Here is a 72,089-nt window from a genome sequence, read left to right as displayed (position 1 = left end):
TGCTCCTCATATTGGTGTGTTTTACATTGGGACTTCTGTCACTACCAACATGCTCTGTGCTACCTATCACTGGAGACTATGGGCAACGATGTCATTGTCCTTGGCTAACCAACCATACTTCTAAGTTAAGAAATAGACTAACTCATGCAGAATAATTCATGCAACTCCCACAAACTCTCACCAGTCAGAATTAACATATTAAAAGAAGCCTCCATTTGTGTCCATTGCATCTCCCTCCCTCTCCCCATTCCATTAAATACTTTACGTCTTCAGCAAGTCAATATATTTGACATATTTGTTCACATTTCCACTTCTGGAAAGATCTCTAGGATCCTAGAAATGTCTTTTCATTTCATGTCCTTGTCATTTCAAATGTCTTCCCCAGTACCTTACAATAAATGCTCCCAATTAGTGCTCTGTTAAATTCTATAGAAAGAGTCCCAAGTAGTCTATTCAGCAAAATTTTTAGATAATCCCTAAGTCAGTAATCCTTCATGAGGGCCTATGTTACTAAAGATTATATTTGGCCATAATTAACTAGCATTGAACTCCTAAGAGCTCATGGTAGTCTTGATTGGTAGACTTTCCCAACAACCCCCATAAAAACTGGGGCATCATTGAGGGTTCTCTGGTATGCCAAATGGGATGGAGTTTTTTTATTTATTTAGTATTTTATTTATCCCTAGTTTATCCTTGTAAAAACAAATTTTAACATTTATTTTTAAAACTCCAGGTTTTTTCCCTTCCTTCCTCCCCAATTCTCCTCATTGAAAAGGTAAGCAATTTTATATAGCTTATGCATGTGCTGTCATACAAAACATGTCCAAAACAGTCATGTGGTAAAAGAAAACATAGACAAACTCTCAAGAAAAGCAAACAAATAAAAAAGTATGTTTCAATCTAAATTCAGACATCATCAGTTCTTTCTCTAGGGAAGCATAGCATGTTTCATGATAAGTCCTTCAGAGTTGTCTTGGATAATCGCATTGCTGAGAATAGCTAAGTAATTCACAGCTGATCATTTTACAATTCTGTTGTTTGTACACAGTACATTTCGATTTGCTTCAGTTCATGTAAAGTCTTTCCAGGTTTTGCTGAGATCATGTTGCTCTGAGAATATAATTTCTATATCAGAATATCATAGCACAATAGCATTCCATTGTTTTCCAATTGATGGATTTAAGCGAGGTAGAGTCTTTTAGGGATGCCTTAGATTTAGGTAGGGATAAACAGCTTTTATGACTTCAATGGTTGACAATAATACAATTTTACCAGCATCCCCATAAGCTAGTAATTGATTTTCTCTTTATTAACTCCATTTTCAGGTAAGATTATAATCATCCTCTCTATACCAAATAAGACTATAAGATCGATACCTAATTCCTACCCTCACATTTGAGCTGTGTTTTATGATTGTCTCTAACACTGGTTCAAATTTTATGAGATGGCTTGCTCATACCTATATGGTAGTGTGATGTCAGAGGCCTATAGTTAAAGCTTTGGCAAGATTTGGATGCTCCAAAATTCTGTGGGGTCATGGTAGGGTGGCATAGATTTATTCTACCAAATTCACATCTTTTAGAAATTTCAATCTCTTCCCTTGCTGAACCTCATCAGAGAACTATTTTCAAAAGCAGTTATCTTTATAGGATCAAGCATAGGCAAGTCCCATCTTAGAAACCTTTAAAAGGATAATAGTTTGACTGCATTTAGAGATACTAGCTTATTTAACTTGACTTCATAAAAGCAAGTTTTTAATGTGGATTCCATAAGCCTATGGAACTCTTTGGCTCTACTGAATCACACTCACATCAAGTTCTAATAATTTGTGAAGCTGTTCAAACTTCTGTAATCTTCCAAGTTTCTAGGTGGTAAAAAGCCTCCTCACCTGGAGGAAATGACCTCCCATCACCCAGTAAAGTAGTAAACCTAAGATTTTTTTTTTACCACTGAGGCAGGTTCTAGTTTCTATCAACTTCTGTTCCCATTAAATTCTCTAACTTCAGTGGAATTCAACACATTTTCCAGGGAGATTGCTAGATTCATAATCTGAACTCAACCTTCCTGATTATGGCCAGATTTCTGCTTCCCATAATATCATTCCTTTCACTAATATTATTAATAATTCCATGAGTTGTCCCTCTGCCTTCAGGATACATGATTTACAAGACAAGAACACCTGTATTTCTATTTATGGTTCATGAATATATGAGCCCATATTTGATCAGAATCACTGAATCTGTTAGTCACAAGTTCAGGTGAAATGATGACATAGAAGAAAGTGATCAAACTTTCTCCCAAATTGTCATATCTAGTATCAAACCTAAGTTTCAAAATAGTCTCAATTCATAATCTCAAATCCAAATAATAATAATAATTAAAGTAAAAAAGAAAAGCTCTCCTAAAAATTGACCAAAGAACGATACATTCCTGTCCAGACAAAGGATTCATCTAATCCCTTTGTATTGTGAAGATGTTTGTTAGAACTCAGAGAAGTTAAGATTGACTTAGAATGCCTTGCTAGAGAAATAATACTAGCATGTTTTAGATCTGAGGCCATTCCCTTGAACATAAAGTCAGACTTCTGCAGAGGGAAAAGAGTGTTTTGAATGAAAATGAGGGGAGAAACATAGAAACATATCCTAAAGGGAAAAACAAAAGTGAGTCCCTTTTCTATCTAGTTATTTTTGAAATAGGGTCTGTTTTGTCACCAATTTCTAACCCAGTTATCTTGAAAACTGAGAGATATTTACAAAGAACTAGATAAACTAAATAATGTGTAAAGCAATAGACTTTTATTGTGGCACATTTTGCTCCTACAAAAGAAGGCAGAACTCCTACTTTAAGACCTTATTGTGTAAAGAGGAGTATGGGGGGAACGGGGAGTTCAAGGCAAAAGATTCTCTGGATCCCAACTGGATCCAGGGTAAAGATACAACTGGAATTCAGTCAACGAAGAACCAAGTCAACAGTGCTTGAGCATGAAACTCAGGAGATAGAGATGTGTTGGAGTCCTTCTCATAAGGCTTCCTTAAGAAACCTTATCTAAATATCTCTGTTATTCATTATTAAAGTTCCATCCATTCCATCTCAGAATATCTGTTAACTAATATGTGCTTAGAAGAAGAGACAAAACAGAAGTCAATTCATATTCTCTCACTACCATTTTCAAGGATTCCAACAGTCACTATTTCTGCTGGATTCAACAACTTAGTGGGAACCTTGCCTTATAAAGGAAGAAAGAATTAATCCCAATCCCTCCCTTATTTCAGGCATTAGAATCAGGGTAATTATTGAGCATCTGGTAAGAGTTTGATTTCCTTCTTTGACATCATAAATGTAGAATGATTTTCCATAGGTCATAAACAGTTGCTAGGAATGACAAAAGAATCTGTTTTCAGCTGAATTAACTTCATTTTTATTTCAGCAAACATTTATGAAATGCTAACTATAGGTTCAGCATTATTTCCATGAAGACAAAAACTGAAATGGTTCCTGCCCACTTAGAACATATATTCTACTAAGTGAGATGGGTTCAATAGGCACACAGAAAAGCAAATAAAATATTTGAGTGGGACGTGGAAGCACAAACATCTGGGGAAATCAGGAAAGTTCAAATGTAGGAGATGGTACTTGTCTCATGAGCCTTGACAGAAATGAAAGGATCTCAGGATGTGGAGATGAGGAGAAAATATTCAAGTCACAAGACAAAGCTTATGCAAATGCATACAGATGTAGGAGATGGAATGTTATGTTTAGCAGACAACATGGAAGATAATTTGGCAAGAACTAGTAGCACTTGATGTATATAATCAGTCTAAAAAGGTAGAGTACAGCCAGATTGTGAAGGGGTTTATGTAGCAAACAGAAGAATGTGTGTTTTATCAAGCATATTTATAAGTATATTATAAAGATGAAGAAAATTTGTAAGAAAAGGAGGGAGAACTTACAGGAGGATCCACTCTTGGCCAGTATCTACTACAGATAAATCAATTCCAGGAGATAAATAACTTACCCAGAATAAAACAATCGGCATGTGTCAGCAGTAGAACTATAAAATGCAGCACTTCCTGACTCTAAGACCAATACTGACCAACTATCTAGTCTATTCTTTTCTTCTTAGCTTCCTGTGGAGTCTATAATGCCATGATGAATGTAACACAAATTTGAGACTGATTTAGCGGGAAAATAGAGATTTAAAAACACTTTCTGCCTGTATTTCCTTAATTATTATCATAACAAATTTCAATAGCCAGTACCTAATAGATAGGATTTCTCGACTGTATTAATTTTCTCCTGATGTCATATGTCAACTAACAATACTATATTCTGGCAGAAATCAGTTACTCTTGAGACAATTATAATCTCTGATCCAAACGCAATACTCAGAGAATTGTGGAATATAACATGTTAGATGGGATGTCAGAAATCATCACTCCCTAGTTATGTAGCTGGCAAAACCAAGATTCAGAATATAAAGTCTCTGGTGCAGTGTAATCATTAACTAGTAAGTCCTTCTGAACAGCAGAGATCATTGCAGAGGGCCTTATTCCAAGATTCAACTGTTATTACCATTTGCATTTTCAGTTATACTTATTTGGGAACATGTCTGGGGGAAGAGAATTGCAGCTTTATTATCATCTATGCCAGGCTGAGTTTATACTGAGTTAATACTAAATGCATAAATATAATATAAAAGAATGTTCTGTCACTCCTCGAACAATTGCAGTGAATGAAGAATTTCATCAGAAATAAGGTATAATGACAATCAGTGAAAGCCATCTGAAGCTATGGTAGTGAGGTCTAGGCATTTTAGAGTGTCAGAATAGGAGAGTTGATAGGGAACTTAGAGGTCATACAGTCTAATGCAAACAAAACACTCCATCTCAGAATTTAGGGCATTTTCTCTGGCTAACTCCCCCTCCCCCAAATTGAAATGCTCTCCCCCTTTATCTTCAGATTTCCAGGCTTCCCTAATTTCATTTAAGCCGCAACTAAAATTCCATCTTCTACAGTAAGTTTTTCCAAATCCTCTTAATTCTAGTAACCTTCTTCTGCTAATTGTTTCCTATTTTTGAGCTCACATTGGTATCATCAGCCACAATTGGACACAATGTAACTCTATTCTAACATAGTGATATCATTTTGGTCCTCCTTGAACCCAAAGGACAACAACCAACCATTTCTCTTCTATATGTTTTGTTTGCACATATGTTTTATTGCTATCTTCTCCCATTAAATTGTTAACTCCTTGAGAGTAGGAACTACACAATCATGATGGATTTCAACCCTACTTATTTTCATTTTTTTATGAGTTGTCTAAACTGTAACATTCATGAGTCACAGAAGGGTTCTTTAAAATGCTCAGGGGAATATTGTCATATATTATTATTTAGAATAATAACTCAAAGACACCACAATTTTCCTGGGTGATTTCACTTGAGCACCTTCAATGAGGAAAATATAGCTGACTCATGCTTTTGCTAACTCCTTATTATTTCTTGTATCCTCAACACTTAGCATGCTATCTTGGCACATAGTAGGTGCTTAATAATTGCCTTTTAACTTATAGTCTCATTTTGCAAATGAGGAAAGTAAGGTGATATAACAAGGTCATATAAAATACTCTCATTTTATAGACAAGGAAATGAGATTTCGATGGTAGGATCATTAATATGGGGATAAAAGGGAGCTGAAAAATTATCTGATCTAGTATTCTCTTTTACTGTGAAGGAAATTGAAGTCCATAGAAATTATATAACTTACTCAGGATCATGCAACCACTTAATGGCAGATCCAAAATTTGAAGACACATCTGGCTCCAAATTCAATGTTTTGGGGTTTTTTTTTTGTTTTTAACAAAGCTCTGTACCTTCCAAATCATCTCAGATCCAAGGTTTACTCATCAGTCAGCAGAAGTATGAGTCAGGTGTATTTTCTTATTGAAGATACTGAAGTGAAAACACCCAAGAAAATTATGGTTTTCATGAGTTATTATTCTAAAATTTAAGTCCGTGGCATTATTCCCCCAAGCATTTTTAAGCCTTTTTGTGACTCATGAGTATTACAGTTTGGGCACATCATGAAACACAAAATGAAAATACGTAAATATTTGAAGTTGACGCTCAGTTATGATGGTATAGGTCTATGGAGGTCCTTTTAAAATATCAACATCCCTGTTATAAGTAGGTGCATTGAAATTTTCCCCTACCACCTCACAGTTCCTAATGGAAGAATATTTACAATTAGAAAACTTCCTGTTTACAAAAAACTTTACTAACAGGAAACCCTTTTACTACAAAGAATGTGCTTGTTGCAGAATTTGTGAAACTTGGAAAACAAAGCACAAGATGAGTGGTTTAGCATAAAACTGACATAAATCAAATAAATCCAAACTTAATCCACTGGATTAACACAAAGAAAATATTTCAAAGTCATATGACAAACATTGGCCTTTCTTATAATATGTAATAGTATCTTGTGCAATTTTAATGACCAAGCTAGACTACGAACAAGAGATAAAATTGTTTCCTTCTCCCCCTTCTTTGCAGATTTTAGGGACTATAGCTATCATATACTAGACTCCACACTACTTATTAATTAGTTTTTCCTAACTCTTTTTCCCCCCCTCTTTTTTCTTCTTTGTTATAATCAATGGAATGCTAGAATATATTAGGAAGTAAAAGTCAAGTCAAAACAAAATATATCAATATAATTTAATTATATTTGTAAATGCATATGTATATATTATGTATATGTATATATATTTAGATTTAATTCAATAAAATATGTGAGTATATTTATGTATTTGATGTATAAACATACATGCACATTATATATATACATATATATTTCTAAATTAAATTTAAACATATAAACATAAATTTAAAGGTGGCTAGTTGAACAAGTTTATAAATTACCAGGCAACTAGAAATTTCTGTTTTAAAAAGCCTGATTAGGCATTGCATTGACATTCACAGAAAAAACTTTAGAATCCTATCCAAAACCATTTTGGGGTCTATTTTCAATTAGGTGGATTTGTCAATATCCTTCTTTCCTTTTCTATATTTTATTTTATTTTTTGAATACTATTTGTTTAAAACTAAATACAAAATAAGAAAAAAAACAAAAAATAAAAAATCTAAAAAGGAAAAACAACAAACAAGCAAAACATCACCATATGCCCAGCAAAAAAAATTAGGGAGGATTCAAAATATATAACAATCAATTTCCATTTCAAGAAAACATATATAATGAGACACTATATTCAGGGCTGTCCATCTTTTCTTTGCTTCCTTGCATTCTTTGTTGTCCACTCTTTATTCATTTTTTTTCTCTTTCATTCCCCCTACCTCTCCCAAGAAGGCTACAGTTAAGTATGGGTATATTTATATAGAGATAGCTATACATACATACATACATACATACATATTGATACCTGCACACATACATTATATATATATATATATATATATATACACACACATACACACACACCTACACATATTGATACCTGCACACATACATTATATATATATAAATATATACACACACACACGTATGTACACACACATTTACACAAAGGCATGCATCTAAAACATTATTAATTTGACTGAGATATAATGTAGATTTCTCTCTTGATTGAATCTGTAAGTTTGGCCTTGAGATCAATGATTACTGGCCCTACTTTTTTTTTCTAGTAAGTTCTACTCCTGATTCTTGTTATTGTGTTTATATATATTTCTTATTTGCCATCACTGAAAACTCTTCCTTTATTGTCCCTTATCTTCTCCTTTATCCTTTTGCTCCCTCTTTTTCCTTTTCCCATTAATCTGCACATTTGCCCCATGGTCAATCTGCACAGCCTTCTCTACCCCACATTATTTTTCCCCCTTATTTTTTTTATAGATTTTGAAGGGTGCTATACCTTTGTGTGTGTGTGTGTGTGTGTGTGTGTGTGTGTGTGTGTGTGAGAAGAGAGAGAGAGAGGGGGGGGAGAGAGAGAGAGAGAGAGAGAGAGAGAGAGAGAGAGAGAGAGAGACAGAGACAGACAGAGAGAGAGAGAGAGGCACAAATGACCTCAAACAGATTGATGTTGTTTCTAGTCATTATGATTGAATCCTTCACACCTCTCTAGATCTATTAAAATTGGCAGCTAGGTGGTCCACTGGATAGAGCTCTGGGCTTAGAATGAGAATGATATTTTTAGGGATTCAAATCCAGTCTCAAATGCTTACTACATTGTGATCTTAAGCAAGTCACTTCATCCTGTTTGCCTCAGTTTCCTCAGCTGTAAAATGAGGTGAAGAAGGAAATGCAAACCACTCCAGTATCTTTGCCAGGAAAATCCCAAGTGGGATTATCCAATGGGAATTGGATATGACTGAAAAACAAATGACAAAATGTAAAATGCAACCATTTCACTGAGAGACAAATGCCTGTCTCTCAAGCTTCTTCCTCTCTGCCTCTTGGCTTCATTATCATCTTTCAAGTCTCAGCCAAATGCCATTTTCCACAAAAGTCTTTCTTAGCTTTCCTAAATCTTATGGCCTTTGTTCTGAGATTACCTCCCTTTAACGCTGTGTAGGTTTCATTTCTACATAATTGTTTTTATATTATTTCTATTAGACTGTTATCACCTTGAGGACAAGAACTTTTTTTTTTTGCATCCCAAACACAGATACACTGTAAGCACTTAAAAATACTTACTAACTGAATACCTAGGTACTTAAAATTCTTTTATCCATTTGTAAACCTAGAAATATGATTTCTGAATTTATGGTTTACATTTTCCCCTAATGTGCTGGTAATACTTTTTAAAATGTTATCATAATCTTTTTTTAACATCACCCAAAGAATACTGTGGAAAATATGGTGTCACCATTCAATAGGAGAACATTGGGGTGTCCCAAGTGAAATGATTTAATTCAGGAAGTATTATTTCCTACTCAACTCCACTTTGAGATTTTTAAACAAAAGCTTAATGACAACTTAGAAGCAGTATTATATATATATACATATATATATGTATATATATACATTTTAAAAGCTTTTTATTTTCAAAAAATATACATAAATGATTTGTCAACAATGATACTTGCATAACCTTGTGTTCAGATTTTTCCCCTTTCCCCTTTCCCTTTTCCCCTTTCCTAGATGGCAAGTAATCCAGTATATGTTAAACATGTTAAAATATATATTAAATCCAATATGTGTAAACATATTTAAACAATTCTATTGCTGCACAAGAAAAATCAGACCAAAAGGGAAAGTAAATGAGTAAGAAAACAAAATGCAAGCAAACAATAATAAAAAGAGTTAGATATTATGTTGTGATCCACATTCAGTTCCCACAGACCTCTCTCTTGGTGTAGTTGGGTCTTTTCATCACAAGGTCATTGGAACTGGCATCAGTCATCTCATTGTTGGAAAGAGTCATGTTCATCAGAATTGACTGTCATATAATATTGATGTTGCAGTATACAACATCTCCTGTTTCTGCACATTTCACTTAGCATCAATTCATGTAAGTCTCTGCAGGACTTCCTAAAATCATCTTCTGTTAAGGACCATATTTAAGTGAAGGGGCAGATCAATTCCCTGAGAGCCTCCACATCTGTGAATCATAACACTTGAAGGAGTTAGTTGCAAAGCAGCCTTTGCAGATGTTCCTTATGAATGGATTGAGAATGAAATAAATTGGAGGCAAGAGGGAAGAGGAGAGAGGTCAGACCATACAACAGCCTCTCAGTGGAGAGGTCAGAGAACGCAAATGCTTCTCAGTCTCCTTGTGCCATCATCATTCTCTCACATGAAGAGACCCATTCTACAGGTCTGAGTTAAACCTCCAGCAGCAGCTGGTTCCCGTATCACAACAACTCTCCTGATCATTTCTTATGGAACAGTAAGATTCCATAACATTCATATACCATAACTTATTCAGCTATTCTCCAACTGATGGGCACCCACTCAGTTTCCAGTTTCTTGACACTATGAAAAGGGCTGCCACAAACATTTTTGCACATGTGAGTCCCTTTCCCTCTTTAAAATCTCTGGGAAATAAGCCCAGTAGAAACATAGCTTTATCAAAGGGTATACACTGTTTGATAACTTTTTGAACATGGTTCCAAATTCCTCTTCAGGATTGCTATATCCATTCACAGTTCTACCAAAAATATATTAGTGTCCCAGTTTTCCCGCATCCCCTTCAACATTGACCATTACTTTTTCCTGTCATCTTAGCCAATCTGAGAGGTGTGTAGTATTATCTCAGAGTTGCCTTAATTTGCATTTCTCTGATCAATAATGATTTAGAGCATCTTTTCATATGACTAGAAATAGTTTTAATTTCTTCATCTGAAAATTGTCTGTTCATATCCTTTAATCATTTATCAATTGGAGAATGGCTTGAATGCTTATAAATTTGAATCAATTCTCTATATATTTTAGAAATGAGACTTTTATCAGAACCCTTAAATGTAAAAATGATTTAACAATTTATTGCTGGAAGTAATATTATAGAAAGAATTTTTATTCACATGAAGATTAGAAGGGATGACTTTCAGAGTCCCTTCCAGCTCTCATATTCTACAATTATATATTGACTTTTCTCACCCTCTCACTAAACCCTAAGTTTTTCTTCTCTTCATTTTGCTATCTTTGTTCCAGAGAATACAATTCATCAAATGGGTTCAATTATCCCCCATATGTTAATCAATTCTATCTGATTCATCTAGCTTCAATCCCAAATCTCCAATTTTTCTTCATGATTGTATTATAAGCTCTTTAAGGACAGGCAGTGCCCAATTTATTGCCTCTCCAACCTCACAAAATATTTATTTTGTCATTCTGAGATATGTAATATTGTGCATCATAGGTATCTGTGTTGATGCCCTAAGCTCCTATTAAGAGTACAAGTTCTATGAGGTTAAAGAACATCTTACTTAAACATTGTATTTCCACCAATACTTTTTTTTAGTACCCTGAGCAATCTAGAAATGTTTGTGGAATGGATGAATAAATAGATGTGTTACATTTCTGTTCCATGACCACTATCATACCTTTCGGTTGATGCAAAAAAAGGCAAGGGTAGAAATTATGATCTCAGACAAAGTTATAGCTAACTTCATTATATATATATATATATATATATATATATATATATATACTTCATTAAAAGAGATAAATCTTTCTCTTAAAACATTTGAAAACATTGGTACACATGTATTTTTCCTTAAATTGATTTTTAAAAAGAATTTATCGAAAACCATCGCAAACATTATATGTAATGGAGATAAGCTAGAAGCATTCCCAATATGACAAGGTATGGAACAAGGATATGCACTGTCACCAATATTATTCAATACCATGTTGGAAATCCTATCAATATTAATAACAAAAAGAAGAAAAAACAACAAAAAAGTTATAATAGAGAATGCAGTAATAAAACTCTTTTTGCAAATGATATAATGATATACTTGGAAAACCTCAAAGGGTCAATTAAAAAGTCAGTAAGAACAATAATTCTAGGAGAGTCGCGAGATATAAAGTAAATGATCAGCATTTTTATATATCACAAATAAAATATTTCAAGTAGAAATAGTAAGAGATAACTGCACTTAAAATAACTATAGATAGTACAAAATACCTGGGAGTGCATTTGCCAAAACAATCCCCCAATTGCCAAAACAAAATTATTTTTTAAAATCCTTTTTACACAAATAAAATAAGATTTTAAAAATTGAATAAATATGTGTGGGTAGGCAGAGAAAATATTATAAAAATGACAATTTAACCTAAATTAATTACCAAAAATAATAAAATTCACTTGGAAGAACAAAAAGTCAAGAATATCAAAAGAACTAATGAAAACAATATCAAAGAAGGAGGATTAGCAGTGCTAGATCTCAAGCAATATTATAACATAGTAATTATGATTGCTAATTGTATTTTCCTCCATTCCTATTCCCCCATTTATTCTATTCTTTCTCTCCTTTCACCTTGTCCCTCCTCAAATGTATTTTGCTTCTGACTACTGCCTCCTCCAATATGTTCTTCCTTCTATAGAATTATATTATGATATCTCATGATTATCTCATCCCCTTCCCCTCTTTTCTATAGGGTAAGATAAATTTCTATACCCAATTGAATGTGTATGCTATCATGTCTTTAAGTTCATTTTGATGAGAATAAAGTTCACTCACATTCCTTTATTTTCCCAATCTATCTCTCCCCATTCTATCCTTCCTATTACATTTCTCCCAGTGTGTTTCTCTTTATCACTCCTTATTTTATTTTTAATACCATCACTTCCTATTAAACTCATATTGGAACTCTTTAACTGCCCTAATAATGAGAAAGTTATCATGAGTTTCATTTATTATCTTCCTATGATGGAATGCAAACAGTTTAACCTTATTAAATCTCTTAGGATTTTCCCGTGCTGTTTGTTTATTCTTTTTTGCTTCCCTTGAATCTCATATAAGAAGGTCAATTTTCTATCCAATTGTGGATTTTTTTTATCAGGAATGCTTGAACATTCTCTATTTCACTGAATATCCATTTTTTTCTTCTAAATGATTATACTCAGTTTTGCTGGGTAGGTGATTCTTGTTTGCAATTCTAGCTCCATTGCACTCTGAAATATTTCAAGCCTTCTGACCCTTTAAGCAGAAGCTGCTAAATTTTGTGTTTTCTGTGGCCGTGTGGTTGCATGATACTTAAATTGTTTCTTTCTGACTGCTTGCAATATTTTCTCATTGACCTGGGATTTCTGGAATTTGGCTATAATATTTCTGGGAATTTTCATTTTGGCGTCTCTTCTAGAATTTGATCTGCAAATTCTTTCAGTTTTTGATTTTACCCTCTTGTTCTAGAATATCATTGAAGTTTTCCTTGATAATTTCTTGAAAGATCATGCCTAGGCCCTTTTTTCTGATCATGACCCTCAGGAAATGCAATGATTTTTAAATTATTTCTACTGGATCTGTTTTCCAGATCAATTGTATGTTGTTTCTTTTTTATTAAATGAGATATTTCACATATTTTTTTCATCCCTTTGGTTTTGTTTATTGTTTCTTGATGTCTCATAGAAACATTAGCTTCCACTAGTTCAAATCTATTTTTTCAATTCTAATTTTAAAGGAACCATTTTCTTCAGGAAGCTCTTGTACCTTCTTTTCTATTTGGCTATTTTACTTTTTAAAGAGTTCTTTTTTTCAGTGAATTTTTGTACCACTTTTTCCATTTGGCCAATTCTGCTTTATAAGAAGTTCTTTTCAATGAATTTTTGTATGTCTCTTTCCATATGGTCACTTTTCAAGTCATTCTTCTCCTGAATGGATTCTTGTATTTCTTTAACCATTTGGCCTATTCTGTTTTTTTTTTAGGTGATATTTTCTTTAGTTTTTTGCGTGCCTTTACCACACAATTAATTCTTTTTTCATGTTTTTCCTCATATCACTCTTATTTCTCCTCCAAATTTTTTCCATTACCTTTACTTTATTTGTAAAATTCTTTTTGAGTTCTTCCATGGTCTGAGACCAATTGACCTTCTTTTTTGAGACTATGAATGCAGGAATTTTGACTTCATTGTCTTGTAAGTGTATGTTTTGATCTTGCTTGTAACTATAGTATCATGCTAAAGTCAGATTTTTTCTGTTATTTTCTCAATTTTCTTATCTATTTTTTGACTTGTAACTTTTTGCTAAAGTGGAATTTTGCTTCCAGGGAGGAAGGTACACTATCCCAAGCTTCAAGAATTTTATGTAGCTGTTTTCAGAGATACTTCTAGGTACATAGAAGTTTTTACTTCTTTCAAGGTGGTATGATCTTAGGAGATGTGTGTTGAACCCCCTACTAGCCTGTGAGTCTGCGAGTGATGACAAGCACATTTTTTTCTACCCTGAATTATCATGAGGGTTACTGTGGCTGCAAGCTCTGGTATGTTAGTGCTCCTCCTCACCCTAGGACTGTCACCCAAGACTGCAACCTGGATCTGAATATGGGCAAAGCAGCAGGTCCTGCCTCCAGTGCTAGCAAAGAGATTTTTGTAATTTCCTTCTGACCAATAATTCCACCCTTTTATGTCCTGTTGACTGAGAGTTCTGGAAGCCACTGCTGCCATTACTGATTCAGTAGCTCTCCAAGACTGATCTTGATTTGTTGGGGCCTGGTCTGCACTGATTGTACTCCATTCTCATCCTAGTCCAACAGACTTTTCCAGAAACCTATGTTATCTTGAAAATACTTTCACCCTTTTGTGGGATCTGTTTCTCCAGAATTTGTTTTAGAGAATTATTTAAAGGTATTTACAGAGATTTGGGGGAGGGGTCAGTTAAGTCCATGTCTTTTCACTATCTTTCCCCACCCATTACCATTATTGTTTTAAGAACAACTTTGAGGGATCATCATTTTGCCTATTTTTAAAAATATGTTAAAGCATATGTTAAATACAATATATGTATACATATCTATACAGTTATTTTGCTGCAAAAGAAAAATCAGACTTAGACAAGGTAAAAATAACCTGAGAAGGAAATCAAAAATGCAAGCAGACAAAAATAGAGGGAGTGGAAATGCTATGTTGTGGTTGATGTTCATTTCCCATAGTTCTTTCACTGGGTGTAGCTGATTCTCTTCATTGTTGAACAAATGGAATTGATTTGGTTCATCTCATTGTTGAAGAGGGTCACATCCATCAGAATTGATCATCATATAGTATTGTTGTTGAAGTATATAATGATCTCCTGGTCCTGTTCATTTCACTCAGCATCAGTTCATGTAAGTCTCTCCAGGCCTTTCTGAAATCTTTCTGAAATCATCATGAAATAATTTCTTACAGAACAATAATATTCCATAACATTCATATACCACAACTTATTCAGCCATTCTCCAATTAATGGGCATCCATTCAATTTCAAGTTTCTAGCCACTACACAAAGGGCTGCCACAAACATTATTTTGCACATACAAGTCCCTTTCCCTCCTTTAAGATCTCTTTGGAATATAAGCCCAGTAGTAACGCTGCTAGGTCAAAGGGTATGTATAGTTTGATAACTTTTTGAGCATAGTTCCAAATTCCTCTCCAGAATGGTTGGATTTTTTCACAATTCCACCCACAATGCGTCAGTGTCCTGGTTTTCCCACATCCCCTCCAACATTCAGCATTATCTTTTCCTGTCATCCTAGTCAATATGACAGGTGTGTGGCAGCATCTTAGAGTTGTCTTAATTTGCATTTTTCTGATTAATAATGATTTGGCGCATCTTTTCATATAACTAGAAATAGTTTCCATTTTTTCATCCAAACATTGTCTCTTCATATCCTTTGACCATTTATCAATTGGAGAAAGGCTTGATTTCTTATAAATTAGAGTCAATTCTATTTTTTCTATTTTATCTATTTGTTTTTCCAACATAAAGTAATGGTTAATAGTTAATAGTAATATAATAGCTTTATTATTCATTTTTAACAAATTTGGACAAAATTTATCTTCTCTAATCTTGAAGTACCTCTCTTAATTTTTTTTACTTTTTTATTTTTATTTTTTTTTGTTGAGGCAATTGCAGTTAAGTGACTTGTCCAGGGTCACACAGCTCACAAGTGTTAAGTGTCTGAGGACATTTCAAACATCAACAGAGGCTCTGTAATCACATCTGCCAGGATTTCTTTCAGAATCTGAGGACATAATTCATCTAGGTCATGTGATTTGAATTCTTCAAGGGCTACTAAGTATTCTCTTTTTATTTCCTTACTCATTTCAGGAATTAATTTACTTATAGTCATTTTTGTCCTATAATTTTCAATGTATAAGGTCAGTCATGCAACAAGGTTTTATTAAGGGTATGTGCCAAGTAATTTTCTAAAGTTAAAAAATAGTTGCCTCAATACTCTTGATCAGAGAATCATCAATGCATATTGTCCTTTCTTTTCTCCATCTGTCCCTTATTGGATTATCTCTCACCTGATAGTTTCTGTGGATCTGTTTTTAACATTCTTGAGAGTTTTAAACAGCTTATTCCTTCTTAGTGGATTCAACTCTCTTCTCTTAAGGAAGAACCTTATTTTTAAAGCCCTAATTGTGCCATTACACTTTTATTTCATTTTCTTCTATAAGTCTTCCATTTTTCATCATTCGAATAAAGGTCAAGCCTGTTATTCTCCATCAATACTCCCCCCCCCCATTTTTTTTCATTGAAACCTAGCAAAAGTTTCCTTTAGGAGTTCTTCGTTCTGTCTAACAGCCTCTTGTGTGAAATATTTTTAGTCCCTTTATCTTTTTCTATAAGATGGGATAAAGTGTATAGATTGATCTGCTTTTTCTATTTTGCCGATTAAAGTATTCTTTTATGTGGTCTAATTGCTTGTATTTGATAAAATTGTCTCTTGTTTCGATAATTACTTCTTTCATTCATTAATTTTTAAAGATCAAATTATTTAATAGCCATTTAATTTTTATTTTGTTCTTCAATAATTCTTTATTGGATGTAATTTTATTACATTGTGGTCAGTAAAAATTGAGCTTAATATTTCTGCTTTTCTGAATTTGTTTGTGATGTTTTTATTTCCTAATGGTTCATTTTTATAAATGTGTCATGTTCATCTGAGAAATATTTATACTTATTTTTAATACCATTATTAATTACCTGAGATTTACTATATCTAACATTTAAAAAATTCTATTCATGTCCTTAATGTTTTCATATGTATATGTGTGCGTGTTTTGTTAAATTTGTCTAAGTCTGAAAGAGATAAATTGAGATGCTCAATTTTTATAGTTTTACCATTTCTCCTTATAGCTTATTTCAATGTTTCTTTAAGCATTCAGATATCACTTTATTATTGATTAACATTATATATTGATATTCATTTATTGCCTGTTGCTGATGATATGATGGTATACTTAGAGAACCCCAGAGATTCTACTAAAAAGTTATTAGAAATAATCCACAACTTTAGCAAAGTTTCTGGTTATAAAATAAATTCCCATAAGTCATCAGCATTCTTATATATCACTAACAAAATCCAACAGTCAGAGTTACAAAGAGAAATTCCATTTAAAGTAACTACTGATTGTATAAAATATTTAGGAATCTATCTGCCAAGGGAAAATCAGAAACTCTATGAGCAAAACTACAAAACACTTTCCACACAAATTAAGTCTGATCTAACCAACTGGAAAAATATTAAATGCTCTTGGATTGGGCAAGCAAATATAATAAAGATGACAATACTACCTAACTAATCTATTTATTTAGCACTATAACAATCAGACTCCCCCAAAACTATTTCGATGACCTAGAAAAAATAACGACAAAGTTCATATGGAAAAACAAAAGGTCAAGAATTTCAAGGGAACTAATGAAAAAAAAATCAAATGAAGGTGGCCCAGCTGTACCAGATCTAAATTTATATTATAAAGCAGTGGTTACTAAAACCATCTAGTATTGGCTAAGAAATAGACCAGTTGATCAATGATATAGGTTAGGTTCAAAGGACAAAACAGCCAATAACTTAAATTATCTAGTGTTTGACAAACCCAAAGACCCCAGTTTTTGGAACAAAAAAGCATTATTTGACAAAAATTGCTGGGAAAATTGGAAATTAGTGTAGCAGAAACTAGGCATTAACCCACACTTAACACCGTACACAAAGATAAGGTCAAAATGGGTTCATGATCTAGGCATAAAGCATGAGATTAGAAATAAATTGGAAGAGCATAGGATAGTTTACCTCTCAGACCTATGGAAGAGGAAGGAACTTATGACCAAAGAAGAACTAGAAATCACTATTGACTACAAAATAGAAAATTTTGATTATATCATATTGAAAAGTTTTTGTACAAACAAAACTAATGCAGGCAAGATTAGAAGGGAAACAATAAACTAGGAAAACATTTTTACAGTCAAAGGTTCTGATAAAGGGCTCATTTCCAAAATATATAGAGAATTGACTCTAATTTATAAGAAATCAAGCCATTCTCCAATTGATAAATGGTCAAAGGATATGAACAGACAATTTTCAGATGATGAAATTGAAACTATTACCACTCATATGAAAGAGTGTTTCAAATCACTGTTGATCAGAGAAATGCAAATTAAGACAACTCTGAGATACCACTACACACCTGTCAGATTGGCTAGAATGACAGGGAAAGATAATGTAGAATGTTGGAGGGCATGTGGGAAAACAGGGACACTGATACATTGTTGGTAGAATTGTGAACACATTCAGCCATTCTGGAGAGCAATTTGGAACTATGTTCAAAAAGTTATCAAACTGTGCATACCCTTTGATCCAGCAGTGTTTCTACTGGGCTTATACCCCAAAGAGATACTAAAGAAGGGAAAGGGACCTGTATGTGCCAAAATGTTTGTGGCAGCCCTGTTTGTAGTGGCTAGAAGCTGGAAAATGAATGGATGCCCATCAATTGGAGAATGGTTGAGTAAATTGTGGTATATGAATGTCATGGAATATTATTGTTCTGTAAGAAACGACCAGCAGGATGAATACACAGAGAATTGGTGAGACTTACATGAACTGATGCTGAGTGAAATGAGCAGAACCAGGAGATCATTATATACCTCAACAATGATACTGTATTAGGATGTATTCTGATGGAAGTGGAGTTCTTCAACAAAGAGAAGATCTAGCTCAGTTTCAATTGATCAAGGATGGACAGAAGCAGCTACACCCAAAGGAAGAATACTAGGAAATGAATGTAAACTGCTTGCATTTTTGTTCTTCTTCACGGATTATTTATACCTTCTAAATCCAATTCTCCCTGAGCAACAAGAGAACTGTTCGGTTCTGCACACATATGTTGTATCTACTGTAACCTCTTTAACATGTATAGGACTGCTTGCCATCTGGGGGAGGGGGTGAAAGGAGGGAGGGGAAAAATTGGAACAGAAGTGAGTGCAAGGGATAATGTTGTAAAAAATTACCCTGGCATGGGTTCTGTCAATAAAAAGTTATTTAAAAAAATGTTTATACACTAAATTCTTGCATACTATTATATGTGCTTATGTTCTACCTTCCTTTAATCAGTTCAAAATAAAGTAATGTTCAAGGGTGATTCACTCTCATCATCCTTTCTTCTACTTTTTATAATCTTCTTGTATACCCTTAATGTATTAGCAAATTCTCTCTTCTTCCCTTTTTTGTTCTCTAGCATGTTGCTTCTTTTAGATCCTTCTTTTAAGGCTATAACTTATCAAAACCACTTATATGTCTTTGGTTTTATTTGATTATCTCTATGACCCTTGCTCACATTAGGGGGTTTTGAGGGGACAAATGTTTCTTCTCTCTTTACCAAAATTAAAACACCTTATCTTTTTTATAACTCTTTCCAATAGCTCAAATATATTCATCTTTTTATTCTTCTCTTCACTTCCATGTTTGAATTTCAGAGTTTTTATTTATCTCTAATCTTTTCACCAAGAATATTTTAAAGGCTTCTATTTCATAAAAGATTTGTTTCCCCCTCCTATACATTTAAATAATTTTTCAGGCAAGTGATTTTTCAGTTTGAGTTTTTATGTTTTGTTTCCTGAAATATCACATTCTAAGCTTTCTTCTTCTTTAACAATAATTAAGTAATTAAGTGTTATGTGATCTTGACTACAGTTTTTCTGTATTTGAACTTTTTCTCACTGCTTGGAATATTTGGGTCTAAAGAGTCTGGATTTTGGCTAATATCACTGGAGATTTTCAATTTGGGCTTTCTTTTGAGAGTTAACTGAAGGGTCCTTTTTATTTTTACTTCACCCTCTGTTCCTAATATATCCAAGGAGTTTAAATTTATGACCTTCTTAAATATTGTTTCTGGGTTCTCTTTATTTGTGGCTTTCAGGTAGTTCAATGATTCCTAGATTTCTCTCTCTTCATTTTCCAGTTTTTGTAATATAAGAGAGATTTATTTTCTATTTTTTCAACAATTAAACTTTTAAAAAATAATTTTATTGTCTCATGGAATCGTTTAGTCATTTTTCAATCCATTCTATTTTTATGAAGTATGTTACATTAGAAAACTTTTGCACCTTTTATAATAATGTATTAATCCTTCTTCCAAGTCTATCCTCAGAAATGCTCATTTCTTTTCCCTTTTTTTCTTCTTCTAGAGCTCTCATTTCATTTAAAATGTGATTAAATAACATTTATATAGCATTTACTATGTGCCAGGGACCTTGCAACAAGTATTTTCTTATTTGATCTTCACAATAATTCTGTGAGGTAGGTGCAATTGTTTTATTTATTTTGAGTTGAGGAAGCAAAGGCAAACAGAAATTAAATGACTTCTCCAAGGTCACACAATTACTAAATGTCTATGGTCAATTTTGAATTAAGATGTTCTTAACTCTTGGTCCATTGCTTTATCCACTTTTCCACTTAACTGCCTTTTAATTCAAGCTTTGTGGTTTTTAGGAATTCTAATTAAGTTTATATCCAAACTATGTTCTGGCTTAAGGCTTTGCTTATAGTTATATTAAATCAATTTTTTTTTTACCGGATATATATCTTGGGCATTGGTTCTACCACATTTCTTTGTTGTTTACTAATTTTTTCTAACTTTAGTTAAATTTTCTGTCATTGCCAGATTCTGCATATTTGGGACTATCAAGTTAATTTAATTAAACTATATTATATGGATTCCTGCTGCTACTGTGATTGGTATTGAGGGTTTTGGTCCTCAAGTCTTCCAAAAGAACAAGCTTTCAAGAGTTAGTGTGTTTTATATAGTTCACAGATTGTGATCTGATTGCTCTTCAGTAAAGCTTTCAAGAGTTAGTATGTTTTATATAGTTCACAGATTGTGATCTGATTGCTCTTCTGTACTGAATTTTACAGGCTTCTTACTCCAGTACAGGGTATAGGTACACAATAGGTACACACAATTATACATGTGAATTCTCAATAGAATGTAAGTCTTTGAAGGCAGAGACTCATTTTTTATCTCAGTATCCCTATGCCTGGCTCCATATATTGCAGGGATTTAATAGATATTTGTTTTCTAATTGATTGATTTGTAATTACTAATGATTTCTCAGTAATTTTTTCCTTGGTAAGAATATGATATCCATTTCCTCACACACAAGAGTTTTTGAATTCTTTTCTTTGCTATACCTTGAACATTGTTTTCTTGAGGATTCTTAAAATTATGTTGCCTCTAGCGAGGATTTCTTCTGATTGTGCTTGGTCTGGTCATTCTTCTTAATTTTAATTTCTTGAGGGTCAGTCATTTCTATTTTTCACATCATGATGATGCTGTTATGTTATGTATTGCTAAAGACACACCACTGAATCAATTCCATCTCTGTTTTCTACCTTCCACTTTCATTTAAAATTTTGGATAAGGTAATTTCTGTACTCTTCTAGCCTTCTCAGTATTTAATTGTTTTGCATGGGTTAAATTTTCTGAAGTTTAATTCTGATATTTCATCATGATATAGATCTGACTTCAAGCTTTTGGAGGCTCTGACAACAGGTTCTATGATGCTGAAAGGGCTATCAGTAGGGACACAGTGATAAAACAGATATCTTTCATCCAAGGGCCAATTTAATTAAATTAAAAAATACTTACTGTATTGCTTCCAGGTCACTAACTTTTAAATTATAGCAACTCTCACAGAACTTCTCAGTCTTAAAGGAATTGCATGCTATATGGGTCTCCTGCTTGAATGAAATCATAAGTATTAATGTACGCTAATGTCTATAAGATATGGTGATAGTGAGTCATTACTTTTCAGGATCAGCAACTTGTTTAAATGGGACAGGTAGGAACTTTTCAGTGTCAGTCTTCTCATCTTCATCCTTCTTGGTGTTAAAATTTGGTGTTAAATTTAACTTTTGTCCTAATTTATCAATGATCTGACTGTCTATATACAGCTTCTTTGAAAATGATTCCAATAAATCAGTTTGTTTTCTGTATATTAAGATATATTCACTTCACTTATTTTGTGATATTATTTTTTTACTTTTTTAAAAATTTTAATAGCCTTTTATTTACAGGTTATATGTATGGGTAAATTCACAGCATTGACAATTGCCAAACCTCTTGTTCCAATTTTTCCCCTCCTTCCTCCCACCCCCTCCCCCAGATGGCAGGATGACCAGTAGATGTTAAATATATTAAAATATAAATTAGATACACAATAAGTACGCATGACCAAACCGTTATTTTGCTGTACAAAAAGAATTGGACTATGAAATATTGTACAATTAGCCTGGGAAGGAAATAAAAAATGCAGTTGGGCAAAAATATAGGGATTGGGAATTCAATGTAATGGTTTTTAGTCATCTCCCAGAGTTCTTTCTCTGGGCATAGCTGGTTCACTTCATTACTCCTCCATTGGAACTGATTTGGTTCATCTCATTGCTGAGGATGGCCAGGTCCATCAGAATTGGTCATCATATAGTGTTGTTGTTGAAACATATAATGATCTCCTGGCCCTGCTCGTTTCACTCAGCATCAGTTCGTGTAAGTCTCACTGTGATATTATTCAATGTTCACTTCATCCTACATTATTTTCATGAATAACTACATTTGTGTCCTCCATACCTAACACATTGCTTGGCACTAAGTAGATACATAATAAATACTTGTCAGTTGATTAACTGATTGATACATAGGTATGAGGCCCCTGAAAAAATATACAAATTGTTGATCCTTCTATTTCTTAGCCCTGAACCATGTTTGCCAACATATTTTTTTTCACCATCTTCTTCCATTTCCACCTTCCCATTTCAGAATATCAATATATATATTGAGGCTTGTAGCATCTTACGAAATTCTTCATACATTTTTTCTGCTACTTTATGCAATTTTTATGCACAAAATACAACTATCTTTAAAGTGGATCTCTTGCCCACACTCAATGATGGCCATTGAAATTCAATATGTCCATATGGCCCAGGACATTTCATGAATGGATAATTTGGGTGCAAAATGAAATCAATTGGACCAACTTTTTTATGATCCCTATTAATAAAATGTCACAAGCCATCCTTCTAGTTAGTCATGAGATTTCCATTACTTCTGGTTTGACTTTGATTAGGAAAGTATGTAGTTCATTTGAATATGATTTATTTATTCTTGTTATTAGTCTGAAGTCATTGAACTAATGTCTTCTATTTAAAACATCCAAAGTTAAATTAATGTGAATAGATGGTCTAAAAATGATTTTCAGCACCTTTTACTCACTGTTTCACCTCTTTCATCATTTCCATAGTGTAGGAGAGACTGCATGACATTAATAAGCATTTTGTACTTTTATCTGTTTCATGTGATGTCATGGGTAAATAATTCATCCCCTATGATGAGATTTTACTTTTTACTTAGCTAGGATAGTCCCCAAACAACATATCTGTCACTAGAACCATGCTTTATAACTTTTCTACTAACTTGAAAAATGAATGAATAACTTGTGGTAAATGAATGTGAAGAAATTGATAATTTAAACACGAAATAAAATAATTTGAAAGTCAATTTTTCTATGAATTTAAAGATTACCGAATATGCATGGTGAAGCTAAAGGAGCTAGCTCTTTGGATATGTCTCTTTCTAAATGCTATTACTATTTGCAAAGAAACAAAATCATGTTTCTAAGGAATGACTTGCATCATAACACAGATAGAGTATGTTTCTGGTGTTTGAAAAAGACTTCATTCTATTGCACATGTGCACTATTAAAAAGTCTTTTTGTTACATTTCTCCATTTACATATAAGCCTAGTAACCATCAGATTTTCTTTCTACCATAGACTTGAACTCAAGCATAACTTCACAGATGGAAGATATATACATATATGTCAAATTACTTTTTAAGGTTTATGATTGTAATAGAATATTACTGTGGTATAAGAAATGACAAGCAGGATGATTTTTTTATTACTATTATTATTATAGCTTTTTATTTACAAGTTATATGCATGGGTAATTTCACAGTATTGACAATTGCCAAACCTTTTGTTCCAATTTTTCCCTTCCTTCCCCCCACCCCCTCCCCCAGATGGCAGGTTGACCAATACATGTTAAATATGTTAAAGTATAAATTAAATGCAATATAAGTATACATGTCCAAACAGTTATTTTGCTGTACAAAAAGAATCAGACTTTGAAATAGTGTACAATTAGCCTGGGAAGGAAATCAAAAATGCAGGCAGACAAAAATAGAGGGACTGGGAATTCTATACAGTGGTTCATAGTCATCTCCCAGAGTTCTTTCCCTGGGTGTAGCTGGTTCAACTCATTACTGCTCTGTTGGAACTGATTTGGTTCATCTCATTGCTGAGGATGGCCATGTCCATCAGAATTGATCATCATATAGTATTGTTGTTGAAGTATATAATGAACTCCTGGTACTGCTCATTTCGCTCAGGATCGGTTCATGTAAGTCTCTCCAGGCCTTTCTGAAATCATCCTGTTGGTCATTTCTTACCGAACAATAATATTCCATAATATTCACAAACCGCAATTTATTCAGTCATTCTCCAATTGATGGGCATCCACTCAGTTTCCAGTTTCTGGTCACTACAAAGAAGGCTGCCACAAACATTCTTGCATATACAGGTCCCTTTCCCTTCTTTTAAAATCTCTTTGGGATATAAGCCCAGTAGTAACACTCAAGCAGGATAATTTCAAAAAAAACTTGGAAAGATTCACATGGTCTGATGCATGGAAAAGCAAACAGAACCAGGAAAACATTGTACACAGTAAGAGCAATTCAGTGAATTGTGACGATTTAGCGGTTCTCAACAAAACAAAGATCCAAGTTAATCCCAAAAGATAATGATGAAGCATATTATTCATCTCCAAAGAAAGAACTGATAATGACTGAATACAGATGGAAACATGCTATTTTCACTTTTTTGCTTCATTGTTTTTCTATTTTTGTTCAAGGTTTCTTGTACAAAATGACTAAGATGAAAATATTTTACATAATTGCAATGTATGACTTATATCTGATTGTTTACCAATTTAGAGAGGAGGAGGAAGGAAAAATTCAAACTGAAAATGTTTAAAAATGTGGGGGAAAGTGTAAATGTTATCTTTTATTACATTCAAAGGAGAGGAAGACTAAGAATATGAATACAATCTTCCACCTAAGGTTAAAAGGAAACTGTAGAAGTTCTTTCTCTGATAAAAAAAAAAAAATCTTGTGTTGCAAGCTTTATTGATGTGTTTTATTTTTACATTACAAACATTTATACATTACTCCCACCTAATTACTCCCACTTTATTACAAGTCTTTTGTAACAAAATAAACCAGTTGAATAAAAATAATAATACAGTGACCTCATCTGAAAGTGTGTGTAATAGTTCACTTCTGTTGCATCCCCTTTTCTGTTTAAAAAAAAAAAAAAAACAAATCTATTTTTACCTCTCTTCCACCTCCTACACCACTGGAAAAAGAAAAAAAGAAAGGAAAAAAGTGTTGTAACAAAAATTGCATTATTAAGAAAACCAAATTATACAAAAGTATATATGTGTTATTTTGTATCCTAAATCCAAAAGATCTCTGTAGTGGGTAACATATTTTATCATAAGTCCTCTGAAATCATGGCTGGTCATTATATATTGATTGCAGTTCTTACTGCTTTCAAAGTTAATTGTCTTTACAATGTTATCAGCACTACACAATTTACTTTCCTGTTTCTGCTCATTTTACTATTCATTATTTTATAAAAATCTTCAAAATTGCTTTTTTTATTATCTTGTTATCATACATAGTCTTTGTTGTTTTGATTTTATTCACTTCACTATGCACCAGTTCATATTTTTTGGTTTTTTGTTCAAATCATCAGTTTCCTCACATTCATTACTACAAGTTATTTTCAAGTATTGCATAAAATAAAAATCAAACATATATTCTTCCCTGGAGGTCATCAAAGTCTCTTGAGTTGTTTCATTTTATTTTGTTTTGTTTTTTACAGAAAAAGTTACAGACAAAAGGTGGTTGATAATAATAGATAGAGTTAATACCTTGAAATAGAGTACAAAGATTGAAAGAGCGACTGGACTTGTGACTTTATTGCTATGGGAAACTCCCCAGGTGAAGAAACTCCCTCTACCAATGTAGAACAGTACCTGCTCTGCAACTTAAAGGCTTAGGATGCTGCTCATAGTATTGAGAGATGAAGTGCCTTGCCTACTAGTAGTCACATAAATAGTATGTGCTAAACGTAGACTTAAAACTAAATCTTCCTGATGACCTTAAGACCAGCTTTCCCCACCATACTATGTTCCTTGGACTCTGATAGAATTTTGATAGAAACTTCTGATCTTATATTTCAGATTTTATAATTTGCTCTTAGGCAAGATACCAAAATTTTCAAAACTCAAACTATAATAATGAAGTCCAATAATACATGTGAACAATTATGTATATTATTATAAAATGCCTTTATTAGAACTTTAAGATTTCAAAATACTTTACATTGGATTTCAAGAAGCAGCTAACAAATCTTTATAATCAATTAAAGATTTAAATTCAAATTCATTAACATGGTTATTTCCTAATAAAAATAACATTTTTTTTACATTCCAAATTCCAACTATAAGTGACCCTTAATGAACCACCAAAACATTAAATGGGTCTTAGAAAGAAGAATTGTAGGATCTGATATTGTGATTTGGTGGGGGAGGTGAAGAGTGGTTATAGTTCTTTGACTAGGAAATGTGATGATTTGCATACTTGTTACTGATAATCAGAATTCTAGCCCTATGTGACCTTGAATAACAAAATCTTCTTGGCTTTAAGCTCATTTGTCAAATGAGAAGGTTGAACTAGATCAAGATCTTAAAGTTTGTCCACAGACCTTAAGGAGACCATGGATAGATTTCAAAGGATCTGTGAACATTTATGGACAATAAAATAACTTTATTTCAATATAATTGCTTTGCTTTCTAGTCCTATATATTTTATTTTACATTATATGTTTAAAAATATTATTCTAGGAGGACTTCACATTGAAATCTAAGAGCATACTCATAGCTCAAAGCACTACCTTTTTTTTTTTTACAGGCTGTATCCTTTTTCTAAACATTTTTGTTCAAATATATTTATCCTGTTTTTTTTTCAAATATATTGCCAAAACTATTATGGGTTAGCAGAAGAATTTTATGTCTAATTTCACATACTTAAGAGAGTAGAGACCTAGTTGTTGTTTCTTTTTATTTTTGTCTTTTTTTTAGAAGACCTACACACACACACACACACACACACACACACACACACAGAGTCAAAAAGAAACAGAAAGACATCAGATTGCTAAAGGGGTTCATGCCACAAAAAAATAAGATTCCCGGGAGATGATCTTAAGGTCCCTCCCAACTTCACCTACCTTTTAACTTGAATCTCAAAAGTTCTTACACAACCATTTCTTAAAATGTGTTTTGAATTCTTTAGATTGACCAAGATGATATTGCCTATAGATGTATGTGAATACCAATCAATACTTTATAGTTCTTAGTTTATGAGGAGAAAAGGCCTAAAAAGAATATGAATAATTAATACTAGTTCGATCAGGGGTCAATGAGATTCTAAATATGTTGTGAATAAGCCATTCGTACAAGTTTATGACTAACAAATTGAGCAAATATAGAGCCCAAAAAAGAAATGTTTCCTCACACCACATGAAATCAAACTATGTTGTGGAAAATTTTGGAATCAAGGTTGGAATTCTTTTTCAAATAGATGATAAGTTCTATGCTTATAGACAGATGAAATAATTCTTCTCTACAAATTAATATGATAATATCGACTAATTGATCTTGAACCCATTCTCCTTATTTCCTCCTTTACCTCATTTTTCTCTTAAGCATACAGCACTGCTTTAGCTTAACTAAAATGTATTCAAATCAAATGCATTTTTCCTTCCTGTCGCTGCTTGTAAAGACTTGACAGACTTCACATTGAAATCTAAGGATATGCAGCTCAGCCACACCATGCTTTTTATAGTCTGTATCCTTTTTTTCCCCAAACAATTTTGTTTAAGGCTATGTACACTTCTTTTTGAAATATGATACCAAAACCATCATGGAATAGTAGCCTAATTTTATGTCTGATTTTGCAAACCTGAGAGAGTAGAGACCTAACTTTTTTAAAACAAATAAACAAAAAAATCAATCCCTTGGATCTATGATTTTGGTATGTAGGGAATTCCTCTACCAGTTCAAATAGGTACCTTCTCTATAATTTATGGTCTTAAGAGAGCTAGCTGGTGGTAGAAAACTGAGAGGTTAAGTAATCTGCCTAGAATCACACATCTAAGACATGTCAAAGGGAAGACTTGAACCAAGTTCTACCTAACTCCAATTTCTATTTAAGACTTTTTATTAAAGAGAGAGAAAGGGAGACAGGCAGATAGTCCCAGTCACAAATAACAGAAGCAGAGGGACAGAATAACATACACACACACACACAGACACACACACACACACACACAGAGTCAGAGAGAAACAGAAAGACACAGAAAGGAACAGAGAAGAGAGAGAAAAAGAAAGGGAGAAGAGAAGATTGATTCATTAAACAGTACTCCTTTATCTCTAAGATATCCCAATCCATTATACATCTCAATCAGATTTATTGTTCTTGGATTTCATGTCACAAAAGAACATAGAATGATATAAAGATTTGATGATGAATCAGTTTGAAGGATTCCAAAAGGTGGATTGAAAGACTTAAGCTTTAGAATGCAAATTCTATTTTTTTAACTGTTTTGTTTACTGTGAGGAAATTTCTGGGATGGGGAAAGAGAAAAGTAAGAAATAGGAATCACAGAGCGGCACGAACTTTCAATTCTTGCCCTCATGAATTTTTTTCCATCTAGATAGGAAAATAACAAATATTCAAATGAAAAATTAAATATTACTAAAAGATACCATATGATTGGCTCCCAAGTAATTTATATAGACTATAAGTTTGGGAAGATTTTAGGGAAGGAAGAGACTATTGGAACAAGTCAAGAAATGCTTTGTGAAGCAAAACTAGACATTTAAGAATGGATGATAATTTTTGTTAAATCTTATGCAAAAGAGGGGAATGTATTCAAGGGCACAGAGGTGAGAATGAACAAAGCAAAATGACCAAATATAATGAGTAAATGGACCAGTTTATACTGCCGAGTTTGTATTGGGGAATACTGGAGGTAAAGTTGGAAAAGGAGAATGGTTCTAAATAAAATATCAAGCTAAGGAGGAAGAATGATCTCTTTGTGCCTACTCTATCTCAATCACTTTACTAATTTTATCTCATTTGATTCTTACAACAATCCTGTGAGATAGGTGCCCTTATTACTCCAAGTTTACAACTGATTAAACAGGCAGCCAGCTTTAGTGACTTACTCAGGGTCGTCCAGGCAATGTGCGAGGACAAATTTGAACTCAGATCCTCTTAATTGCAGGACTTTATCCTCTGTTCTGCCTAGGTTTTTGAACATGGAAATGAGATGGTAAAACAACTTTTTGGAAGGCTATTTAATATTATATAACATATATATGTTTTATATATATACACAAATGTATGTATATATATACACATGTGTATGTATATATATACACATATATAAATATAAAAATTTAACAATATTTAATTTAATTACGGTGTACAAGATAGATTGGAATGGGTGAAAAAATGGATACAGGGAACAGTTAGGAGATAACGATCGATCTCCTTTGGAAGGGGAGGGGGCAAAGAATAGGAAAAGATTAAAAATAGCTCCAGTGGTCTGGGCTTGGATGATTGATTGAAAAACTGATCAAATCCCCACTGAACCCAAACACTGTAAGGTATTTATTTTTGGTGGAACTCACATGTAACGAACACCTACATGCAATGAGCATCTTTTAAAGGAAAAGGCATTCTTTCTCGGGAACTTTGCCTCATTCCCTCGTTGGATAGTCTGAATCCCCTTTAATTGTCCCACTGTTTTGTTTTGTTGTGGTGGTTGTTTATTTTTATTTTTTTAACTTTCCGATCCTTGAATGCAGAAGCCCATCCAAAAGACTTGGACTTTCAGCGGGGCCCAACCACCGTTTCCTTTGCTCCTCCCACCAGCTCACTGCCTGCTCTTTCTCTAAAGAGCTCAGACCTTTTCAGCTTCACTTAGCGGCGGAATTCCAGACTTTTCCAAGACCTCGGCAGCGGTCCCTGCCCTTCATTCCTAAAGCAAGGAGAACGTTCTGATCATGTTGGCGGAATTAGCCAAGCGGTCACCCTCCCCAAGGGAAGAAGCAGATTGTTTTCGCCTTAGACAGATTCCGGTGGGCGAGGATAGAGGGAGGAGCACACAACCGCCCTCCATCCTTACTTACAATGGCAGTGTCCAGGGCAGTGTCCTCGGTCACTCCCCCCACCCCTCACCCCAACCCACCCGGGACACAGCGGCTGTCCCCAAAACGATTACGACATTTTGGGAAATTTGTGCCCATGTCCCTTGGCTCGGCTTTCTGGCGAAGCCCCTCCCACTGGACTTATAAAAACAAGGCACGGTCGGGTCCACCTCACTCGTCGGACAGGATAGGCTGCATTGTCCCACACGTTGTCCGAGGAAGGCACACCTGAGCCTGACCGTCCGCGAGTCGCGAGCCTGTCCGCCCCATAGCTACTCGGGATCGACCCTACCTACCAGCCGCGCAAAAGACCAATTGCTGGGATTTCCAGGTCAGCCAGGAGGTCACTAGGCAGGACCTCCGTCGCTCAGCTCCGACCAGCTAGCCCAGACTAGACGTCCCAATTTTCCCATTCATTCGCAGCCGAGGACGCTCCTCCGAGATGGACAGCTACTTCTGGAAGATCTCTACTGTGTTGCTCACCATCGGTAAGGCTACCTACCCTCTCTGCCTGGTCTCTTTGGTTCAGTTTGCTTTTGAAAATAGGTCATAAAATGATGGATCTAGGCTTGGAAGGGACAGTAGAGAGCATCAAAGACAGTTCTCAGCACCCTTTTGCTCTCCTGAAAATTATTGAGGACCCTACAAAGAAGTTTCATTTATGTGAGTTATATCTATCTTCACTCATTGTAATGGAAAATCAAAATGTTTGAATTCATTGTTGTGAATACAGTTTTAGACTAGAGGACTCCCAGGGGTTTTCCGGTCTTTCTTTGAAAAAATAAAAATTTAAAAAACCAAACCAAACCGCGGGGATCTAGTTCGACCCCATCTTTTTAAAGAGAAAAAGTGAAGTTTATTTAAAGAATTGAAAGGACTTATCTAAAGCTGATCAGATAGAAGCAGCAGAATCGGCATTTGAACCTGGGTCTCCCAGATAAAGTGTGTGGGGGGAATTAAAAATTTAAAATCCGCTGATCTAATTCGACCCTATTTTTTTAAAGGGAGAAGGTGAAGTTTAGAGAAATGAAAGGACTTGTTTAAAGCCGACCAGGTAGAAGTGGCAGAATCGGTATTTGAACCTGGGTCCCCCAGATAAAGTAATCCCACTTTCTGTCCTTTATCTCCATCTGAAGTAGCCTTTCGGGGGTGAAAATAGGACCAAGAAGGACAAACAAGAGCTTTGCTTTCCGTTCTAATACTTGAAAAAAAGAAAAGAAAGTCATTTTATTAAACGTTCTGGGGGCGTGCCCACTTTGCCTGCTTGCCAGAGTGGATGACAGTAAAAGAGTGGATGGCATTCCCAAGTACGGGAGACGGAGAAGAGAAGTGTGTAGGTTTTTCTCCCCACCTCCCACGCTTTCCTCTCTTGAGACTTCACTCCAGCTTCCTCCTCACTTGCGCTCTTCAGGTGTCTGCAGAGTCTCGTTCTGCTCCCCGTTTAGACTCTTTGCTTTCTCGCGTACGTGGTCAGTAAATGTGTCGCTTAGAGTTAGGTTTTTCTCGAATGGGTTTATGGGTTAATCTTCGTTTATTAGAGCGTTGAGATGATAAGTATATATCTCACAGAGCTCCTCCAGAAAAAAAAAAATCAGTCTTGTTCGGGTTCAGCTTTAGTAGAAGGGCTGAAGTGTTTCCCAATAGTCCTGCTGAAAAGGAGAGCGATTGTTCTCGCCTTCTCTGAGATTCGAGTGAAATTCCAGTGATGTTCCGAACCCACATACTGCACTTAAATCATCCTTTGACCACGTTGGCTTCAGAAGTAGGTAGACCAGTTGAAAAACATGCTATGCCTATTTCCAATTTACATTACGAGGGCAGGGACTGCGTCTAGATCTTCCGGGAAAGAACTAGGTTCGGGGAATTCTTCCTGAAGGAAACAAGTTATGATAATCAGTCTGATTTTCTTCTGCTACATCCTAAGCAGAAAGTAAGGCAGGAAGAAAGGAAGAAAGAAAGAAATAGATAGGAAGGAAGGAAGGAAGGAAGGAAGGAAGGAAGGAAGGAAGGAAGGAAGGAAGGAAGGAAGGAAGGAAGGAAGGAAGGAAGGAAGGAAGGAAGGAAGGAAGGAAGGAAAATCAAATAGTTTGTCCTCTTGTATATTGGCAATCAGGGCTGAGAGCTGGCGTAGCATACAGAGTGCCAGACCAAATGTCAGGGAGAGTCATATTCCAGAGTTCAAATTGGGCCTCAGATACTAGGTGTGTGACCCTAAGGAAGTCACTTAACTCTGTTTGCCTGTTTCCATATGTGTAAAGTGAGCTGGAAAGGGAAACTGGCAAACCATTCTAGCGTCCTCCCCAAAACCCTAAATGAGGTCACAAAAAAGAAAAAACTCAACAACAACATATTCACAATTTTTTTGTGAAGGTGGGGGCAGAAAAGAAAAATTTTCAATCGTCAAGGATTTTTTTGTCTTTTTTTTTTTAATGAACTTAGGAAATTATCCTCTCTTGGCACTACCTTTCCCCCTCATGTAATATCATCTTACAATACAGGATGCTGTTCAGCAACTAAAAGTTTAATATTTAAATTTGAAATTCTAAGTATCTACAAAAAACTGGTTAGTACCTGTGTAGTGTGTTTTTGTTTTTGTCATGAAAATACTTAACCACTTTATTGCACTACTTAATTAATTATACTTGACCTGTTTCATCAGCTACCCAAGCCTGTTTCCAAATAAGCCACTTCAGTTTCTGTTTTCCCAGTTTGTTTAGATATTTCTTTGCCTCTTGGAAAATTCTGGTTTGAAGTTTAATTCTTCCTACTCTAGTCGTTTGTAGTAATCTGATTGCCAAAGTCAATAAATTAGGCAATGCCATCTAAGAATTAGAAATATTAGCTCTGTTTTTAATGTGATTATTTACTTAGAAAGAGGGAGTAAAGGGATAGAACTGTGGAATTAGAGTTGGAATGATTTTTAGAGCTAAATTCCCAATGTATAGTAACCAAAAAAAAAAAAAAAAACTTCTCAAATGTCAGGAGGAGATTAGATTTGTTTAGTTTTCTTTATGTACTGGAATAAGTTGCTGAATACTATAAAAATTTCTTTTGAAAAGAAAGACACACTTAGCTTTTTGGTGTTACTTGTGAAAACCCCTTTGCTATTCTGAATGTACAAAATATTGTCAAGATAAATACAACATAAATCAATGCTTCTAGGTTTCAATTAGTTTCCCATTTTATCTGATATAGCTTTGTTACTTTTGCAAAATGTAACTCTGTATGTGTGTGTGTGTATGTATTACATACTTTGATTTATCCACTAAATAAATTGGAATATAGATTACCAGGGAAGTTACATAATTTATCTCAAGTCACAAAGTACAAAAATGGAAAGAGAACAGATTCCTTCAGTTTCATTTCTTTGAGCAACAAATGAAAGGTTAAACAAGTATCTTGAAAAACTGAAAGATTAGAAAATGCTTCCTTAATTGGCTGAATCATCTGTTTTTGAGACAATGGTTCTTGGATGATAGTCTCAGAGATCTGAAGGAAAATCTTTCTCAATTGTTATTGATACCATAAAGATAATAAACATAGTCCAAACTAAAAGAGTTTTTCCATGAGTTCTTTAAAAAAAAGATATATTCCATTTGAGAATCAATCAGAAAAAAGTCTTCTTAACATTAAGAAGTTTCAGTATTTGTTATCTTAATTTTCAGCATGATTAGAGCAGAGAGTTTCAGTTCAGAAGAGTGACAATCAAACATTAGGAGTATACTTACAAACTTCCAAAAGAAAATTCTCCAAAGAATTGAGCTATTTTTAAGAAGTACTCACTCTGTCACCCTCAGTTTACCTGGAATTATGTCCAGAGTCAGAGGGTGTGGTTGCAACTTAAAAAAAAAAAAAAACATCCAACAGACCTACCTGAACCTTTAGTTGGTTCTAATGTCAAATTAACGTGAGAAGGTAGTTATGTTCCAGGAATCTAATCCCTTTATGAAAAGAAGAACCATTGTAGAGTAGAGTTGTCCTGGTTCAAGATGATCCTGGGCTATGACTTCACTCAATATTAAGGAACAAGTACCTTGCAACTTTTTTCTTTGTATTACATATTGTAATACTTTGTTGAAATGCATATTTTAAGAGAAAATATTTTCAACAAAAACATAGTAATACTAGGTAGTATGCATATGATGCTTTAAAGTTTTCAAAGTTTTTCATAAATATTGTCTCATTTGATTCTAACAACAGTCTTAAGAAGTGATTCCCATTTTACAAACAAGAAAACTGAGGCCAATAATAGTTAAGTGACTTGCTCAGGCTCACAACAATTATTAAATTTCTTAGGCGGGGTTTAAATTTAGGTCTTTTTGACTCGGAGTCCAGCACTGCTCACTTGTATCATCTGTCCTCCCAAAAAACTTGAATTCTTTTTAATCCTGTTTTGTATTAGGAACTTCTCTTTCTTCTTTAATGGTCATTTGTAGTTATATAAATGTCACAGAGGTCTATTGGAATTAAGAAGAAGCTAAAACATTTTAAACTTTCAAATGGTGTTTAAATTAAGGAAATATTTGAAAATGGAATTTTATGAACTATACTTGGCTAAGAATGTTGCATATATATATGTGTATATGCTTAGACATGGATATATATGCATATACACAATATACATACTATGAAATGTATCTAATATATGAGAAAGATTATGCAGTATATGTTTTAATTTATATGTACATGCTATACATACATATGCTTTTTTTAGGCAATATTCACTGTTGCAGTCTTATATTTACAAAATAATCTAAATTTCTCATATTAGTCTTTCGGTCATTATATTCCTTTCCCCTACCTCTGAAATTACATTTTGGAATAGAATTTCCTTTGTCTTCCATTAGAATGTCCTGATTAGAAATTAGATTTACATCAATCAGATTATAAATACATTTACATTATATGTAAATATATGTAAAAAAATAAATTCCAAATTATTGTGATCCATGGGTACAGAAACATTTTTTTTCATAAGGAATTTCTAGCTGAACATTTATATAACTACAAAGGACCATTAAAGAAGAAAGAGAAGTTCCTAATACAAAACAGGATTAAAAAGAATTTATCATGCATTACAATAATTTGTATATATATTTTATCCCCCACTCCCAAGTGAACCAGGACTCCTTCTTTTCTCAATTTTGTATCTACCAAAAAAAAAAATTGTATCTAGTATAAACTTTTTTTCCTTTTTTTTCTCAGTGTATCGTGAAATGCTTAGAATGCATTAGGTGTATAATAATATTTTCTTACTTAAGATGATTTTACATTAAAACATGAGCAACTGCAGGTATCTCTTCCCTAAGTGCTGTCAAACAGTTTTAATATTGGTGAGACATTGATGAGGTAATATGACATTATTTAGGATATTACTAAAGGAAATTATTTGAAATAAACACAACTTACTCAGAAAAAAGCAATTTTCTATAAAATTGATTAATTAGGAAGTAATTTCTTAGAATCACAAGTGAGAACAAATTTCCAAAAGGAAATTTCCTGGTATATCTCTGATTATCATTTATAAATTTTCACAATACTATTACTGACATTAATGAATTATTTTATAATATGAAGTAACATTTGAATAGAGATTTATAAATTCTTTTTCAGAAGGGAGGGGAAGCCTGTATGCCGCCAAATTTTAATTAACACTTTCTAAATCTCTCTATTATGTTTAAAAGTTTTACTTTAGCAAGTAACTTTTGGAAAGCAAGATTGTCTCTATATTCGATATGCTGCACACACAAAAATCAGATCAAAAGGAAAAGAAACAAGAAAAGAAAAAATAAATACAAACAAACAAACAACAACACAAAGGTGAAAATACAGTGTCTGGTCCACTTTCATTCTCCATAGCTCTCTCTATGAATGTGGGCAGCACTCTCCATCACAAATCTATTTTTCAGCTCTGTACTTTAGAAACAACAATTTGGCAATTATGGACTGGGGAAAAGAGAAATGGGATCCTCACAAAGGTGACAAGGTCTTGATCATAATGGTGTAGATAGGAAAGAGGTAGATAGAAGATGTGTCTTTAGGAAGGTAACTATATTGAGAAATGGAGTTAATATTAGTGTCACTTCAGGAAGGATCTCTGATTTTACCATTATGGGAAATTCAGAGTACAGAAATTTCTTCCCCAAGTGCAGATATCAACCCATGTATATCTTAGGAGCTTTATTAAACATCTTCCACGTGACCATCACAGAGGGTACATAGACAAAAATGAAAGTGCCAGCCCTGGAGAAACTTAGATTTTACTAGGGGGGAAACAAGGCTCACATAGATTAATGGATGTTAAGTACAACTCAAACTTTGGAGCAGGTCTGCAATGAATAAATTGGAAATCTTGTTGTCTGGCTTTATCTTCAAAACTATTTGACTCTCTCTTTCCCACTATCCTCTTTCAGCTTCATTCTTGTCAGAAGCTCTGATATTGTGGGATGGATAGAAGGTGGAATTCAGCAACTCCAATTTGGATGCCATAAACAGAACTAGGATTCTCTTTCATCTGCTACCTCTCAGTTTTGGAGAGGGAAGGGCTTAATAATGGAGGAAATTGGGAAATGGGAATAAATGATGTCATTTAAGTTGAGTCTTCAAGGAAAAGCTAAAAAGGAGAATTTGAGAGAAGTGATCATTTCTATAATGGAATACATCATATCCAAACCCATTCAGGAGAAGGAATGTGATATATAGTAGGAGAAGGAAGGAAGTCAGTGGGTCAGAAGGGCTGTGGGGAAGTTGGGGGTGGAGATGGGGCTAATGTGTTCAGAAGGTACAATAGAAGCCAGTATGGGAAAAACTGGAGAAAAGTTGATAATTTTCTCCAAGAATCAATAGGGAGAAACAGTTTTTTTCAAAGGAAAAGTGGCCTGGTCCAACTTGTGCTTTTTTTAACAATATAAATTTGCCAGTTGTTTGAAGGATGAATAAGAAAAAAGAAGTTGCATGCAGAAAGGCAACAAAACAAAACTGATGAATTATCCAAAACATAGAATTTAAAAGACATTGACTTAACTCAGCGGATGATTTTAAACCATGTTTTCTAGCTCCAAGTGTTATGAGGGGAGCAAAAAAGTTTAAATAAGGCATAGTCTTTGCCCTCAGGAAGCTTGTAGTCTAGTAGGAGGATAAAATTAAAACAATCTATCCTTATGCCATAATCCATCTTTTTAAAAATTATTTTACATAACATCTAATTAATATATAAGTAGATGAAATTATACATATATCCCTTGGTGATATCTTGTATTTATTGAGGATATATAGGAAGTAGAGTTAAATTTGGTTCTCTCTCCTGAGCTGCTTTCTTGTATTACCAGCTCCCGGTTGGAAAGCTCCACCTGAATATTCCACAGGCATCTCAGGTCTACATGACCAATTCACTTTCTTCATCTTTGAACCTGAACTCTTCCTAACTTCCCCATTTTTTGTTGAGAGCACCACTATTCTTTCAGTTACCTAACTTAGCAACCTAAGAGTCATCGATTACTTTTCCTCGTCACCTTCTACCTTTCCAGTCTTCTTAGACCTTACTCATCTCCACATGTTCTGTGACCCAATGACTCTAACCTCCTTGTTCTTCCTCAATCAAGACATTCCATTTCCTGACTACATGTATTTTCACTCTTTTGTCTGCACATTGAGAATTTTTTCCTCCTTTTTCCTGGATTTCCTGCCTGCCTTCCCATTTCAGCTGAAATCCCACCTTACTGATATTTTCTAGTCTTTTTCTGTGACTTCTTTAATCATCTGTCCCCTTCCCATTATCCATATGGCCATTGTTCTAGTTCAAGTGCTTCTTACATTTCAGCATGGATTGCTCCAATAGCTTCCTCTTTCTCTCCTATACCTAATTTCTACCGTCTCCAAACTGTTCTCAGCATTCAATATCCTAAATAGTCTTAGTCTTAAAATCTTAAACAGTCTTAAAGCAGGAATCTGACATAGCACAGTGTATAGAGCTTTGGAGAAAGAGTCAAGAAGATTTTAGTTCAAAACCTGATTCGGTTACTAGCTATCACCCAGGACGGATTTCAGGTTCTTCATCAGTAAAATGGAAATAATAAAAGTGCTTGCTTTCCAGTATTATTGTGAGGACCAAATGAGATAATGCCTATAAATGCTATCTTAGCAAATCTTTTGAGAGCCAATGGGCTCAAGAGATCTGCTTAGGATAACACAGCTAGAAAGTGTTAAGTGTCTAAAGTAGGATTTGAAGTCAGGTCCTCCTTCCTGACTTGAGACCAGTGTACCATCTAGCTGCCCCTATCTTTGCAAATCTTATAATGCTATTCTAATAAATTTTAGAATTATGTTCACCAGCAGTAGATAGAGAACTATCCTTGGAGGCAGGAAGACACGATCCATGCAAGTTGGATAACCACAAACAACCCACTGAACTTTTTTCAGTGCCCCAGGCAAAAGACTAAATTGCAGAGAACTCACCATTCTGGACTAATGGAGGAAGTTTCCTCATTCTTCATTGATAGAAGGATTTCCTCTATCTGGATCTCTGTCTCCATTGAAATGGCTAGAAAAAATTCCTCTTTCAATGAAATTAGAAGTCTAGTCCCTATTCCTCTCAAAATATGTATATGTATATGTATACATATATATATATATATATATATATATATATATATATATATATATATATTTGCTGTCCCCAAAATCTCCATGCAGTTTTATATTATAGAATGCAATAAAACTTGAAATTTCTCTAGTACTTTAGCATTTGCAAGGTATTTTACATACTTTACCACATTTGCACCTCATAACAACAAGCATCAAGGTTGTTTTATAGATGATGAAGTCAAAGCTAAGTGATGTTAAGAGATTTGCCCTTGATCACGAAGCTAATGTATCAAAAGCAGAGTTGGAATCCCAGTTTTCCTGATCCAAGTCTAGTCCTCTATCATCTCATACCATATAACATTTCAGTGAGGATAGGAATTGTTTTTCCCTTTGTCTTTTTCTTTTCTTTTTTGTTTTCACTTTTTGAGACTTGGGATTTGTGGAAAGAGAGGGAAATGATTTTTACCAGTACAGTGAAAAAAATTCCTCTAACAATGTCGATCAGCCATTGTTCCATAATTTGTCATTTTAGTCAGTTGTCTGGGGGCTTTGAGGGGTTGAGACTAGGCCCATCACACAACCAGCATGTGCCAAAGATGGGATTGGAACCTGTTTTCTACCTGCTCCAAAGCTGTCTTCCTATCCACTATGCCATGCTATTTTTAACCTTGAACCTAAAAAGCATTTAAGAAGAGTTTGATGAAAGAGGGAAAAAATTAAGGAAAAATTCATAGAATCCAACAACTAAAAAAAAAACCTAATTAGGACAACTAGATGGCAAAATTGATAGAATACTGAGTTTGGAATCAGGAAGACTCATCTTTATGAGTTCAAATCCAACCTCTGACACTTTGAACTCAAGTCACTTTGTCCTGATTGCCTCAATTTTCTCATCTGTAAAACAAGCTGGAGAAGGATATGGCAAACCATTCCAGTATCTCTGCCAAGTAAACTCCAAATGAAATGACTCAACAAAAACAGCAGCAAAAATAATTAATTGTGTATTCAAACCATACATTTTATACAACAGGGTTGTTCTTCCCTCAATGAATTATTATAATATTTTCACAAATTCATGGCTAAGTACAATATAGCTTCACCTTTAAAAATGTGCTAGTATTTTGTTTGAATGTGTGAGCCCAATACTGCATTAAACTATGAAAATAAAAATGCCACAAGGTTTTAATATACTGAGAAGTAGTTGTAAATTACTAGTGAAGTATAATAATAAAGCAAAATGTCTCAATGGGCCTCTTCAAGGTAATGCTATGCTACCTTTGAATGAAAGAACAATATATATTGAGAGTTCTTGGCCTCTTGCATAAGAACTATTTCAGGAGTTTTTAAAAGTAAATATCTGCAATTTCCTCTTATTATTATCAAGATCTAGATTCATTTAAAATATTTCTTAGGTTTTTCTTTGCATTTAACTTTTAATGAAACATAATTATATGTTTGTTGGCAGACAGTAGGAATAAGAATCATTTATAGCCAAATCAAAGCCTTGCAAAAACTCTTACATTTGCATTCTTCTATAAAAATAAACATGTTGCAAATTGAAAAGTGCTAGTAGAAAATAGCACTTATTCATATTAATATTAAAGAGAGATTATCATTGTTTTTAGTAGACGAAGTATGACCTTATACTTGTAAATGGAATTTCATAAACAGGTTGAGGATTTAGACAGACTTATTCCCTTCATATTAAAAAAAATGATGTTTTGTACAAATACTAAAATCCCAAAATGCCAAGGAAGAAATATTGTTAAGTAGCAATAAGTCAGGAGTTGATTAATTTTCATAGAAAATGTGAGAAGAGAAAAGATTTGGGGATTTTGTGTGGTTGGGCTGGGTTTCAAATATTTCTTACCTACTTGAATACTCCTAGAATCTGTGGTGAGTATTCCCTCTATGGAAGTAGATCAGAGCTCTTCTGTGACTTTGTTGCTTCATAAATCGGTGTGGGCAAAATACATTGATCTAATGACTGGCCTTCTGATGACAAAACTCTCTAAACTGGGCTTGTTGGTTTTGAGGTGACATGCATACATCTCTGGACCTGTAGGTGAAACCTTTCCAATTTGGGAGGACCTGCGGATGCTTGCACTGCACAGTCATGACATTTGAGAGTCTCAAAAGCAAAAAAAGACAGCAGAGGAGGACCGTGGTACTGGGAATTTTTGGTTTTGTTTTGTTTTGTCCTTTGATGAAATCCACGTAGGTAAAATTAGAAAAATAAGACCCATTCCCTTCCATTCCACAATTATTCCTGAGAATGACAATTTTTCAACTGTGCTGCTTTAATTCATCCCAGTATTATTATTTTTACTAATTGTGCTCCATAATGTATTTTTTAAGAATAAAGAAGGTCATACACAATTAAGAATAGCATTTCCGACCCCCAGAATTCCTGTGAATGATGGGACTAGGACCTTCTGAAGTAGTGAACGCTCCCGGGAAGTCAGTGTTTAGTAATAGGGCTTTGCCCCCATTCCAAAGGATGGCACTCACGCCTCCCACACACCACGGCCCCTAGACCTGGATAAAGGGTGTGGGTTGGATCCTGACTCAGAGGGAAGAGGTAGCTTGTCTACTCTGAGTCACCCACCACACTTCCTGCTCTTGGACCTGAGTTTTCACTGATGTAGAACCATTCAGATTTTTGTACCCATCAGATTTTTGAGACCAGAAAAGTTTAGGACTCAAGCATGCTTTCCGCAGATTTATTATGTCTTTATGAAAAAACAGAGTGAGTGGGAGGTAGGTGGAGGAGAAGAGACATGTCAAATGAACTAGATTTTGAGAGAAACTTCGCTTAGCTTGGGCAAGAGTCTACACTATCTCTAGTAGATTTCTTTTTCATGTTGTAAAGGCTCTTTCTACTTGCTCTATCTCTTCATCTCTTTCTCTATTTCTCCATCTCTGTCTCTGTCTTTCTAACTCCCTGTCTCTCCTGCCCTCTCTCCCTTTCTCCCTTGCTCCTCTCCCCCACCCCCTGTTGTACCTCTACCTTCTCTTTCTCCTCCTCCTCTCTCTCCCTCTTTCTTTCCCTCTCTTTCTGTCTCTCTGTGTCTCTCTTTCTGTCTCTCCTTCCCTCTCTCTCTTCCTCCCTCACTCCCTCTCCTCTAACCCCTTCTCTGTCTTTCCTGTACTTCCTCCTCTCTCTCCCTTCTTCCTTCCCTCCCTTTCTTTCTCTATCTTTATCTCTCTGTCTCTCCTTCCCTCTCTCTCTTTCTCTCTTGCTCCCTCTTCCCCAACCCCCTCTCTGTCTCTCCTCTACTTCTCTTCCTCCTCCTCTTCCTCTCTTTTCCTCCTTCCCTCCCTCCCTCTTTCTCTATCTCTAATTTCTGTCTCTTTCTCTTACTCTTTCTCTCTCTCTTTTTACAGGCATAAATATACATACACATATAGATATAAATACTTTTTTTATATGCTATCCCTATATTTATACGATACTTTTATTTATTAGCTATCCTAGAAGGCAGCAATGGTACACTATACATCACAGGTATGACTTCTGTTACCAGGAACAAGTACATGATCTCTCAGAGCCTCAGTTTCCTCATCTATATAATGAAATGTAGGGTTGGACTCAATGGCCTCCAGAATTGCTTCTATCCCTCAGTCTATGATTCTGGGACCCTATCAAACAGATCAAGCTTATCCCAACAAAGTGGAAGCTGGACCAGTGTGTTGAATTACAGTCTGTATACACAATTAGGGAATTAGGGAAGAACTATCACAGTATAAACTGTTTCAATCAAGGATTGAAAGCTCTACCAGGATGTAAATAATTGAATGATAGAATGGTTCTTCTGTTCCCATAATCCAAAGGAGCTGAACTATTCAGGAAATTCAAAGGCAAAGCATTTATACCACCCTTAATTGATTGAATTTTAGTTTAAGGCATTGTGGTGTCTTTGTAATGTAATATAACTGGTTCAGTTCCATGTCTATTAGGCATCTACTTGGAGATGTAATGGAAGATGAGTTGGATTTGAACTCCAGGAGACCTAGATTTGAATCCCAGGTCAGCCACTTAGTCACTATGTGGCCTCAGAAATTTGTTCCACCTCTCTAGGACTCAGTTTTCTTATCTGTAAAATGAGGATACTAAACCAGATGATTTCCAATGCTTCTTCTAGCTCCAAAGACTGTGATTTTACATATTCTATGCTAAGTACTAGAGGATATTCAAAGATGTATTTTTTTAAAATTCCATCCTCATGTTACCATTTTCTAATAATTAAAGACAGCAATCTTAATACAGATGATGATGAAAGACGGCAATCTTAATACAGATGACGAGAGGAGCTTTTGACATGAATTAAAATTAGATTTAAAATGAAATCTTTGCTGTATTATTAATCTAGCAATTCAGTGGCAAGTCTCTCTTGATCACTGGACTAGCTCCAAGGGAGGGCCGAAGGTAAGGAAAGCCCAGTTCTCAGGCTGACACACCCTGAAGTGAACATTCTTTAATTAACAAAGACAAATTTTTCACCTGTGGCCTGAATGAACTGGAACCAAGTTTCCGACAGTGGAAAAATTAACAACGGAAAGGCTAGTATCTGGTTTCTATAAAGTGTAGAGTCTACATATTGTGTGTGTGTGTGTGTGTGTGTGTGTGTGTGTGTGTTACAGAATTGGTATTTCTTGTGGGAACACTTGATAATAGACTCTTTTTAGAGTAATATAAGTTGTGGGTAGATTGAATGAAAATAGACAACAATATAGAAAAGCATTCAATTTAAATACAGAAATCCATGAGAATATTATATTAGGTAATTGACTAAACATTGAAATAAATGAGAATTTAAATTGTCTCTTGCTATCAGCAATGAGGATTAGAGTCATTTTTTCTTCTTCTTCACCTTAGTACATTTAGATGAAAATAAAATAAGCAATAAAGATTGTGTGCCTATATTTTGTCCTCAAAGAAAGTAATAAAAATTGAAATATTAGCCTACTCAAGGGTAAAATCCAAATTGACAATCTTAATCATTTAAAAATTATTAGCTTTATTTTTTAGACAAATTAGACAAATTAATGGGTGAAATATTTCAATTCTCTGGACAGCAGTTTCTTCCTTTATAAAAATGAAATTTTTGGCATAGATGGCTTATAAGGTTTCTGCTACCTTTGAAATTGTAGGAATCCAAGAAATGTATGGGACTGTAATAGATAAACCAGTGTTCTATTGTTCTTAGCACTGTTTGGGCTTAGAAACTTGGACCTGATACATATAGTTTTAGTAAGTGAAAAGCATAGCATTCAGCTTAACAAACATACCCACCTGATATTTTAGGAAGAGAGAATATCCATCCACCAATCATAGACATGATTTTTTAAAATGCTAAATAGAATTCTGGGTGAGCAAGGTTGGAAAATTGTTTCCTCTTGAATGAGATCATATTAATTTTACTGTGTGACAGTAGAGGGCACTCTCAGTACACCCTGCCTATAAATAAACATGTTTAAGCATCCTTATATATATTCATGTATACATGCATGCATGCATGCATAAATACATACACAGATAGATCTCTAAATTAATTAATGAGTCATTAAGTAAACTAACTAGATTCCTTGAGAAGGAAATCCTACTTATAATGTTTTTTTTTTAAATTCTAAACTTCACATATACCAAATAAAATGAGTACTTTCATATACATTGAGAAACAGAAGGAAAGGATTGCATATAAAACTGAGAACTTCTGTTGTATAGAGTTGGCTTTCCAACCTGTCTTGCTTGTTTGTGGTTATCTCTGACCTTTCTGCTTCCAGTTATAACTTCTGAGATCATATTATCTGACCCTCCTTTGCTTTAGCTCATAGGATTTAGAGGCACAAGAGGTCTGGATGATCTTCTGAATCAAATACCTCATTTTCCAAATGAGCAGATTGAAACCTCAAACATTAAAATGACTGTTAAAAAATCACAATTTTAACACAATTTGCTGATTCCAAATAAGATAGGAGAAGAAAATACCTTTGCCCATTTCCAATCTCTGTGTCCATTATCTGATAGCTATTTCTGTGAAATGGAACTAGTCCCAGAGGTTAACATATAGGTCATCACTTTAACAGAAATGGTTTTATTCTGTTACCTGTACCCCCATTAAGCAAATATGCAGGAAGCCCCTTTTCCTGGCCTTGCATTTTGGCATCTCCTTGAGTAAGATTTTATATGTCCTTGATTGGAAGACCCCAGGATTAAACAATGTCTTGTGGAAATCATTCAAGGAATTCAGGAAACTGTACCTTGTATTTCTACATGTGTTTCTCTAATTGAGACTCAGGCAAAGGAAGTTACCTGCCTTCTTGACTGCTTGATAATTAAGATATAGTATTAGAAAGCTAGAACTGAGTATCAGAATACTTAAGTTTTATCTATCCAAAGTATCTATTCAGGCATTTCCTATATACAATAATCTATATATTGAATTTCACTTCAAGTTTATGTATTGTGTGTTTTTTAAATTTTAAATTACCTAAATGTAAAACAATGTGAAATGTACTTTAAAAAAAAGAACACTGAAAATATTTTAACGTTTAGTTTCCATGTCAGTTGTCAGTGGAAGATCTGAGTTCAAATCCAACCCCAGACAATTACTAGTTGTGTGACTCCATATAGGTCACTTGACCTCCATTTGCCACAATCACCTCAACTGTGAAATGGAGATAATATCAGCACCTACCTTGAAACACTGTTAAGAGATTCAAATGAGATAATATTTGTTAATCGCTTAGCACAGATCCTTATACATAGTTGGGGCTTAATAAATGCTAAGTCCTTTCCCCCAGTATACATAGTATTATGTAGTTTAGTCTTTCTTTAACACCTATCTTAGTTTTATGTCTCCAATAGAGAGATATTTATTTTATTACTGTTGAGTCGCTTTCATTTTTGCCTCATTCTTTGTGACCCCATTTGGGGTTTTCTTGGCAAAGATAATGGACTGTCATTTCCTTCTCAAGCTCATTTTATAGATGAAGAAACTGAGGCAAACAGAATTAAGTGATTTGCCCAAAGTCACACAACTAGCAAGTGTCTGAAACCAGATCTGAACTCACAAAGATGAGTCTTTCTTACTCATCCACTGTACCATCTAACTTTCATAGGCATTCATCTTATGGTAGAATTAACAGAGTTTCTGGAGTTGAATTTACAGTTTAAGAATTCTATCCTCTATCCTTATAGAACATAAATCTTCAATTTATGTTCTTAATTTATTTAACTTGACTCATATGACTTTATTTTCTGTACTTGGAAAAGTTACTTATGACATGTTAATTAACAAAAGAATATATGCAACTACTTAAATATAATGAAGACTGCATTGCTTTAGTTTATGCTAAAAATTGAATTCTTATTTTCATTAATTTTATTGATCTTGAGATGATACATATATCCAAAAAATGTTTGAAAAGTTTCTTTGAAAACTGTTATTATTTAAAAGACTATCCAAATTTTTCTTATACTTGAAACATTAATTGAAATCTCTTGTCTTTTCTTTTTTGCAAACAGGTATGTCTCTTTTGCAAAATGCTCATAGTACAACTGTGATTCCAACGTGTATCCCAGAAGAATCAAATGACAACTGCACTGCTTTAGGTATGGTCATCTTTCAAAAATATAATTTCTAGAATTAAACATGTTTAATCTATACTGGATTACTTGCTATTAAGGGGAGGAAGGAGGAGAAGAGAAAGGGAGAAAAATGTGAAACACAAGGTTTTGCAAGGGTGAATGTTAAAAACTATCTTTGCATGTATTCTGAAAAAAAACACTATTATTAAAATAAATAAACATTATTTCTACGTGCATTCATAAATAATCTCTCAATCCCACTACCCTTCTCCTATAGAACCAAAACAATTCCTTCCCCCTTGCAAAAAATCCTCTCATTATAAGCACGAATAGTTCTGCAAAGTAAATTTTCACGTTGCCCATCCCTGATAATATATGTCTCTCCCTACATTTTAAGTTCATTATCTCTCTGTAAGGGTTAAGTGACACATTCCCTCTTCAGTCCTCAGGCAGTCCTCTGGACTTTTATCTCTGCATTGATCAGAGCTGTAAAGGCTTTCATAATTACTTTTCTTTACAATGTTACTGTAATTGTTAATTTAGATCTGAATTGGTTCTTAAAAAAAACTTCCCATCTTCCTTTGAAATTCTCCCGTTTCTTATGACACAATAATATTGCATTTATGTTCATATGCCATAATCTGTTTAGCCACTCTTTGATAGAAACCTGGTCCCTTAGTTTTCATATTTTAGTTCTTACCAAAAAAGCCACTATAAATGTCTGTCTGCTTTCTGTTTCTTTGATCAATTTAGAATATAGACCAAGTAATATCACTTGACAAAGTAAAATACATTATACTACATTTCTGAACACAGTTCCAAATTGCTCTCCAAAATGGCTGGACCAATTCACTGTTTCACCAATAAGGTACCCATATGGGGCAGCTAGGTGGAGAGAGCCCTGGGCTTGGAATCAAGAATTAGGAACTCATCTCCATGTAGTCAAATCTAGTCTCAGACACTTATCAGCTGTGTGACCCTGAGCAAGTCACTATACATATTTTGTATACATATATTGTATTTAACTTATACCTTAACATATTTAACATCTATTGACCAACCTGCCATCTGGGGGAAGAGGTGGGGAAAAGGAGGGGAAAAGTTGCAACTGTCAATGCTGAAAAATTACCTATGCATATATCTTGTAAATAAAAAGCTATAATAAAAAATAAATAAATCTTGGAACTTGAGCAAATCATTTAAACTCTGAGTATCCATTTTCTCACCTGTAAAATAAAGAGATTGGACATAATGACCTCTGAGCTCCTTTTAGTTCTAAGTCAATGATCTATGACAGATGTTAAATATGTTCATGTTGTTGTTTATATTAAGTCAGGTCCAGCTCTTTGTGTCTCCATTTGGGGTTTCTTGACAAAGATACTGGAGTGGTTTGCCATTTCCTTCTCTAGTTCATTTTTACAGAAGGGTAAAAATGTCTGAGATAACATTTGAACTCAGATTCTCCTGATTCCAGGACTGGAGCTCTATCCAGCACCACTTAGCTGCCCCAAATTTAATCAAGGAATATAATTCTAGTATAGGGAATAGATAAGAACCGAACCTATGATTTCAAGTGCAGAGGATTCTTGGAAAAGTAAACTCCCTGTTCTAACACAGGCATCCTATTTTTAACTTTAAGTCCTGGAGAAAGCTAACTGGGAGTACTGAGAAAGTAGGTGACTTTTCCATGGTCACATAACCAGAAATTTTCAGAAGTATGAGTTGAGTGTGTAAAATGAAAAAAAAAAAAAGAAATAAACAAATAAACAAACGTGGATTGCCACCAAACAGATTTTTTTTGGGGGGGAGGGCAAAAAGATTTGGGAAAATAGAAAAGAAAATAGAAAGTACAAATTGGACACTACCTAGGGTTCAGGAAGGAAATGTACCTTATAGGACTCAGGTCCACAAAGTCATATACTGGAGCTCTGCTACAGAACTATTTTTAGCAAATATTCTCCTGAGAGAAGTAATCAATGAAATTGGGCAAGGGAGTGTGTGTGTGTGTGTGTGTGTGTGTGTGTGTGTGTGTGTGTGTGTGATTAGCCTTCCTCAAACCTATTTCTGTTTTCAACCTTTACCACATTTGGGACTCTCAAGTTTCATAAAGCTTGTTGTAACCTGACGTGCCAGGAAATAAAAGGATTAACGAGCCATGAAGATGATAATGAGGGAAGAGGTGATGCCCACAGAAACGGGGGTTACTGAATTGTCAGCAGCAAAAGCTTGGAGTTTGTGAAGACTGGAAGCCAGGAAGTCAAACTGAAGCAGGGGAAAGGGGTCCAACATTATAGGTCAAGGATCAAAGTCAAGGAGAAAGGTTGAGAAAGTTTTTAACACAAAGTAGGTGGAAATAATAGTAATCATATCTTCTTGCTCATCAGTTAATTTCCTAGGAGTGTAGGATATGGGAATGGGAGGGACCTCAGAGGTCATCTGGTCTAACACCTTCAAATTACAGAGGAAACAAAAATGGGGGTATTAAGTTATTTGACTGAAGTCACACAAGAGAGAGTATTGGAACCTCTGAGTAGAAAACTAGTGTTTTTCCTACTGTACATACACTGTTTTCATTTCTGGGACTCAGTTGCCTTATCTGTAAAATGAGGATAATAACAACACCTATTTCCCAGGGTTATTATCTTCAATTATTATTTCTAATTTATCCTGTTTACATCTTGTTTGTATGTAGTTGTTTATGGGTCATCTCCCTCATTCGACTGTTCTCCTTGAAGAAGAGGTAGCCAGGTGGCTCGGTAGTATGTAGAAGGCTGGGCCTGGAATCAGAAGGCCTGAATTTAAATCCAACCTCAGACATTTACTACCTGTGTGACTTCTGTCTGACCCAGTTTCTTCAACTGTGAATTTGAGACAATAGTGGCGTCTATCTGCTGGAGTAGTTATAAGGATTAAATGAAGTAATATTTTTAAAGGATTTAACAGGAACTTCATAAATTAAGCTTGTCTCCTTCCTTGAGAGCATAAACAATTCTCTGACCTTTGTTCTCTGACCAGATCATAGCACAGTCCCTGGCACATTGTTTTATTGGTGGTTAGTGTTTTCCACTCCTGTCTGACTTTTGGTGACCCCATTTGGGGTTTTCTTGACATTGATACTGGAGTGGTTTTGCCATTTCCTTCTCCAGTTCATTTTACAAATTAGGAACCTGAGGCAAACAGGATTAAGTGACTTGCCCAGACTCACACAGTTAGTGTCAGATTTGCACTCACAAAGATGAGTCTTCCTTATTCCAGACACAGCACTCTATTTACTGTAACTATTTGCTGCCCCATGGAATATGCTAGGCATTTAATAAATTGTTGTTGACTTATAAGGATAAAATGAGATAATATTTGTAAAGACTTTTGAAAACCTTAAAGCTTTATATAAATTCTATTTTTCATTTTATCATCACCATTGTCTCTGAGGGTCCCTTACAAGTTTAGATACTGCTTTGTGGAAAAAAATATTTTTTAATTTACAAAATTAAATTACTTCCCAACAATGCCTTTCTTACCTCATAACTGGCTAGTTCCAATATTTTTATTTTTGTTTTTAAAATGAGGAAATTGAGTCCCTAAGAAGGGAAGAGTAGAGAAAATTAGTCATTATTCCCCCATACCACATTTCCTTTCAGAACAGGTGCCAGACAGTTATATCAGACAAAATTGGAAATGAAAACTGGGGCTTCCTAATTCTTCGCCTAATTCTTGAATTCCCTCTGGCCCTTGACTTGGACCTGACAAAAGTCCTACAGACCTTTCTTATGGACACCTTAAGGACAATTGGGCAGCTGGGCTTAAGTAAATCTTCCCTTGCTTTGGGATATCCACATATTTGTTGGAACATCTCAAAATAGTAATGGCCATGGTGAAGGAAATGTCCCTGCAAGGTCTTCAAGCTCCTCTCCCCAACCCTCCCCCTACGCAGCAGCATCTAAGTACTAGCTTGCAACCACCTAGGTGCTGCATTGGAGAATCAGGTCCTTCCTGTTCTGCTTCATACCAGGCTACACCCAGGGCTCAGCACTTGGGAGCTGCTGGTAGGATCTCTTCATTGGGGATGACAATGGGGAGAGCTGCAGGGGGAATGGCAGCCCAAAGGCAATGTCTACAGGTTGTGGGAAGATGTCTGCTCCTACATTCTCTTTTTAAAAAATTAACTTTTGTGTCCAATGAATAAACACTTATTTTCTCTCCCTCCTACTGGGACAAATAAAAGAACAAAAAATAATCCAAATAACACAACAAATTTCTACATTGACCATGTCTAAAAACGTGTCTCATTTTGCATTTTGACTCTATCCCTCCTCTATTGGGATGTGGGCAGCAACTTTGTTTTTTGAAAGAAGATTCCCATATTCCATAAGGGAGTGAATATTTGGAAGAATTCAAATGTTACCTGTCACACTAAAAACTCACATTTCAATCGGGTTTTGTTCTTCTTCAAAGGGTAAGAATAAGCTAGAGTTAAAGGATAAGTTAAAAAGACTGAGCCTGGTAACTTGAGAGAAACATGGTTGTTGTGTCAAGGGTCTTTAAGGTTTGGAACCAGGAAGAATTGTCATTAAATTCTACCTCAGATACTTCCTACAAATGTTTGCCTCTATTTCCCTATCTGGAAAATGGGGATAAAGTAGCACCTACCTTCCAGGGCTTTTGTGAGGATAAATAAAATAATTGTTGTTAAGCATTTTGCAAACTTTAAACTGATACAGTATTTAATTATATATATATATATTTATATAATAATCAATATAAATTATAAATTGAATTATATGTAATTGATAAAATATATTTTATTAAACTGATAATATATTATTATTATTAAGCTAAGAATAACAAGTGAAACAAAGTATCATATAACTTCCATCATTATTATTAAAGTAAGAGTAACAGGTAGAAATTTTACAAAGTGTTATGTAAATAGTATTTATTATTACACTAACAGTAACAAGCAGAAGTTACATAAAGTGCTACAGAAATTTTTTGTTAAATGCTTTATAAATGCCATTTATTATTATCATTATTAGTAAATTAAGAGTAACAGATGAAAGTTATATAAAGAATAAAATCCATCATCATCTTCATCATTTTAAACTAAGAGCAATGAGTACAAGTTATATAAAGTGGCATATAAATTATACTATTATTAAGATAAGCTTAATATATGGACATTGCACAGAAATAGTCAAACTATTCTTTCAGCCTATGCAAATTTTTGTGATCTCATTTTAAGGTTTTCTTGACAAAGATATTAGACTGGCTTGCCATTGCCTTCTTCAGCTCATTTTACAAATGAGGAAACCGAGGCAAGCAGAGTTAATTTGTCCAGGGTCACACGAGTAAGTGTTTGAACTTACTAAGATGAATCTTCATGGTTCCAAGCCCAGTGTGCCTTCCATTCTGTCATCTAGCTGACCTGCTTACCATCCCAATTCCTAAAAATTAGATTAGGAAGAGCAGATTGTCTTGTCAGCTGCCCTTTTATTCCCCATCAATACTGCTCTTCAGGAATAGATGGCTCACTACTTGGCAAGAAGGAATGTTGCTGTGAGGGTTTTTGCTCAGAGACAAATTGCAGTGGAGGCCCCTGAACAGGCCCTAAATTGACTATTCAAAAATTGTGCTTTCCTATCCTACAGTTATGACATCCTTGGCCCAGAGGATGTCTGCTTTGTATATTTTTCTGTGTCCCTCATTTGGGGATGATGTAGCTAAAATTCTTCAATTTCCTCACTTCAGTCGCTCCTCCACCTCAGAGATTCTCTGTTTCTATACAAAACAAAAAGTCCAACAGGTCTGTCATCTGGCAGATTCACCTGCTTGTAATAGTGGCTTGAGGACATGTATCATTGCAGTAACACTAACAAGAGTTTTTAAAAAGACTGAAGCAAAATAACTCATCTGTTTTCCATTCTTTCCACAGTTCAGATAGAAAATAATCCTCCGGTGGGTCCAGTGGCAATTGCAAAATGTGGCGAGGACATGCAAGGCTTCTGTTTCCATGGGCAATGCATCTACTTAGTGGATATGAGTCAACACGTCTGTAGGTGAGCGACTGTCATCGTCTCTTGCTTGGATAATTTCTTTTTAATTGTTTTACTTGCTTCTGGACTCTCCTCTTCCCAATTCGTTGTTCATAGATCTGCCAAAGCCATCTTCCTAAGACTTTCCAAGTCCTCCCCTACCACGTTCAACATTCCCCAATGTCTCACAATGTCTGGCACATAGTAGGCACTTACAATTTGTGTTTGCTGGGTTGGATTGAACTAATGTGTATTTTGTGTGTACTTTTTATGAATGTTTACAATTTCAGGCAATTAAAAAATAGAAAATGGGAATGTTTTCTAGACTTGCTGTTGAGGAAGATTCTAGAATTGTTGAATAATTTCAGTCATGTTCAACTCTCTGTGACTATAATATTGAAATAATTTTCATTTCCTTCTCTGATTCATTTTACAAATGAGGAAACTGAGTCAAACAAAGCTAACTGATTTGCTCAGGAGTCACACAGCTAGTAAGTACTGGAAGCTGGATTTGTACTCGGGTTCTCCTGATTCCAGGACTGGCATTCTATCCACTATGCCACATAGTTGCCCTACTCTAGTATTCACTTAATTACTCTGTTGAAAGAAGCCAATTATCTCCATAAAATCACCATTTACTTCAGAAATTGAAATAACGCCTGAGAAGGTTTAAACATTCTATAGTGTTTGTTCTTTTATTAAAAGTCAGCCTTTATAAAGCACTTTAAAATTTGCAAAGTATTTTACAAATACCTCGTTTGAGCCTCTCAAAAATCTATAAACAACAATAAGAGCTGTAATTAACCCTATTTTACAAGTGAGAAAATTGAGGCAGACAACAGTAAAGTAACTTGTCTGCCCAAGATCACATAGTTAATAAGTGCCTGAAACCAGATAGGAACTCAGATATTCCTGACTCTAACTCCACTATGTCACTTAGCTATCCCTAAGACTGTTGTATGAAATATAACGCTCAGCTTTTGACATACAATAATGGTTTCTTTTATAGCCATTCATGTGCATGAGAAATGATTTTATTTCTTCCCTTGTTTAATTTTGTATGTTTGTTCTTTTAATTTAACAAATCAAGCGATTATTCTCTGCCCAGCACTAGAAATTCAAGTGCAAAAGAAACAACCCAAAATAATAATTAATAAAGTCCTCCCTTCAGGGAGCTTATATTTTAAAGGAGTGAGGAATATCTATAAGATCACAAGATTGTGGCTTCTGCATTTCCAAGCCTCCATGATTTCTTTTCCCTCCAAGATGACTTTTGTATGTGTGTGTATTATGTACATATATATACATGTATATGTGTGTGTCATATATATATAGTATGTATCTTATATAACCATGTCTATTTTTTCTGTTTTTTCATTAGGTGTGAAGTAGGCTACACAGGCAGCAGATGTGAGCATTTTTTGCTAACTGTTCACCAGCCCTTGAGTAAAGAATATGTAGTATTGACTGTCATGCTTGTTATTCTGTTCCTGATCATCATTGTTGGGGGCACATATTACTTCCTTAGATGGTAAGACATAATTTCATTACACTAGCTGTTTGTTTATGTGTTTGTTTGTTTACTTATTTATTTTTAGTTAGGAAGAGTAGTTACAGTTTGGGTGAAAATCTAGACAAAACTTTCAACAAGACTTAACAAACATCAGAGTAAATTCCTGAGGCTCATTCTCTTCATTCTTAAATGGGGAATGATTTAAAGCAGACAGACCACAGGATTTTGATTAGGATTTTCTCTAGAAATATAACTTAGATTCCTACATGTCGTCCAGAGCACTGAGACATCAGGTAACTTGCTCAGGAGTATGTATCCTGGCAAATCCAAGAGATAGTGAGGAAGGTCCCAAGTACATTAAGTGACTTCATAGACAAGATGGAGCAAGCATGAATGGGTTATTATGAGCGTGACTGTATGAAACATCCAAATTATTGAGATTAGACATGAGTGTTTGAGATGAAAAGAGTGATATTTAGTAGTAGGGAGGGAGTAAGTACTGTGTACAAACATACCTAAAGTCCTTTGAAAAGAAATTCTAAGTGTATTTGTGCAAGAGAATATAGAATTGAGGGCTCTGTTTTCTCTTATTTCTCTCTGTTGTTATAAGAAAGGGGAGGGATATTTTGGGAAAGGTGAGTGATGTCAAAAGAAATTATATCAAACATATATATATATATATATATATATACACATATATATATATTAGATAGAGAGACAGAAGAAGTAGGAGAATGAGTGTGAGAGAAAAACCAATAAATAAAAAGAATGATTTTAATCTTCCTTGATGATTAATGGCATTACTTGGTACAAATACTTGCTTCCAAGAAGTATATCATTATATAACTAATGAGAAAAAATAATATTGGTAGTAATTGAAAGTGCTGGCAACTGAATTGAAGGAATAAGGGCGGCCAAAGGATAATGGGGAAAATGCCCAGAATTTTGGATCCAAACTCTACTTAATCTATGTTGCCTCAATTTCCTCATCTGTAACATGAGGAAAGTATACTAGATGACTTTTAAGGTCCATTCCAACTCGAGAGCTAAAATCCCATGGGTTAAGTGTGGTTTGGCATTTTAAAAAAATCATGCCATATGTCCTATGAAGCTTTGGATTCTTGAGATAAGATCTGATGGGTATTTCTCTGTGTTATTCATTGGTATAGTTCTGGTTTTGATCATATAAAGTCAACAGCATCAACAATTAAAAAAAAAGAAAAAAAGGTTATCCTGTACCCATGACTGATGATAATCATCAGTCAAGCCCTAGCTATTTATCTTGCACTGAACTTGAACTCGAACTTGGTCAAGATCATCTGTCTAAAGTCTGCAAGAGATGTTTGGTAGCACTAATTATATGGTATGGGGGTCTATGCAGCTTTTGAATCCACATAATTGTTTTTTGCTAAATATGGAAAACTTACTTTGATCTAGCCTGTGCTGACTGAAGGAAATATTAATAATTTTTTTTCCATTTTGCATGTTCCCAGGTACAAAAATAGAAAAAGCAAAGAATCAAAGAAGGAATATGAAAGGGTGACTTTGAATGATGAAAAGAACTCAACATTTCTACAAGTCTGAAAGAAGCAAATGGCACATCCTTACTACTTGCCTGGTGGCAACCTCTTAGTGTTAATAGTTTGTTTTATTAATAATTATTAATAATATTTATGTTAAAAACAAAAAAGGGTCAAACCATATATTTTTTTTCTTTTAAAAGAAGTCCACGGAGATTTTATTTTTATTTTTTTATTTTATTATTTTTGTATGATGGAATGTTTGCTAGTGTATAAAGTGCATGTAGTATTTTATACATAAAATCAGTTTTTTATAAGAAATACAAACTCCTGGGCTAAGTGCTTTATTGAAAGCTACAAAGCTTACAAGCTTGTATTGGAATCTATTCCAAAGCCATCTCCTGTAATGTGTCCGGGATACTCAAGTGAATGATGACAAAAGACAGCAAATGCATTTCTTACGTAATAATTTATTGGAAAGCATGGTTCACTGAAAACTGACATCAAAGGAATGGGATTGGAAGATGAAGATATAATTTGCCTTGGAGTCCTGTGGCAAGCAAAACATTAAAAAATGGAAAATATGGACAATGGGAATGATTTGGGAAAAAACTTTTTTTTTCCCATCCGTTTTCTATTAACAATTGAATATTTATTTACCACAAGCAACTGTGCTCAGTATTCCATTTTAGGACTTAACTGTAAAAATTCAAAAATCAAATATGCAACTAGGTCTCCATTAATGTGAATAGCAAATCCTGATATTCAAATTCTCGCCAAAGTTATAATTATGTAAATCTGATAACTGCTTCATCGTCTTGCAATGCAAAATTGAATAATGCAACAATTTCAGGAGATTCATTATTTACATTAATCAGAGGCCTAGATGTATTTTCACCAATGAAGATTTTAAAGATGCTTCCCTAAATTTTAATTTTTGATTATCCTTTATATTCTAGAAGCAACTTAGAATCTTATCCTTTTTCTTCATTATATGTTTGGATTGAAATAACCTTTTGAAATAAAGGTTTGGGATTTCCTCACTGTGAATTTTTCCATCAACAGACAACATATTCTACACTTTCACAGTCAGTTATCATCAGTTACTATGACCAAATTAATTCTTTATATGGGGCACCTTTTGTCAGCCTTTGGGTAGTGAATGTCTTGGAACTTGACTAGATAGCTCATTTATCAATCAATAGACATTTAGTAAATTTGCACCAAACTTGTGTTATAGCTTCATATTCAGAAGTCTTTCTAGCCTGGTTACAGATACTCTTATTATATATAATATATATATGTATATTTACACAGATACTCATATATATATATATATATATATATATATATATATATATACTATAAGAGCCCAGATTGACCCTCCATTCCAATGAAAAATTGGAGTAGGATTTCAGTAATGGTCCTATTTGAGTATTATTATATTTACAAGAGTCTATAGATGCTCATCAATATATTTTGGTTGTTGTTATGTTGCTGTTGTTGTTGAATTATCAGGGGAGAAAATCCCTTAACAAGAGAATATATTCCATGTCCCTTTCTCCAATGTTTATTTTTACAAAACTTTCATTTAAATAGGATAAGAACTAGATCCTACATAATATGTGAGCAGACGAATAGAGTGTGCATGAATGAATGCACAAATACACAGGCACACACAGAAAAATTTTGATGATCTAATTTAATATTTCAAAGTGTAATAATGTTCAGTTGTTGGTTTTGTAATAAATAGAAAAGCAATGCAATGCAAAAGTCAGTCTGAAATTATTTCCTACCAGCAGTGAACTAGAGTTACCATGAGATATTAAATCACTGAATGTATTATATACCTTTGGTTTTCTTATTTACAAAATGAATGCTACCCTATTTCTATGTGCAGCATGATGAGATTCTTCAAGGTTTAATACTCCAAAATGCTAATGGAGCTAGGATGTCATCCTCTTGCAAATGTCCACCAGAGATGCAAACCATACCCTGTCCTATGCAACTCTTGTCTCTTCTTCCTTAAATCTGCCACAGAGGGTCTCCCCAAAGTGCTAGTGGCAGATGAGTATTATAAATAAGCCCTTGATGATAAGTGCATTTTCCCAGTTTAAAAACTTGATGACTCCATAGGTACAACCATTAGCCAAATAAGGCAAACATATAGCCAAATTGTCCCCTTTTCTCCAGTGGTTTATCTGTCTGATCAACATTTTTAAAAGCAATTTCACAATCTTAGAGTTTGTAAGTCATGAGTTTTTATGATACATTGCTATGAAGACTGCCCTTCATAAAAGGATATATGTAAAATAATAGATAACATTCTTCCATTGGATCTAGACTAATAGTTTATAGGGACTGCAAGTCAGTTCCTAGAATAGCTTTTAACAGCCCAATTCATTCAACAAATCTTAAAATGTCAAAAATTATTAAAAGTGAGGAGAGGGACCCGCAGAACTACGTATCAAGTGAGTTCCCTTCTTTTTTCTCTAAATTTTTATTTGCCTTGTGTTCAGAGGCATAGACCTGCAGACCACAGGGTAGCAACACAGTCATTAGGTCCAGGAGCTTCAAAACTTTCTACCTTTGATAGCTATAAACTATAAGCCATTTGGACCATCGTGTTTGTAAAAAAAAAAAAAAAAAAATTAAGCACACAGTTGTACCTTGGATTTAGTGTTTTTTTTCCTTTGATGACATATATATGCATCATGATTTGAGTTTTGAGTAAGTTACATTTTTTAAAAATATATCTCAAAGATATCAAGGTAAAATTAAAATTAGGATAATAAGAATTAGTGACATGCCAAATGTCATAATGTATTTGGTTGCACAAATTAAATCAAGTTGTGCTTCAAATACTTTAAACATTTCATTCATTCCACAGATTTGAACATTACCTATATAAACACTGAGCACCATGTTTTCAGTCAGGGTCAATTTACTTTCACCAGTTTTTATACCTTGGCAATTCTATCTATTGTTTCATTAAAATAATTGCTCGATGGCATCCACTCATTTAACTTACAGACATGACCTCTATTGAATTCAGTATAGCAAAGTCAATTCAGAATAAAGCAAAAAATCGGTACTTCTTGATCTTGGTTCTTATTCTAACAATTCCCACTCCATCCTTATCCCACCTTCTACTCCAGCTTTATAATACAATTAAACAATTCACCTCCAAAAGTAATTGTATCTTTTCTTGAGAAAACATATGAAAGAAAGAAATACAAATTGAAAGTGGTATTAGAAAAGAAAGTAAATCAACATGGCTAAGGATTTGATTTTCAAATAAAAGTCACTTATCATTTAGTAGCCACATTGGGAAGTTCCATTTTCACATTCTTCATACAGTTTCAAAGTATCACACATTGAAGATATCCATAAAAACCTTCAATATAACTTCAATAGTTACATTATTCCCTATGAATGTCTTTACTTAACATTTTTTTCTATAATGTAAGAAAATGTCTGTGTCAAAGACATAACTTTAAAAGGGGCTATGTGATTGGAAGATATGGATATATGAATGGGGACAAACTTGTAAACCTTCATACTAAACTCATGACTTCCCAGAAAGCTGTGACATAATCCACTGTACACTCTAATACTAAAAGAGAGAAAAAAATCCCAAAATAATCAAGATTTGTAGTTGAATTAAAAGTTCTGAAAACTTATAACTAAATATTTAATCTTCACCAATTCCTAATTTAATATAATCTATTCCTATTTGCTTAAGTAGTTTCACTCTTTGGACACAAAATATTAACGAGTACTCTAAAATCTCATGTCATCTCCCAAATGGCACTTTTTTTTGGTTGTAAGGATTATAATTAACTAAATTCCAGCTGTTTATTTTATGAAAGTAAGTTATACTTTCTTCAGTGATTACAGTACCAATATCTCATTTCTCTTTAGTTCAAAAAATGCTATTTACTATGGAAGGGATGTCAAAATCTGACCCACCTATTTATTATTATTTTAAGATCCATTTTGTTACTTAGTTTTAGAATATCAAAACCTTGGCCTAAACATTTACTATGTTTTCCCAATTTCATTAAGATCTGGGGAGAGAATAAGAGGATAAGTCACTGTCTTTACAATATGTCTTAATATTTTCACTTCTTCCCCCCAAAAAATCCATGAGTAGTATCTGACTTTCAAATGTTATATTTTGTATATTAGATGGTATATTTTTTTCTCATTTGCCTTCAAACGATATAATTGTATTTTTAATTCTGTAAAACATTCTAAAATTCAGTTTGTGTTAAAAATCCTATTAAACATAAAATTGTATTGTATGCAATTTGTTGCTTATGATTGTCTGAACAGTAAGAGCCTACTGAATTGTATCAATTTGTTGTTTATGTCCAGTATCAGCTTTGATAGTAATGTACCTTAAAGTATTGAAGGAGAATGACTACAAACAATTGTACATCTTAAACAAATCTATTGAGAGGAAAAAAAATTAAACATATCACCTACAAATAATATTGATTTATGGTGTTTGTTCTAAATATAATTTTGTTCTTTGTGTTTATAAATTGGTTATTTTGAACATTGAATGATTTTCCCATTGATATTGATAGATCCTTAGGTACTGGGATTGAGAACACCAGTAAAAGACAGTTACAAGGAAGATCAGTTATTACAGTCATCTTCAACTGTAAATTGGGGGAAAAAATGTAAAGTGTAAAAACCTGAATGAAAAAAGCAACCAGATATCCCTTTGACAGTGGGTGGTTGGGCATGGCAATTTAAGATTTTTACACCTAGGTGAGTCTAGGATGGCACAAGATCCAATTAAAGAGTGGGGGAGGAGGAGAAATAGCTGAAAAAGAGGGAAGAGAGTTCAAAGGAACATTTGGGTATTGTAGAGTGAAAGTAAAATCAAGAGGAATTAATTTGAGGGAAGATGGGTGAGCTAGAATTGTACATTAAGGAGATATCCTCAAGTGAGGAAATCCATGAACTTGAAGGGAAAAAGTTGGATGGAGAAAATAGGCATTAAAATTAACCTGGTCAGCAATAGAAGTAAGATCATAAAAGGATAGGACAATTAAGACTGAAAATAAAAATTGTTCAGGAAAAAAGTCCCAAGTCTATGATGAAAGTATGAGATGATAGTGCTGGTGGATTTAAATGTACATCTGCCATATATATTGCTTCTCTCTGAAGGGGTCAAAAACAAGATAGACAATAATAATTTGAGAAGCTTTGAAAATTTCACACTTTAAGAAGAACCTATAAAGGGGAACATCTATCCTGGTTCTGATCCTCACAAACAAGAAAGTATTGATTGTTGGTTTGTTGATTGGTTGTTGAACTAGAATGGAATAGAAAAAGTGAACATTACATCTTAGAATTTGAGATAAAGATAAACTGACCACAATCTGATATGCATTCTAGTTTTACACAGATTAGATTTCAGAGGTTTCTTAGGAAAGATAGGCAAAATCCTATGAACAGCCCTAGTAAAGAGGACAAGAAAGTGTCAAAAATGATGTTTATATACATGGAACTCAACAATCAAACTGGATTGTTTGTAGAAAAGGATAAAGCCAGAGCAGGAAATGGAGAATAGATATAAAAATATGACCAGGGAAATCAGGTTTGCTAAATCTCAGAATGAGGTACAGCTGCCAAAAACAGCTAAAGACATCAATTTCGTTGTTTTAAATTAGAGGGGATCTAACATGTATTTCAACATATTTAACATATATTGACTACCTGCCAGCTAGAGGAGGGGATGGGGGGTAGGAGGAGAAAATTTGGAACAAAAGGTTTTGCAAGGATCAATACTGGAAAAATTGCCCATTCATATAAGCTCTGTAAATAAAACGCTTTAATAAAATGAGCAAACGAACAAATAAATGAATGAATAAACAAATGAATGAATGAATGGATTAGAGGGGAAAGGTGGGGGAAGGATGGAACAATTTGGTGGGTTAGATGAGTTTGAACTGCCATTCATTCAGTCAGAATTAAGATAGCTCAACCTTGGAATGGATTTCCCAAGCTGAGTTAATTGATTCATTTAGGGAACAGAGCAATATCTCCAAAGAACAGTTCTTTAATTTCCATTCCAAATCATATGAAGGGAGACATTAGCAGTGCAGATGGTTATATATCTCAGTTTTCTGAGTTTAAAGCACACACACACACACACACACACTTATTTTTTAAGACAAACTCCTAAGTAGTCATGCCTTCACCATCTGAACATTTTGGAGCATATTTTCTAAACTAAAGTATGTGGCTTTACATTATCTCTGTGGCATTTTATCTGATTACAGTCATTTCCCATCTCTCAGATTTTGAGATCTTCTTAGCTTCTGAATCCAGCACGTAGTGAGTTAGTTTTGCGTCCTTTGCAAATGTGATGTACGTGCCATCCATGCTCCTCAAGTTAGCCCAAAGGACCTCAAACTGCATAACGTTTGATCCAGCAGTGTCTCTCCTGGACCTGTATCCCAAGATCTTAAAGGAGGGAAAGGGACCCACATGTGCAAAAATGTTTGTGGCAGCCTTTTTAGTAGTGGTAAGGAACTGGAAAATGAGTGGATGCTCATCAATTGGAGAATGGCTGAATAAGTTATGGTATATGAATGTTATAGAATATTTTTATTCTATTTTTTTATTTTTAAAGCTTTTTATTTTCAAAACATATGCAGGGAAAATTTTTCAGTATTGACCCTTGCATAGTGTTCCAGATTTCCCCTCCTTCCCCCCACCTTCTCCCCTAGATGGCAAGCAATCCAATATGTTAAACATGTTAAATTTATTATTGTTCCATAAGAAAGGATCAGCAGGATGATTTCAGAGAGGCCTAGAGAGACTTAAATGAAGTGAGGCTGAATTAAATGAGTAAAACCAAGAGAACATTGTATAAAGCAACAGAAAGATTATACAATGATCAAATCTGACAGACGTGGCTGTTCAATAGCAACATGGTTCAGGCCAGTTCCAATGATCTTGTGATGGAGCCATCTGCACCCATAGAGAGACTGTGGCTGAGTGTGGATCACAACATAGCATTTTCATTTTTTTGTTGTTGCTTGCTTGCCTTTTTTTTAATTCTCATTTTTTTCCCTTTTTGATCTGATTTTTCTTGTGCAGCATGATAACTGTGGATATATGTATAGAAGAATCACATGTGTTTAACATATATTGGGTTACTTGCCATCTGGGGGAGGGGATGGGGATGCAGGAGGGAAAAATTTGAAACACAAGCTTTTGCAAGGGTGAATGTTGGAAACTATACTTTTTTAAATAGAAAGTTTTATTTTTTTTTTAAATGGAGGAAAGGGGGGAAAAAACAATAAAGTAAAAAGTGCACCTCGGAGAACAAAAGAAAACCTACACAGAAGAAAATATAAATAACTAAACACAAAGCATAAAATTTATTGTATAGGTTTTCTTAAAATGAAAATTTATTGTGTTATGTTTTGAATCCTCTCATGTTCTGTTGTGCACATGGAAATTAATTTTTTTCTATTTTGTATTTAAGACAAATAAATTTAATAATTAATAAAATTAAATTTCTTCCCTTCTCAATGATGGGGCAAGGGAGGTACAGTGAAAGATTTTGGAGTTCAAAATTATAAAAAAGAAATGAAAAAGAAGACAAAAATTGTTTTTACATATAATTGGTAAAAATAAAATAGTAATATTTTTTAAAACTCTTATTTATCATCCAGGCCAACTACCTACAGAATGATTAAGATATTCTGGCAGAGGGCTTGTGTGATAATATCCATGAGACAACCTGCAGATGTGGGTATGTTTGTTTCGGAGAATGAGAGAAGAGAAAGCAACAAAAATCAATGGGAAGAAAACATTTAGGGGGAGAGAGATTTGAGACTGACTCCATTAAAAAAAATATTCCTATGTAAACTTCCATTAGAAAGTACTTCTTTTTTATTCCAAAACAAACAAAAACCATCCATGTTGATAATGAAAATTTGAAGCAAAGATAAATGCTTGACAAATCAAAAAATGACTCTAAGCTAATATTTCTTGTTGGTTTGATAAAGAAAAGGCTATTTCTTGCTTTTATTAATACCATTAGATAATAAAAGAATTGATGGGGTTTTGTTATAAAAAGAAGCTTTATAGAACTCAAAATATATTTTTATTTCATAATTAATCATAATTTTTCAAAATTATTTTCTTAGTCATACTCAAATCAATGTAAAAATGTTGGACTTATAGGGAGAAGGTCTGGGTTTTGCATAAATAATTTATTGTTTCTGGACCTCAGTATAATGAGAATATGGGCAGCACTTGCAAACACTTGAAGCATGAGATCTCTTCTGGAGTATCAAGAAATCTGCTTACTAAAATTTACATTCTCTGGCTTTCTGAGAAATCAGACATTAATAGAGGTTCATTGAACTTTTGATTCGTAAATTCCCCTTCGAAGGTACAATGTATGACAACTGAGAACACTCCAAAAGTACCTATTCTTCCAGAGAAATACTATAGCTACTTTTAGGTGGCTAGTCATCATAAATATATTGTACTTATATAACCAAAGAGTTCAACAAGCACGCCATGTATGTAAAGAACACTTATCCTCAAAGGAGAAAGTTACTATTGTTCTTTTACTTTTGTTTTTAATTAGAAAAATATTTTCCTCTCCTGCCACTTCTTATTACCTTTCCAGTTTCTCTTACCATGGCTCAGCAGTTACATATCCTAATTTCTTCAGCATCATAAAATATTCAACTGAATTTAGACCAGTACTAATAAGTGATCATATTATTCAAATTCTTACCATAAATTTACATTAATTTAGAATCAATCACAATATTTTATATGATTATAACAGCAAATAGTGAAAATTCAAATATAAATTAATTGATTAATTGATTTGAAGTCAGATCTGTGTTCTTCCCCATTGTATCCTATGTAACTTTGAAAGATCAATTAACTTTTCTAGACCTTACTTTCAATTCTGCCAAATGAAGGAAGATCCTCTTCTAGGTCTAAATCTATTGGTCCCATGTCATCTTTATAGATAACAGAGATTGTTCTAAATCTGAGTTTCAGGAGAGGAACTGGTGAATGTGAATCATGAGCTTGCTTTAGATGAAGGAGATACTAAAGTGGGAAAAACTGGCATGAGAATATAAATAGATAACTTATCAGTAGACTTGTTCTTTCAATAAAATATTGACTATACTAGAGAACAGAATTTCGAACTGGAAAACTCATTCAAGAACTATATCAAGAATGACTTCCCTTCTCCACTTTAATTCCTGGTTCAGGTATCATATAACTGCAAAGCCAATGACATGCTACTATGGTAGGATGCTATGTACATTTTTTAAACCCATAACTTTAAGATTTGCAAATATCAAACAGTTGATTTGTCACAGTTCAGACTTGCCTTACCTTAATCTGGACCATGAGAAAATAACACCAGATTGAAACTGAAACCTTAGTTAAGTCACAGCAATAATTTTTGTCTGTCCATATGTATCTTTGTAAAAGCTTTTGTAAAGAGACATTCATTATTGCAAATATTTAACCTATTTCTCAGCTTGCTATCTTGGGAAGAGGTGCAAAGAACACAAGATTTTGCAAAGATGAATGTTGAAAACTTGTGATTTGGGACTAACAACAAACCTCTTCTTCCTTCCTGAAACTAAGAAATGTTCACTGTTTTAGTCCATCCCCACGGCCAGAGATAAGGACCCATACTTCTTTTACAGATATCCTTGGCTATGCGCGCCCTTCTCTCCCCCAGTTACAGGAATTGATCTTTGTTCCTCACTATGTATAGTTCCAGCTTTCCCAAAGGCTCCTTCATCAAAACGGTTTCGCCACCATCCTTAACTGCACACGTAAGAATCCATTCTTAGTACTCATCTCTCTTAACCTTTCTGTAGCATTTAGCACTGATAACACCTCCCCAGCCCCTATGCATTCCTTTCCCTGGGGTTTTCCGGTTCTCTTCTGACCTATCTAATGGTTTCTTCTCAGTCCCTTCTGCATGTTATATATCAATGCATCCCAGGAGTCCTGGGCTTTATTTTTTCCTTTTTATATTCAGTGCCAAAGCTCATCTATCTCTGTTGATTCTAAGAGCTACATTTTACTAGGATATTTCCTATTATATGTCTCACAGATTTCTTGGATTAAACATGTTCAAAACAGAATTTATTATATACTTTTTTTCTTAACTTGTCTATTTCTAACAAGGATAACATCTTTCTTCCAGTAATCTATGTTGTAAAACCTCAGAATCATATTTAACTTTTCCCTTTTCCTCACCTTCTATAACTAATCAGCTGCCAAATCTTGTTGAGCCTAACATCTCCTGCATCTTTTTTTTTCATTTATTCCACTCTCATAAACGCTAAACCTGACAAACAACAAAAAATTATTTTTTCTCACCCCTACCCTCTACCTCCTTTTGAGACAGAGAGAAAAGTAAAAAGATCTGGTGCAAACATACATAAACAAATGAAAGAAATGCCTACATTGGCCATGTCCAAAAAATGTTTCAATGTGTACTCCAAACTATCACTTTTCTCACTATGAGTCATATATATTGATATTAAACCACTGCATTGATCATAGTTCCAAAGCCTTTCAGAGTTGTTTTTTTTGTCCAGTTTATCATTTTTTTTCTCCTGGTTCTTCTCACTTCACTTTGCATCACTTAATATATACTTTCTGGATTTCTCTGAAATCATTTTTTTCATTTACAACATAATAGGTATTTCATCATATTTAAATACCATATTTTGTTCAATCATTTCAATTGATGATCACTCCCTTGGTCCCCAATTCTTTACCACTTCAAAAAGAGATACTATAAATATATTTTATGTCCTTAGAGTTTATTTTGTTTAAAATTAACTTGTCCCTTAATCTACTCTCCCTTTTTCTCTTCTTCCTGTTTTTTCCCCTAATTAAGTGAAATATTTCTCTTTGGAGTTCAAAGCTCCTTGGGGAGTTTTCTCCTTGGGATGTACAAGATGTTCAGGGAGAACTAACACCTCTGGTGATAGGGCTTCCTGAGAGTTTTTCAGAGCTGCTCATCCACCTTTGGTGTCCATCTTCACCCATCTCTCATGTGTGGCTCCAAGAAGCATTAGAATGTGCAACAGTCATATCCAGGTAAATCATCTCAGTAGATGGTCTAAACCAAGTTTAGGGTAAACCTGCGGGCGAGTGAGAGAGACATCTACCTCAAGCACATGTAGAATTTTCCTGATGAAGACAATGAGAGGAATTTGCTCCAAAGCAACTGAAGTGCTTAGAGCATGATCAGGAATAAGAAACACCAAGGTCATCCATTCGTGAGTCATCACCAATTGTCTTTTGTCCTGTCAATGGACTTCAATGAATGAAGAAGAGAAAGAGAGAGAAAAATAACTTTTCAAAACCCTATCTCACTTAAATCCAATTCACACAAACAGGGATGTCATTATTCCTCCTCAAAAATGAAAGACAAACAAGCCTGATCTACTTTCCTGAATATTTGTGGGAAGGACAATAAATCGTCAATAAATCCCATTTAACAACTTCTTTAATCTTTTGTCAGAAACCAAATGCCAATAGTAAACATAAAAATGCATAATGAAGATTATCCCTTCTTAGAGAGTAGTTGGAATATGGGATCATGTGGCTTCTTCTAACCTCTTCTACTCAACTCTCTTTATCCAAATGGACAGCAAATATTTGTTTTTCCTGTTTTTCTTGACACATTGCAGAGGCTAGAAGATTTTGTTTGCCAGTTCTCTTTGAAACTTCTTAATCAAAATCATTCTTAATCATTAAGTGTAGTAGACTTAATTCTACTCTCTACTGTGAAAACTGTAGCATGTTTAACAGGAATAGTCATGTTTGCTTAAAACATCTAAAACAACAAGAGATTTTATATATATATATATATATATGTATATGTATATATATATATATATATATATATATATATATATATACACACCACAGGTTAAATTCTATTTCTTAATATAAAAATATAAAATGATGTGATATTGAGTTTTGTTTATTAAAAGAGGTCAGGCTGGAATTGCTATTTGACATTCAGATTATATAATGGATAATTTCCTAAGTTCAAATTTGGCCTCAGACAATTATTATTTTGTTACACTTGACAAGTTACTTAACCTCTTTGCCTTAGTTTCTTCATCTGAAAAATAGCAAAAAATAGTATCTCTCAGATTTGTTGTCAACTTAATGAGATGATATTTTTTAAAAAAAATTCTTTGGAAAACAAAGTATTACAGGCATGCTAGATATAATCATCATCATAATTATTGTTGTCATCATCATCATTTTTATTATTCACATTTTTCTTTTTATACTTAATAGTATTTTTTCCAATAAAGATAGTTTCCAGTATTCATCTTTGGAAGATTTTTGAGCTCCAAATTTTTCTCCCTCCTCATCCCTCCTCACTCCTCAAGACAGCAAGCAATCTGATCCAGGTTATACATGTACAATCATGTTAAACAGATTTCCACATTAGTCATCTTGTGGAAAAAGAAACACATAGAAAGAGGGAAATCACAAGAAAGAAAAAAGACAAAAAAGTGAAAATACTATGCTTCAGTCTGCATTAAAACCCTATAGTTCTTTCTATGGATGTGATCAGCATTTTCCATTGAGCCCCTTAGAATTCTATTGCTGAGAACCAAGTGTGGGATCTTAATAGGCAAAAGCCATAACAAGAATTTCAGGGGTCACACTATTGGAGTGAAAGTCATTACAAGGCCACAGAGTCCATCAAATAATTATCTGTCTGGGATTTTCCTTACACTGACCAGAACACAGCCTTAAGTGCCTCAGCATCTAACCATCTGCACTGGCCTTACACCTGAATTCTGCAATCAGGCCCAGTAATGAGAAATAAATAAAAAACTCTAGCCAAAACTTTTCTAATATATACAGTGACTTTCAATAGTCCCTCCTCTCTGTTTGCTTTCTATAACTGTCATGGAATTTTGAGGGATCTATTTGGGGATCCACTGGATAATCTGACTGCTATCCCAGGCTTAAAATTGCCCTTTTATTGGGAGTACCTCTTGATTGAGGGAGGCTCAGAGGTCCCCCTGGTTGGGGAAATCTGGAACTGACCATATGGCAGAGATCGGGATCCCTTGAATCATCTGGCAGCCCTACAGACTATGCCCTTCTGTAAGTAACCCATATGATTAAATGGATTGTAGAATCATAATGGAGCTCCCAGTCTCTTTCTTTGGTATACTGGCCCCTGTGCTGGAAGGGTTTCACTTGGGATGCAGGGGGCAAAGCTTAGTTCGCTTGGCTGGGGAACTCCAAACTTTACAAGTGGCAGCGTAAGTAGGATACCAAAGAAATGGGGGAAGAAGTGAGAAGCCAGGAAAAATTCTGGGCTGATCTGAGTGGAATACCTCCTGGGTACAGGGAAATCCCCAAACGCCAAAGGGCCTGGAGTCCTTCCTCTCAGAGATATGCTTCATGAGACTGGGCAATGAGGGAAAGAAGGCCGTGGATGATGTGGCATGGCTATTGCTTACTGCATTTAAGGGAAGCCATCAATTGGTGTCTTGACTTGGGAGAGGAAATAAAACTAGAAAGAAATATGGGAAAAGTCACATCTGCTGGGAATTTAACAGACAATGGAAACTCTGGCTTGCTGGCTAAGCTGGCTGAAGGAACGCACAATAAGATGTGAGATTATGAAGGAGGAATGGGTTCCCAAACCTGGGTTCCAGAGGAAGAGGAGGATAATGGATAATAGGTGATATAAAGGAGTCTTTCTCCTTCTCTTCTTTTATCCCTCCCTGGCTACAAAAGCCTGCCATAGGGTTGGGTGGACAGAAAAAGACAGAGAGAGAGAGAGAGAGAGAGAGAGAGAGAGAGAGAGAGAGAGAGAGAGAGAGAGGAGAGAGACAGACAGAGACAGAGAGAGGGGACAGAGACAGAGAAGAGAGACAGAGAGAGAGAGAGAGAAGGAGACAGACAGACAGATGGAGTCAGAGACAAAAACAGAGACAAAAAGAGTAGAGAGAGATAAAAGAAAGAGAGAGACAGACAGAAAGACAGAGAGAGAGAAAGAGAGAGAGAGACTATGTTCAGGACAATGAAGATTATTTGAGACGATGGTGAAAGCAAATAAAGAAGATAAAAGTACAGTTTTCAAGGGGATTTGATTCAATTTCACTAAAGGGATATACCTACAGAAGACAAAGTGAGAATTTAAGCATGTAGGAGTGAAAAGAGCAAAGGCAGAAAGAAAGTTGTAATTTTTTTAGACCCATAGTGTGAACAAAAGACTTGAGAGCTTGGAAACTTGTGAGAAAAGAGAAAGTTTACTCTTACTTTAAAGCTTTGCAAGTAAATAGCCTGTATTTAAATGATTATCAAGAGGCAGGTTCTGGGGCTTTGTCAGTGAAAGTTTCAAGGTGAAATAGGCCTACACTTTGGAATTGAATGGGCTCTTAATTCGTTCCTGGCTTTCAAAAAGAGAAATAGTTTGTGTGGATCAGGACACAACTAAAAGGTAATTGAGTTTAATTGGAATATCTTGTTAAAATTTAGTGAGTTTCACAAAGTAAAGTTAAATATTGGTCAATTTAAAAATAACTATTTTAATTGGCATGTACGTGTGTCAAAACTGGAAACTTGATTATAAGTTATAAGAGACTCCTACCATTTCTATAATGGATTATGTTCTATTTAAAATTCTAAGAATTATCTTGTTTCCTCTTTAAAATGAAAGAGAAGTTTATTTAAGGGAATAGAAGCGGCAAGCCCAAGCCTTTCTGAGAACCTCCAGAGCTACAATGGTTTGGGAAAAGAAAATCTTACCAGATGGGTCTGTTACTGAGTGATGGGATTGTAAATACTAGATGAACTATGGAAAAGGCAGGATGGGGGAGAAGTGTAATCACTATGTGTGGATTTGAGGAGATTAAATGAAAGCTCTTATTCAGAGCAGTCTGTCGGATATAAGGGTGGGCAGCAGGGTTTGTCTATCCCTCCCCTCACTTCCCAGGGTGTGTGAGTAAGAGTGATGGGGAGGGGGAGATCAGAGAGCATAGTCCATGGCATATCTAAGGGTAGATAGGTGAACTGGCAGGGTCAGCAGGCTCATCCCCTTCTCAAGGGTCCCTATAGACTCCCCCTAATTTGTAAACTTGTCAGGTTTCTTGAAACCATATTGAGAGCCCTGGGAAATCATATAGTTTGGGTTATGGAATTCTCAACCAAGTAATGGGTTTATCAAGAATTTACAAATTAGTTTGTTATATTGAAGTGATTTCTAATAATTGATCTTCAAACCAGGATTATTTTAGAAGAAAAGGAAAACAAATGAAAGATGTGAACTCTCTTATGTGTATGAGTGCCAGTAAAATGTTATTGCTTGTTGAAAATCCATAAAAGTAAAAATAACTGTATCAGGCCTAACCTGTGATTAGTGAAATTGCTATTTGACATAAAATCTTTTGTTACCTGATATTGTTTAGAGTCTTTATTTGAGATATAATTGTCTGATGGATCATGAAGTCAGCAATTTAGTATTTCAGAGAAATGTCACAGGCTACTTAAAAAGAATGTGATATTGAATTGTTACAAGTCTGTGTCTGGGCAAAAGGCATGAGAGCAACTTTAGATCTTTCTGCCACAATTTCCCTGTTGTATTCCTCTGACCAAGAATGTTTCCCACCTGATTATTCTCGAGTTTGGCTATGAGATGGAATTGCATGTCTGGCTGTCAATTCTTCCTCTTAACTTAAGTAAAACAAAGTGAAGGCTTCTTGATTCTGCTAGAAACGGGCCCTTGGGCTTAAGTGTGAATGACCAGTTTGATGCTGTTATAAGCATGTCCCTGCTATTTTTTTTTTCTTTTATAACAAATGTCTATAAACAGGACAAATAGATACAAGCACAATGAATATAGAGCTTGTTGTTTTCAATATGAATGTGTAATCATTCCATATCCCAAATAATTAGGCAAGTCATCTAGATGTATATGTCTGTATGAAATAAGGAATTTAGACGGTTCAAAATGAATTGATACAATTGTTTGATACAATACAACTGATACAATTCTATTGATTACTGAAACTAAATCAGAAACATCCTCAGTATGATTTGGAGAAGAGAATTTTAGTGTAATCAATTTTCTTAAAGAATTTGTAATTTATGGAGTATTTTTGTTACATCCATGGAAAAGTCAATTTTATTCAAGTTTATTATTACTAATGTGGAAATAACATCTGTTTGGATTATGTGTCCTGTAGTAGAGATGTATTTTCTTATAAACAACTTATTTGATATGAATTGTTTTGGAATTAATTATTTAAGAACCCTCCCAAGTTTTTTATTATAACTGGAGTAAATTCAACCTCTTTAAATAAATTCATTTTTATAACCATTGAATTTAGAGGTAGAAAGCCTCTACCTGCAAGAGTATTGTTATCTATGTTTTCATGTATAGGATTGAATCCTCAATAGCATCTTATCCTCTTCAAGGAATTGGAATC

The 72,089-nt window shown here is 34.3% G+C and overlaps 1 protein-coding gene across 1 annotated transcript; it reads left to right on the top strand.

Annotated features, from left to right (window-relative positions):
- The first annotated feature begins 30,502 nt into the window (after positions 1-30,502).
- EREG (epiregulin) lies at positions 30,503-60,058 on the top strand. The gene is made up of 5 exons (XM_031941642.1): positions 30,503-30,821; positions 46,448-46,534; positions 52,440-52,563; positions 53,921-54,070; positions 55,546-60,058. The coding sequence occupies exons 1-5, from the start codon at positions 30,776-30,778 to the stop codon at positions 55,634-55,636; spliced, it is 498 nt and encodes a 165-aa protein (XP_031797502.1). The 5' UTR covers positions 30,503-30,775; the 3' UTR covers positions 55,637-60,058.
- Positions 60,059-72,089: the final 12,031 nt, after the last annotated feature.

The sequence above is a fragment of the Sarcophilus harrisii genome, chromosome 6 (assembly GCF_902635505.1).
Source record: "Sarcophilus harrisii chromosome 6, mSarHar1.11, whole genome shotgun sequence".
NCBI classification, from domain to species: domain Eukaryota; kingdom Metazoa; phylum Chordata; class Mammalia; order Dasyuromorphia; family Dasyuridae; genus Sarcophilus; species Sarcophilus harrisii.
This window is presented reverse-complemented; position numbering and strand designations above follow the sequence as displayed.

Bases quoted from the DNA above. Each gene is read 5' to 3' on its own strand.
- EREG (XM_031941642.1), top strand. From the start codon at position 30,776: ATGGACAGCTACTTCTGGAAGATCTCTACTGTGTTGCTCACCATCG. The intron at 30,822-46,447 runs GTAAGGCTACCT...TTTTGCAAACAG, and splicing joins TACTGTGTTGCTCACCATCG to GTATGTCTCTTTTGCAAAAT. The intron at 46,535-52,439 runs GTATGGTCATCT...TTCTTTCCACAG, and splicing joins TGACAACTGCACTGCTTTAG to TTCAGATAGAAAATAATCCT.